Consider the following 72,089-nt stretch of genomic DNA (forward strand, 5'->3'; position numbering starts at 1 on the left):
TAATGATGGTGGTGAGTAAGATTTAATCCTAGCTCAAGGAGAATTACTTCAGTGCTGTAAATCCTGCTTACAAGTCGCTACTGACTTCTTTTGTCAGCAGTGTTGCAAATACATCTATGTATATTAGATCTATCTATATAGATATAGCTAGAGCTATGTGTCATATATTTACACACACATATACACATATACTTATATGTTCACATATAAATATATGCACATATACACACATAGGCATATATTTACATATACTTATATATACACATATAACTGTATATTGAAACATATGCATCTGTAGGTCCTGGCCAGGTGGCTTAGTTGGTTAGAGTGTCATTCTAATACGCCAAGGTTGCAAGTTTGCTCTCCAGTAAGGATGCATACGAGAAGCAACCAATGAATGTGTAACGTAGATAAGTAAAACAACAAATTGATGTTTCTCTCTCTACCTCATCCCTTCTCACTTTAAAATTAATAGATATATAAATATAAATATATTACTATATTGAGGCTTAACTGGTTTCATTTCAGGCATACTTTCTTATTTCCTAAACTTCATAACACAATGTCTGGGTATTTGGGTAATGTAAGTCTTGGCAAGTACCACTTACAGAAAAATTTAGGGCATCTGCCCATGTGAACTTTGGCGCAACCAGTTTCTCTGGATCCTTTAACTCTTGGAAATATTAAAATCTTTTCTGACAAATTGTGTCCATTTTGCCACTTAGTCTTCCTACCCTCCAAACTTCAGGGTGTCCTAAAAAACAAATAATACCTTGTAAAGTTGATTTTATCATGTAGATCTTCAGGCTGAGCATACTATCATTTGAGGCCAGAGTGCCTTTAGCTACAAACCATCCACTTTCATCTGCTTTCCCTAAAAGTGTTTTAGGGAATTTTCTGAAAATATGTAGGTCAATATGGCTATTGACTTACGTGAACCAAGGCCACTAAGAGAAGAGACCATTTTCTCAGAATAGTTCATCCCTCACTAAATCTTTGCTCTTTCTCATTGTCTTAAATTCCCTTAGTTGGGTTAATAAAAATCATTCATATTTAAATGTCTAATTTTTATCCTTTCATCTACCTTAGGATAGTTAAAAAGTTTAAGTTTGGGGATAGGAAGAGGGAGAGATCAATGTGAAAGGAGGTTCTAAGGAGTATGCAATAGGGGTGAGCTGGCTGAAACTAAGGAAGAGGGTGCCTAAGACAGCATGGCCCATTGTCAGGGTCAGGTCCCAGGATGAAAGCATCTCGGCCTCTGAGAGCAACAGAATGCTTCTACCCCTGTAGTCAATTTCTGGCAGCCTTCTCTTTTGTCGTGATGACAAAGCAACACACTCTTTTTTTCCCCAAATTTCACCACTCTGGGTCTGAGGACCTGTAACCAATTTCCAAAGTATCCTGGCCTCTTAGGGCCAGTGCAGTCCAACCATGTCCATGCTGAGAATTCTCTCCTCAGTTTCCTCCCAGCTGGAGTCACATTGGATCAAGTGATGACTCACTGGACTGTGCACTCCAATTTCCCCGTAAGAAAGATAATGAGAAAAGGAAATGCCTGTGGGGGAAGGAGGATAGAGTTGGTTTTGGACTCTTTCTGAAAATATGAGGCAATATTTATCTTCCAGGCCTCAGTTTGATACTAGCTGGGGTAGGCAGACTCTACATCCTTGTTTAAGAAACATAGCTTTTTTTCCCCTCTTAAAATAAAGGAAGGGGATATTTTCGAGTTTTATGTGTTTAGATAGTTGCAAAGTGAGCACGTTCCTGGGTCAGGCTAGCTAATTTGGCCTCCCGAAGCAGGAGAAATTTGGAGCCAGAGCCCTGAAATAATATACCACAAATAGCTATGAAAGGATTGAGTTATATGTCTCTTAGCAGCCATTTTCAGTTAGCTTTTTGTAATCAGTGGGGTGGTATTATTTTTACTACATTAATAATTCATGCCTTATTCTAGAAAATGAAAAGATTCACATTTGGGCTTGGTCAAAAGAAGTAATTTGGAGTTGTTGCATATGCAGAGTAAATGTAGGTGGAGTAAGAATGAAAAGGGATTAATGTTTACTGAATATGTTTTATATGCAGGTATTGTTTAGGTACTTTATACATTTTCTTATTTAATTCTTCACTGTAACAGCAAAAATAATACTTCTTTAACAAAAAGTATCTTTAAGATATTTTATAGTTAAACAAATTCACTTTCACTGAGCTGAAGTAAATTGCCCAAGGTCACTCAGCTTGTAAACAGTTGAGCTACATTCAAATGCAGATTTTTTGTGACGTCAAATCTAGGCTTTTTCTCTTGCCCCATGGTGTCTCTGAAAATAATGCTGAAAAGTCTGTCTTGTCAAAAATAACTCTGCCACTTATCTGCCACTGGGCCTGAAATTGTCCTCACCGAAGTCACTGAAAGACATCATTTCTAGCAGGTACTTATTAAAATGTAATTGTGCCACCCAGAACAAGTACAGTGTGGGAGTCCTTATTAATCAACCCTACCCTCTGCCCCAGCCCCTTACCATACTTTAATGATAGACTCAATATTTCAGCAGAAAGGGGCTTTGGGAGGATTCAGCCCTCCCACTTCTTTTCATAAATTATGAAACTGAGATGCAGAGAAGCTGAGTAAACTTCTCAAAATTATGTAACTTGTGTGATTAGTTATATCAGAAATTAGGGCCCTAGGGGATGACACAGATGAAATTTGATTTAGGGAGTGAGGATGGGACAGACAGGTTCAATGTTTGGAGTGCTTCTAGTGAAAAGTATACAAATAGCACAGTGAGGAAGCACAGACACCCATGAGTATATTGCCTTGAGGACCTGAGGCAGAAGGAGGCCCCAAAGCAGGGAAATGCCTATCTTAGGGAGGTGAGCATTGCAATTTTGCCAAGGACCAGTCCTGTTAGAAAGCTTGGATCATTAGAAATGTTCAGGAAGGCATTTACTATTGTTGTTCTTTCTTAAGGATACTTTCAATCTCTCCTCTCTGTATTTGGTCAATTCCTAGTTGATGAAAGACTTAAAGTCAAACAAACAATTCTCTTTGAGAACAGTGTATGCAGTTTGTGCGCAATTTGTAGGCCAAAGCTCCAACAGTGTTTGGCACCTGAAAGTGGAACATCAAAAAACAATAGGTCAAAACTGTGATCCCCATCAGCTCTTTGACATATCAGGCTGACTTTAGGGGACAGCCACACAGAGGGCTTCCACTTAACTGCTAATGGCAAAACAGCACCAGATGTTAGACCTCTGTCCTAGAGTTTTGGCTGAGAAAGAATTCAGAGCCAAGACTCAAATACACTCAAAAGTTTATTTAGAAAGTCACAGAGGTAGAAGTCAGCAGTAGAAGAAATGGCCTCAGGAAATAAGTTACAGAGGAAAAGAAGGACCTTGGAGCTTAGGAAAAAGAAAGTAAATGTACCCTCCCCTGAGGAAATAAGAGGAGAAAGGCTCAGTCATGTTCAAGAGAGACAGAGCTGCGCTTAGCCCTTTATTTTGAGGGTTTTTATCCGGAAATCTCAGGGAAGGATCTTAACAGGATATCCCTCAGCTTTCCAGGTGTGTCTCCTGAGGGTTGTGGTCTTCACTGTTTGGTCAGTGCTGGGGCAGGGGTCATTAGTCATCACAGCTGGTCCTGATGTCAGCCATGGCATCGCCCTGCCTGGCCTTGCTGCTTCTCTGGGCCTGCAGCTGAAACACAACCCAGGACTGGATGTTACCTCTAGTTTGACCAAAACTCTGCCTCTGCAGTCAATAGATCCAAGGCTTTGCTCCTAAGGTGACTTTATGTGCATCAGAACCTCATTGTCCCCAAATCGTAATGCTTAATGGAGTGGTTGTGAAAGGCTTGCATGGGAGTCATATGAGGCTATTCTCAGGTTCCCTTGTTTCTCCACTAAGGGGGTCTACATGCCCGGGGAGGGAAGGTCAGGGGAAGGTCCAACCACATGGCCAGTGATGTGCTAAGGGAAGAAAGACCATCCAAAGATCCCACTATAAAAATTCCCACTGCTAGGCACTTGGAGCTTTCTGCCCTGGTGACCTTCTGTACCGGGCCTATTGTTCCTACTCGGCTCACTTCTGTCCAACTGTCTCCTACATCAAAACCTCTCTGATTCTAATAAATGGCACTCCAGGGGACCATGGCACATCCTGTGAACGTGATAGCATTCTGGCTGGAGGGGTCTGGGTTTAGTAGTTGTTTAACGTGAAGAAAGCCTTTTACCTCAAGCATTAAAAAAAGAGCAATTCTGGTTCCTGAAAGAGAGAAATGCTACCCTGCTCGCTTCAGCCTAGGAAATAGCACCACTGGCAAACTTGGCAGCTGTTCTGAGGAGAGTTGTGTGGCCAGCTCTTCAGGCTAGAAGTGTAATGGTAACTGCATAATGATGTCTGAGAAAATCAAAGACCAAAGGAACGATTACAGTTTGGTCGAAACAAATATACTACCAAACCCAACTTTGGGGTAATTTCTGAAAGGATGCCCTTGGGTCTTGGGGAGACATAATGGTTATAGATTCTGTAGGAAAATCATAATCATGAGAGGGCATTCAAAGCATCCAATAACCTGTGGTTAAGCCTGTGTATGTAATTGTGATTAGCTGGTCAAGGGAGGGCACTTGGAAATCAGGAAGCCAACAATGCCTTGACCAAGTATAGCAATGGAACTGAGGCGTGGGTGCTTGGACAGAGCACAGGATAGAAAAGAAAGGCCTCATTTCTAGGTACTATGTAGAAACACATAATGTTGTCTGTACCGTTCACTGGCTGCTTACTCTTGAAATGCCACCTAGCCTACTTGAATCTCAGATTCATTTCTGGTAAAACTAAAAGTTTTGATTAGATGATTTCAAAGGTCCTCCCAGCTATAATGCTGCATAATCCAGTTAAATAACACATTCTAGATCTTTGGAGTATTTATGTAGTAATCTTTTTTTCATTCTTCAAATGGTCGAGTACCTACTAGAGGGTCAATTTGATTAGTAGTGGGGCACTTGCAAAGAATAACAAGTTCCGGTTCCAGCCCTTAGGAGACTGATAATTTAGTGGTGTTAATGTCCGGAAATATATATGAAATTCAGTACTAAAGGGATATTTATTAACTGTGCTGTGCATGATGAGAAATGAAAAGGAAAATAAGGTACTATATGGCCTCTTGAATTCAGGAGACTGAAGTTATACATGTGAAGCAATTAGAGAACAATTAAGGGATAAACTTTGGATGCTGACTATAAATACAGCTGGGATTCATAATGTGGGCTGGGAGGTCAGAGCAAGCATAGTGAGCAAGGAGAGACTTGGAGGGGTATTAGGATTTGAATAGACAGAGAAGAGAGAGAAAGAAACGCCAGCTGGGGGAAATTGTATAATAATTAATAGAAAAATACTCAGGGTTTTTCTCAGAAGCACTGAGAGCTTTAGCTGTCCTCAGCCAAATGTTAACCCAGATGGTATATCCAAATTTCATAATTAACAGTTCACCCAGTCACCACAGGTGCTTAAGTATAAGTCTTATGTTATTTATTTGTGGGACTAAGGCAAAAAAAAAAGGAAAAAAACCTAGGAGTGAGGAAGGAGGGTGTATGGGGTGGTACCCTGGGGCAGTTTCCCAAGATAGATAAGTTTGATTAGTTTCTATTTGGTCATTGTTTCTGAAGCTGCATGTAGGTTTTACCTCTGCGTGTAGACAAGGTATCTGTGGTTTTTTTAGGAAGCCCCAGATGGAGTTGACAAGGCCAGCATATGCATATATACTGGGGAACAGTGCCTGGCACAGTGCTCTTCCTTATTTCTATTGACTGCTGAGATAGGGGGAAGAGAAGGTGGGAACTAATAAGGTAACCATTAGTCATCATTTCTATTGAAAACACAAGTCGGAGTAGATCTTCTGCTGCTGATGGCCACTGGGAGGGAAGAAAACGAAGTCCCTGAGCACAGTTCCCAGACACAGGATGGGAGCCACCCTGTGCCCTCTAAGGGGCTGGGTTCTAGTCTCCTAACTTGCTGCTTCTGTACTAGCCCTTTTCTCAGAGGTGCACAGATGGCTTCTGTCTTCAAGGCCTTAAACAGAATGGCAAAGCAAGTGCAGTTTATCATTTTTGGCTCCCTTTTCTCTTTCTGGCCCTCTCCAATTCTTGTGAGGGAAAGGTTAACCTGGGTTATCCATTCCATCCTTGGAGCCCTGTATTTAAACATCCCCCTGCTTATGAAGTTACGTCCTGGCACTGGGTCCCAGTCTACCAGGCTTTAGACAACATTTCCTCCATGGTGTTTGGTTGATTCTTGTTTGGTCTGAAGGCTTCTTATAGTTACCTGATGGTGCTGTTGCTTTGTTGGGAAAAGACGACTGTGTTCTTGATGCCTTCTACATTTTGGGAGCAAGACATCCTCCCATCTGCCAGGCCCTGCCACATAGCTGTCCACCCTGATGGTGCATGGCCAAGCCAACTGACCATATGAAGGAAAGCTTGGATTCCTTCTCAAAGGAAGTAAAAAAAGGCTTCTTCCTTCCTTCCTTATTCCTACAAGGTTCACTGACTTAAGATGAGTTGTCCCAAACACTCATTAAACCAGGCCTACACTTGGTCTAGAGTTTTGGTCTCCTGGTACTATTCAAATCGATGGATTTCTACTTGTCCAGAATTTTAGCATTTCATGAGAAGCAATATAATACACGAATATATTGGTTAAAAGGGTAGGTTCTAGCCACTCCAGAGATGGCTTTCTCTTTCATGTATCTATTCTCAAGGACAAGAGGGGTGGTTCTGGAGCTGTGTAGTTGTGTGTGTGTGTACATGTATACATAGAGTTTCTAGTGTGGGGGGTGAAAACAGAACTGGATAGCCATGGACTAGGTGTGTCCACTTGTTCTTGCTCTAGTCCACAAATGTTAGGGGTGAGGCTCTTTAGGAATCTTTGCTTTCAAAATAATTCTGTCTGCTGTGTGAAGAATGGACTGGAGGGAAATATAGCCTGCCCTGTGAGAAGGGAAAAAGATGCAGCTGTACACAGTTGAAAACAACAAATGTCTGTGAGCCAAAGCAGTGGTTTTGGGAAATGACAAAGAAGGGATGGATTTGAGACCTATTGTAGAGGTGGTAAAATCCACTGGACTCTGTGATAAATTTGAATCAGGCTAAGAAAAAAGAAAGAATCGAGGATGATTTTCAGAAGGCTGGACACTTGTGTCAGGCTCTGAGAAGGGTGGGCGGCAGCATGAGGTGCATTAGGTGTGAGTGGGGAGAATAATGAGTTTAGTTTGGCTCAGGCTGAGTTTGCAGTGCTGTTGAACAATCACATAGAAGTGCCCACTAGAGTCAGATAAAATAACAATAATGACTTAGGAGATGCCAGATCACATTCTGTTGAAAACTGTATCTGTAAACTGGGGTTTCTCAGTCTCAGCAACATTGACATTTGGGGCCAGATAACTCATTGTGGGGGACGTCCTGTGTATTGTAGTCTTTAGTGTCACTCCTGGTCTAGTACCTACTATGCAGGAAGCTCATCGGCAAAAAGAAACAAGCAGCAGGCAATGTTACCTTTGAACTTGGTAAGTAGATCCTTCAACAGCCCTTTCTTCCCCCTTTGGTAACGTGTCTTATGAACTATGAGCAGGCAAAGAAAGGGGGCTTGTCTCTCCTCAATCCTGCTGATTACTGAGTGCTTTCATCTTTCCCAGTTTGTGTCATGTCAGGGATTGGAGGGTGGTTTGTTCTGGGGCATGAAAGAGTCTTTGTTGCTCCATCCACCCATTTTACTAAACAGAAGTATGGAGTCTTGAGGAATAACTCCCAAAGGCCAAAGTACTTCTCCACGTCTTCCTTCTCTTTCTTAACAATGCGTAGAGTGCGTACAGTCCTGCTTTTATTTTTTTCACTTAACATATCTCAAATAGGTTCCCAGTCGGAAAGTTGACCTGATCGGAAGTTCTATATTCTTTAAAAAACTGTTCAACTTAAAAAAGTTATATATGTTTAGTTTGTACAATTACTTATCCATTTATTCAGTGAATACTTTATCATATGCTTAACATGTGCAAACATTGCCCTACAAGCTGGAGACACAGTAATAAACAAAAACATGCCCACACAGAAAAGTTCAGTTTGGTGTAGAAACAAACAAACATTTATAATACAGATTGATTGGAGTTATAATAGTAACTCAAAGTGATATGGAATCATAGAGGACAGAGAGCTAAACCAGAAGGAAGGAAGGCATGGTCCAAGAAGACGAAGGAAGAAATATGTAGGCTGGGTTTGGAAGGAAATGTAGGAGCCAATATTTAATATGGAGGTAGATCTCACCATATTAGTACATAAATTTCATTATCTTTTGCCTGTGTAGATTTCAGGTTTTGGATATATTATAATTAATTTAACCTATCCTCTACTATTGGCTTATTTCCAACATTTTCTTTTCAAAGTGCTGCTATGAAAAGCTGTATCTAAATATTTTTACATGTGAGAGTGTATCTTTGGAAACAAATCCCAGATGTTTTATTGCTGGGTTAGTGGGTATGCCTATTGTGATTTTGATACATATTATCAAATTCCCTGTGGTGGATGCACTGATTTCAATTCCCGGGCATATACGGCAGCTATAGTATCTCTTATAATCTCAAAATAGACATTTTAGAATTGAAGTAGTATCCTCAAGCTCTTCTTTAGAGGTTTGTCTTTAAATATCCTCAAGCTCTTCTTTAGAGGTTTGTCATGATCGTTTTTTCTGAATTTTTTTTTTTTTGGTGAAGCTTTTGTGTACAGTAAAGAAAGTTAATATTATTTTTGTAAGTTAAAAATTTTGGATATAAGTTATCATTAGCAGGAAACAATAACTGTCATGTTAATAGAGGTCACTTAAGGAATTAGAATAAATTAGAAAGACACAGGAAGTAGGAGTTTATATCTATAGGAAAAATGATTTATGTATGAGGAAGAAACCAAAATAGAAATCAGAAGACCTGTTCTGTTCCTGTTTTTTTTCTTCTCTTTATATATATATTAATTTATTTAATTGCTGTTCAAGTACAGTTTTCTGTCTTTTACTCCATTCCCAGCACCCCCCCAGTGCTCCCCACTGTTTTGTCTTTTCTTCTACGGCACCTCGATTTGCTCTAGCCACTTAATTCACAGGGTTCTTGTCAGGACAGAATATAAAAGCAAATGGAATACATTATTAATATGATCAATTAATTATTAATAAGGGTAAGATGTCACTTGGGAGTATCAGATATCAGTGACATTTATTCATTCAATATATATTTATGGAGAACGAACATACTGACTTTTCTGGTGAACTTGCTCCATTAAAGATATAATTTTGGGGCCCTGTCTGGCATGACTTAGTTGGTTGGAGCGTTGTCCTGTGATCAAAGGGTTGCAGGTTCCATCCTTGGTTGAATGCCTGTTATCCCCTGTCCAGACACCTGTGGGAGGCGACCAATCTATGCTTCTGTCTTGTGTCAATGTTTCACTCTCTTCTTCTCTCTTTTCCTTTCTCTCTAAAAGCAATGAAAAAATGTCCTTGGGTGAGGATTAAAAAATATACAATTTTGGTGAAGAATAAGAGGTTTGGCCCTAGAATAATTATCTCATTTTTATATACCCTAGTTTCCTCATCTGTAAAATGATGCTATTAATAGTTACTACCTCCTAGACTTTTTGTGAAGATTAAATTAATTAATAATATAAAACTCTTAGATGAATTCCTAGCACCTAATAGTACTGGATAAATATTAGACATCGTCATCATTATACCACTTTACTTTTCTATTCTTTGAGTTTAAGGTTGTAAAATGAATCATTAATTCAAAATTTAAAAATTGAGAAACTCCTAGGAAAAATATAGTTCAAAATGTTAAAAATTCATAAAAAGTAATGGCTGCACAATGAACCAAAATTAAGAATAAAGAAACCCAGTAACTAGAAATATCATTTGCAAAGCAAATCACATCAGTGAAACTGTTTTGCCCAATGTGTAAGCTACTCAATTACTGCATGTGCCGAGTGTGACTATCATCTCCTTTGACCAACTCTTAGGCAAAATTTCAAACCATGTAAAATATGTCTGGGGATTTATTCCATTTTTTCATCCTCTCTCTATCTCTTCATTTAAATCTGTTGTAGGGGTGCTCATCTCGCTTTCCCAGCTGCTCACAGCTATGATTCCCTCCCCACACCACAATGTTTTACCCCAAGCAATGCAGTTTATACAAATATTTTCTTCTCCCTTCTTTTCTTATTGGAGGAAAGTAACATAAATTTGTTCACATTAGACTTTTACTTTTATCTATCTTTATGAAAAGTAGGTGGTTAGGCTACTTCTAATTCCCATTGTACAAGATGGAAAATACAAAATCCAAATGAGTAGAAATACTGTACATCTGTATAGATCCCCCCCTCTCCATCTATAGTCCTATTTTACCTTCTTAATGTCATTTGAATTCATCCCCTTTTATACAGGTCCACGGCCATAACCTTAAAGTCCTGTCAACTGTTACCTGGAAAACTTCCCCAGCCTCCTAAAATAAAAAATCTGGCCACGCCTCTTAAAATCTTCTGATAGCTCCATGTGATGCGGCATAAAAGCATCTTCATGTTCACGCATCCCCCTCCCCCTGTAACTTTACACTTTCTCATGTCCCACTCTCAGTCTGTACTTAAGACCTCTGGATTGCTCACTCACCTCCATACTTCTTTGTTTTATAAGTGTTTAACCTGATAAATGTTAGCTTTTATGTTTATTTCTTATCTCTGATGATTACTTCATAACTTCTCCTGTTTGACTTCATTGCTACAAGCTTGGAACCAAATTTGTTGTCCTCATCTTACAAATACATAGACGTTAATAGCTTGCCTTTTATTTCACTTTTAGATCCACTTGTTTTCCCTGCTCATTTCCATTTACTCCTTCCCGCCTGACTGTTTTAAAAAACTTATTTTGGTGCAAACAAAGAAACAAACAAGTGCTGGAGAGGTTGTGGGGAAAGGGGGACCCTAGTTCACTGTTGGTGGGATTGCAGACTGGTACAATCACTATGGAAAACAGTATGGAATTTCCTAAGAAAACTAAAAATGAATGTGCCTTTTGACCCAGCAATTCCACTGTTAGGAGTATATCCCAAGAACCCTGAAGCACCAATCCAAAAGAACCTATGCACCCCGATGTTCATAGCAGCACAATTTACAATAGCCAAGAGTTGGAAGCAACCTAGATGCCCATCGGTAAATGACTGGATCAAAAAGTTATGGTACATTTACAACATGGAATTCTATGCTGCAGAAAGGAAAAAGGAGTTCCTACCCTTTGCAACATCATGGATGGAACTGGAAAGCATTATGCTGAGTGAAATAAGCCAGGCGGTGAAAGACAAATACCATATGATATCACCATTAACAGGAACCTAAACAACAAAACAAACAAGCAAGCAAAACAAAAATATACTGAAATACAGAACAGGCTGACAGGGTCCAGAGGGGAGAGTGGAGAGAATCATAGGGGAAAAGGGAAAGGACTCACATGAACAAGTATAAAGGACACATGGACAATAACTAAGGTGGGGGGTGGAAATGGAGAGAGGTGGGGAGCACTGAGGGGGGCAGGGCTGGGAATATAAGACAGAAAACTGTACTTGAACAAGAATTAAATAAATAAAAAAACTAGCAGCATTTAATTTAAAAATAAAAAATAAAAAATCTTATTTTGCATTTCAGTTACTTTTGATCTCTTATGTATCTTTTTTAATATGCAAAGTACACTTTTATTTATTAACATAACATCGCCATCTTTTTTCTTTATTTAATGACTTTTATTATATTTTTCCATTGCCATTTAGTCTCCTTATACCACCTCACCCCCACAATTACCACACTGTTGTCCATGTCCATGTGTTCTTTTTTCTTTTTGCTCAATCCCTTCAGCCCCTACCCACCCCCCTTAACTGTCATCCTCTTCTCCATCTATGAGCTTGTCTCTATTTTGCTTGTTAGTTCAGTTTGTCCATTAGATTCCACATATGAATGAAATCATATTGTATTTGTCTTTTTCTGACTGCTTATTTCACTTAGCATAATGTTCTCCATGTCCATCCATATTGTTGCAAATCATAAACCTCTCTTTTTTGTTATGCCTGAGTAGTATTCCATTGTATAAATGTTCCAGAGTTGTTTTATCCACTCATCTACTTATGCCTAATGTGTCTTTGAAAGTTTCCTTAAATCCTTTCTGGAGCAAGGTAGGCAGTAACCAACTAACTAAAAATAAATAAATATTTTACTTATTTAAATATTGGCTCCTACATTTCCTTCCAAACCCAGTCTACATATTTCTTCCTTTGTCTTTTTGGACCATGCCTTCCTTCCTTCTGGTTTAACTCTCTCTCCTCTATGATCCCATATCACTTTGAGTTACTATTGTAAGTCTAATAAGTCTGTATTAAAAATGTTTGTTTGTTTCTACACCAAACTGAACTTTTCTGTGTGGGCATGTTTTTATTTATTTATTTATTTATTAAAATATATTTTATTGATTATACCATTACAGTTGTTCTATTCCCCTCTTCATTCCCTTCCACCCTGCACACCCCCTCCCCCACCATTCCCCCCCTTTAGTTTATGACCACATGTCTCATGTTCTTTAGATTCTATATTTCCCCTACTATTCTTGCCCTCCCCCCTATCTTTTTTTTTACCTACTGTCTATGCTACTTATTTTCTGTATCTTTTCCCCTCTTCTCCTCCTCCCACTCCCCTGTTGCTAACCTTCCATGTGTTCTTCATTTCTATGGTTCCACTCCTGATCTAGCTGTCCTCTTAGTTTGCTTTTGTTTTAGGTGTGGTTGTTAGTAACTGTGAGTTTGCTGTCCTTTCACTGTTCATATTTTTTATCTTCTTTTTCTTTTTCTAACATTTCATAAAATCAGGGCTTGGTGATGATGAACTCCTTGAATTTGATCTTATCTGAGAAGTGCTTTATCTGCCCTTCCATTCTAAATGAAAGCTTTGCTGGATAGAGCAGTCTTGGATGTAGGTCTTTGGATTTCATGACTTGGTATACTTCTTTCCAGCCCCTTCTTGCCTGGAAGGTCTCTTTTGAGAAATCCACTGACAGTCTGATGGGTACTCCTTTGTAGGTGACTGTTCCCTTATCTCTTGCTGCTTCTAGGATTCTCTCCTTCATTTTAATCTTGGCTAATGTAATTATGATGTGCTTTGGTGTGTTCCTTCTTGGGTCCAACTTCTTTGGGACTCTCTGAGCTTCCTGGATTTCCTAGACGTGTATTTCCTTTTCCAAACTGGGGACGTTCTCCTTTGTTATTTGTTCAAATAAGTTTTCCACTCATGGCTGTTTCTTTCCCCCTTCTGGTACTCCTATAATTCGGATGTTGGAATATTTAAAGATGTCCTGGAGGTTCCTAGGCCTTTCCTCATTTTTTTGAATTCTTGTAACTTCACTTTTTCCTATTTGGGCATTTCTTCCTTCCTTCTGGTCCACCCCCTTGATTTGAGTCCCAGTTTCCTTTCCATCACTATTGGTTTCTTGTGCATTTCTCTTCATTTCAATTAGTTTAGCCTTCATATGTTCCTCTAATTTGTGGCTAAAATCAACCAGTTCTGCGAGCATCCTGATCACCAGTGTCTTGAATTGTGCATCTGAGAGGTTGGCTATTTCCTGGTCATTTAGAGTTATAGGCTCTGGAGTTTTGAGTTCTTCTTGAACCATGTTTTGGACTGTTCATGCCTGTTATGTATGAGGAGCAGAGCCCTAGGGGCTCACCAGGGCCAGGCCACTCAGTCGCTGGGTTGTGAGGCTGTATGTGGGGGTGGGGCCAAGATGGAGGCGTAGGTGGAAACACTGTGCCTTCTCTCACAACCAAGTTTGAATACAACAAAGGTTTGGTGAACAGAGATACAGCCAAAGAACAGAAAATTGAACTATACGGAAGTCTGACAACAAAGAACCATTCAACCAGGACTGGTAAGAGGGGTGGAGCCAGCAGTGAAGCAGGGACAGGCAAGAAAGATCCCCTGACCCCAGGCGCCCAGGGAGCTCCCTATTGGGCTGACCCAGTGAGGGCTCGGGGCCGGGGGGCTGGCTGCAGTCACACATTCGCGTGCAGATAAACCAGCAAAGGAGTGAGCAGTGAGACAGACTGCACAGGCCCCAGCGGGCAAACCCAGTGGGACAGACCACACGGCCCATGGTGGGACAGACCGCGTGGCCCAGGGTGGCGGCGGGAGGCAGCAGAGGGGGCCCGTCATTGCTTTCCTTTGGCATGTTTTTATTTATTACTGTGTCTCCAGCTTGTAGGGCAGTGTTTGCACATGTTAAGCATGTGATAAAGTATTCACTGAATAAATGGATAAGTAATTGTACAAACTAAACATATAACTTTTTTAAGTTGAACAGTTTTTTAAAGAATATAGAACTTCTGATCAGGTCAACTTTCCTACTGGGAACCTATTTGAGAATATGGTTATATTCCTGAACATTAATATACTACTTCCTTGATTATTTCTTTGAAAATATGGGAGGAAAGCTTTTCTGTGCTCATTTCTAGAGCTGATATTTTCAAGGTAACTATTTATAGATCAGTCACAGTGTGTTTGGGAAAAGAGTGCCAAGAACACAAGAAATGTTTGTTTAGTTTGTTGGTGTTTAAAATTTCCCCTGAACAGAAAAATAACTTAGTTCCCAGGAGGAAGATGATAGCTTCTTTGATCAGGCACTGGAGGTCAGAGGAGAAAGTGGAAAAAGAAATGGGCAAGTACAAGGTAAGGTGTTTTTACCTAAAAGAAAACCTAGTATCTCCCCATGTCCCCTACTACGAAGTTTCTAATTGTTAGATAGTAATTAAAAGGCTTACAGTTTTGGTGTTGGTCTTAGTGAAGCTCCCAGGACAGGTGTATAAATGATAAGGCGTGCCGCTCTGTTCACTGGCAGCCCAGTGAGCTGGCCATTTGGTGATGATTTTCCAGTGATTTATTTGTTGAGCTCTTGCCATGAGCTCCAGCAAGACTTATGTGAGTCTGTTGGGTTTCTTCTCTGCAGAACCTAACAACAAGCCATGTGCAATATTTCCTGGTGATAAGAAAGAGAAGACTAGAGCACCAGAGAAAGATGCAGATACTTGAAAAAATATTAGTCATTGAAAGAAAATTTTTCTTATTTGTTGTTGTTGCTTGGTTCATTTGTGTTTGGATCAAGGAAAAATAATGTTATGATCATACCTGTTAATATGAAAATCTGAGTGAAAATAGCTGCCCAGCATTTTGTGTATGTTTGGGGTCACCTGTGATAGATCCCCAGGTTTTCTATAAGTACTTCGGAAACTGACACACCTGGTATAAGTCAGCTGTGTCATCTTTTTATGTCCAGCTATAGATTTATCACCAAGTGCTGGGAATTGATGTCAATTTAATTTTTAGGTCTTTTAGGTTAGTTATCTTGGATGAATTTAATATTCACTTTGATATTCTTCTAAGGTTCTCTAACGTGAAAATTTATGTTTGTGCTAGAGGCCTTTTTCTTCTCCCCCCCCAATATATTCTTTCATCATTCATGTAAAGGACATGTTTTAGACCTTGTGTTCTGTCTAGGTTCACTTCTAGAATATATTCTATAAGACCTGAAACAATGAGTCTCAGTTTTAATGAATTCTCTTTCTGGTTATTTAAGGCACACCTATTATTAGATATCATCAGGTTGGCTATTACACTGCCCCTGGTCATATTAAGGGCACAGAAAGTTCCTCGGGGTAGAATGGGCTTACCATTTCTACTTATAACCATCACAACAAAATCTAGTGATGTGAGGGGCATTTCTCGACTAAGAAGCGGGAGAGACATGGCAAGGTTTTAGTTAAGTTAGTGTTTTGTGGAGCATTGGCACCTTGAGAGGCTTGATAGAAAAGAGGCTCTCTATCAAATTTAATACATTTTATCTCCCTTCTTTAGCTCCATAAAAGTGTTCTGAGAGTCAATTTTAATGTGTGTGTGTGTTTTTTTTCTGAGCGTGGAGGGGGGTTCAATGCAATTCTGATACTGGCTACACAGAGATTGAATCAGATTCCATGGTGCTCATACAGCAGAACCACCCTCCACTTGGCAAGCCCAGGTTGTTACCTGTACTTGTGACCAACCTACTCAAAATCAGAAGTTCCCATAACCCCTTCCTAGGGTTCAAATAATTTGCTAGAACAGCTCACAGAACTCTGAAAATCCACGGACTCACTAGGTTACTGGTTCGTTACAAAGGGTATTAAAGGACACAAACCAACAGCCAGATAAAGAGATACACAAAGTGAGATCCTTGTGGTGATTGGGGCTGTCAAGGTATCAGGTGGAAACATTCTAGTTCCTCAGCCTGGAAGTTCCTGGGGAAAAACTGCCAATAAACTGTCCTTTTGGGGTTTTATGCAGATTTCCATACGTAGTCATGATTGACTAACTTATTGGCCACCAGGGATTGTTTCTATCTGGAGTCTTCCTCCCCTCTCCAGAAATCAGAGAGTGAGACTGAAAGTTCCAATTCTCTAACTACATAGTTGTCTCCTATTGTAAGCAACACTCTTGGGTGGGGACCAAAAGTCATCCTTAACATGACAAGAGATATCATTGTAGCTCTTGTCACTTAGGACATTCTAAGGGGTTTAGGAGCTGTGAACCAAAGAACTGTCGGTGAAGACCAAATATATTTGAGAAATACATGAGGCCTGTCCATAAAGTATACAGCCACAGAATATGTAAAATAGAGACATTTTTTGAAGAAGGTACAAGATGCAAGAAACATTGTACATAAGACAATAATGCCTCAGTCCCCTTGTAGGCAGCCGGGGACACCACACAGGTCTCCCTTCCCCATCAGCTTCCCCATCATGTTTTCACGAATCTCATCAATGGTCTGAAATCTCTTCCCTTTCAAAGGTGAGTCTAGTTTGGGGAAAAGCCAGTAATTTTTGGAATCCCCAAATCAGTTTCTAGTTCTTGCACTGTCAGTCACTGACCTTTGTTGATTGCAACCCATACACAGTCAACATTCTCAGGTGTTCTCCTTGTTGTAGGCCTTCCAGAATGTGGATCATTGTCAACAGATTCTCAATGATTTTTGAAGCTTTCGTGTCACATCTTTATTTGCACTGCACTTATTGCATTGTCCCCGAAAGTGTTCTGAATCATCTTAATAGTTTCCAGAGGGATGTTCAAGTTTAATGCAAAATTTGATGCAGATTCATTGCTCTACTCACTCTGTAATTTTGAATGCGACAGCCACACAGTACACGTGCTTACTCAATGGCATCTACCACCCCCACTGACTAGTACAGTGAAGCTGTGATTGTTCATGCATATGTATTCCAGTCCACACTCTTTGGCTGCTATGTTACATCAATGCTGCACAAACCACTTTCATTATGTTGACAATGACTGGACTTTTTTTGGACAGACCTCATATTTCAATTATCTGAATAACCTAGTATATATATATTACATATGCATGTGTATATAATATATATTTCTTATAAATCACAATATAACACTTGAAACACATATTAGTATATTAAAGGCTTTAAAAGGCCTTGCATTACTAGATTAATTTTGTTTAATTCAGTGTTTCTCAAGAGTATTTGATAATGAAAATCTTTTTTTTAAGGTAATGTTATTAAAATCATCACCACTTTCACACGCTGGTCTCTCAGCATGCTGGCCTTTTTTTTTTTTAGGCCATGCAAACTTTCGATAGTAAATGCAAACATAAGATGTATACAGTCATGATTCTCTAAATATATGAAAAAAATCTTCCTGCTTTGGTTAATTCCTATAGCAAGTGCTTATTGAGTACTGTGTGAGACATGACACATGTAGATGTAAACAATAAAGCAATTACAATTTTGAAGGGTGCAATACTATTTATACTTCAAGGGTGGAGGTGGTTATTATGTGGCAAGAATTATTGCAGGAGGAAGAGAGGAGACCCGATGTGGTACAAGTAGCCCTGCACTGAATCACAAGACCCAAGTCAGATAGATGCCTTCTCAGTAGACAGGCTTTATGATGTCGGTCAATTTAACCAAGGTTCATTTTTATCACCTGCAAAATGGGCTTATATAGGAGACAGAATTCTAAAGATGGCACCTCCAAGATTCCTACCGTCTGCTTATTCAATCAAACATGAATCTAGGTACTGAACATGCCTGCTAGGAAGGCCTTTTGCAGATAGAATGAAAGTCCTGTCAGTTGACCTTAAAATATAGTGATTACATAGGTGGACCTAATAGAATCACACTAGCCCTTTAAACACAGAGAGTTTTCTTAGCCAGTGAGAATAGATGAGAGAGTTTCTGCTGGCTTGGTGGAAGAAAGCAAACAGTTATGTTATGATCTCTTAATGGGGGCACATGGCTTCTAAAAGCTGAGAGTGATCCTGACCAATCAAGAAAATAAGTGGGACCAATCCCCCACTTGGAAGGAAATGAATTTTGCCAACAATCGTTGGGCTTGGAACAGGACTGAAACCTCAGATGAAGATGTGCAGCTGCCTGAAATCTTGATTTCAGAGGACCTGGCTAACTTATATCTGGAGTTTTGACTCAAGTAAATTGTGGGTAATAAATTTGTATTGCTTTAAGCTGCTGATTTTGTTCTAATTAAAGTCAACATTCAACATTCTCAGGTGTTCTTCTTGTTATAGGTGAAAACTAAAACACCTTATTACCCATCCTACCTTGTTAAGATGAAAATGAATTAAGACGGGATGTGCGTGGTAGTACTTTGTAAAATGTGAACACTGGTATGTTTGTCAAAGTCCAGATCAGATCCAGTGATTTCCTACCTCACATCTGCTGCTTTCTGAGTCTTCATTTTAGCAAAAGGTACTATCATCATCCAAGCCTAATACATGGAAGTTATCTTCTCTATTTATGTTTTTCCTTTACCCTCCAAATGTATCAGCAAGTCCTTGTACTCCCAGAATATTGCCTGGCACATAGAAGGTCCTCCACAATATTTGCGTGAATGATAATTGTCCCCTGAATTAAATCACCTAGAAAGTTGCATCCATGAAGTCCTTCCTCTTTGAAATATCTGTCATTGTGGTAAATTAGATTTTTTTCATAAGTACTTGCTCCTTTCCTCACTCCTAACCTCAGTGGAAGAAGTCTGCTTGCCTGCCTTATTCACACTAATCTTGGCCATGAACTGGCTTTGACTAGTGGGGGTCGACACAAGTGGCAATCTGCTAGTTTTGAACAGATGGCCCTAAGAGTCTTTGGTCTGTCCACCTGCCCCCTCTGGGAGCTCCAGACTTTTGCATTAATAGAACATGCTCTAGTATTTGCCACCTTTCCAACTTGGACCTCAGAATGAGACATACAGAGCAGAGTTGCCCCAATCACTCACATTCTGCAGGGAGAAACAGAGCTCTCCCAGTCAACTGCATATGAGTGAGATAATACATAATTGTTCAAGCCACTGATTTTGGGGTTGGTTTGTTATGCAGTGATTAGAAAAGCAATAGTTGACTAGTACACTTTTCTAAGGCTGTAACACTCTTAAGTCTATGAAATAACGTGCCTCAGTTCAGCGATTTAATGAGGTTCTTTAAAAACTGATTTTGTCAGTTAAATACATTAAGCGCACTCATTTTGAAACTGAAGAGATATAAAACTGGAAGAAAAATTAGAAATCATTCAGTCTGCAACTTTCATTTTGCAGATAAGGAAATGGATGTCCAGGTGTGTCCAAGCTCGTATAATTAACTCACTGTAGAGAGAGGACTAAAGAACAGAACTCCTACAGCCAGGCCTCAAAGGCCCTAATGGGAAAATTTGATGATAAGGAGACCAAATTGTATGTGGAGATCAGTTCATTTTGTAACTTTCTTTGAAATATGCCAAGAGCAAGAAGCTGAAAAAAAAAAGGGCAACAATGGCTTTGGGGAAAAAGCATGATGTATTTTTTTAATGTTCTTTGGGAGCAAACTGCCCTGTGCTCCTATTAGCTACCATCAGAGGTGTAATTTCAGCCACCACTGATATGCTGATTAGACACAGCCTTATGTTTGGATCTCCACTGACAGGCAGGTCCTAAATTTTTATCCCATTAAAAGAATAGGTCACATTCAATAGGAAAATTTCCTCATGTGAAACTTGGGTAGAGCAGTTAATTCCAAGTGGCTTCCACTACTGCCTGTTTTATAAGCACAGCAGCACTTTCCTTAAAGAAAATCACATTAGGCACTTTTTAGGGGCTACTCAACTTAGATAAGGATTGCTATATTTCCCTGGAATTTTGAGTTTGGGAGAGGCCACTGGACTCAGAAAACTCCTGTAGATTATAAATTGGTTCCACTTAAAAAAACTAATACTATTATATTAAGACATTATAGGATTGTAACTTCCAGAGGTTCCTGTATCATTTTTTAAAAAATTTATTCTTGTTTATTTAACTACAGTTGTCCCAGTTTTCCCCCCTTGTGGCCTCCTCTGACCCTCCCCACTCCTGCTCCCACAGTCCATCCCCACCCAGTTGTCCGTGTCCCTGGGTCTTTCATACATGTTCTTTGACTACTCCCTTCCTCTGCCCTCAGCCCCCTTACTCTTTCCATTTTAACCTGGTGGGCATCTTGACCAAAGATCACGTGTGATAGCCTTAGAAATTCTGTAGGTTCTCTAATTGTAGTAATTCAAGTCCAGGTATACTATATTGAAATGATTAAATACATCTAAGTTCTTTTTTAAAGAAAGCAAACATATTACAGCATACAGGTTCTTTTGGAAGATTGTGAATTTTGGACAAAGAGCCAATTTAACATGCAGTACAAAGTAAGCAACCCTCAAAAAATTCATAGTTACTTCATATCTAAGAGGATGCAGTTGGGAGCTAGATAAGTAACCATTAATAAACTCGTGTTTCTGTAGTTCTCTCAATGAGTAATTCAGGCTCAAGCACATCACATCTATTACTTGGAGCCAGGTTCACAACGTTGGGGTGGATATCAGACTAATCTATGACGCCTTAAAAAATGCATGTGTTGGGACCCGCAATCAGGACTCGGGCTCCTCAGCACTGTGCTCTGCGTTTGCTTGTTTATAGAGTCGTGCAGGTGATTCAGATACCTGGCCCTTGAGTTCACTGGTCTCTAAGGGTTTTACTTTTATGACATTAGATTTAGTCAGTTCAGTTCACTCTGCCTTTCCTATTTTGGTCCATGAATGGAGAATAATTTAAAAACATTATGATGGCTACTTATGTTACACTTAGATAGCTATGGTTCAGGTTTATGCCTCTTAAAAACCCCCCAAAATTTATAACTTGTAAAGAAAAGTTTTTCTACTCTTGGCTTTTTCGAGATTTTTAAACTTTAATTATGTATTTCTTTTTATCTCAAGTGTCTTGATCTGCTTTTAAATATTATCTTTTATTTAGAGGTTGATTAATAAATAATTGAATAAGTGAATGTATGCAGCAAAATAAAATTTAATTTTCTTTTTTTTTTTAACTTTTTTTTTTAAAGATTTTATTTATTTATTTATCTTTAGAGGGGAAGGAGAGGGAGAGAAACACTAATGTATGGTTGCCTTTCGTGCATCCCCTGCTGGGAGTTGACCTGCAGGGAACCGGCCTGCAACCCAGACATGTGCCCTGACTGGGAATCGAGCCGCGATCCTCTGGTTCCCAGGCCCGCGCTCAATCCACTGAGCTACACCAGCCAGGGCTAATTTTCTAGATATAATTTTAGTACTCGATCTCATTAAAGTCACTGTACTTATAAATTATTTTTGAATTTTTAAAATATTTTTATATTATCTTATGTTTTCTACTTTTTAAAAAAACTTTTTATGAAATCTGTTTATTGCCTTAAAACTTGGATATTTCAGAAAGCAACAAAAAACCAAAATCTTCAGTAGCTCTAGAATTTAGTAATCCTACAAATGAATATTGTTAACAATTTTGGTGTAGATTTTTCTAGCTATTTATATATATATATACATATATGAATATATGTATATGTATTTAAACATATATAAGTATATATATATATTTATACACACACACACACATACACATTGGGATTTCTCAGATAGTACTTTTTGGAACTAAACTTATAAAAGTAACACTTTTATTAGTTCAAATCCTAAAGTAACACATGGGTGCTTTTATAAACATTAGGAAAATAAAAATCTCCCTGTTCTGCCCNTTTTCTAGCTATTTATATATATATATACATATATGAATATATGTATATGTATTTAAACATATATAAGTATATATATATATATTTATACACACACACACGCGTACACATTGGGATTTCTCAGATAGTACTTTTTGGAACTAAACTTATAAAAGTAACACTTTTATTAGTTCAAATCATAAAGTGACACATGGGTGCTTTTATAAACATTAGGAAAATAAAAATCTCCCTGTTCTGCCCCATGTTCAATTCTACTTCCCTTAAGAAACCATTTAGTGGTTTAGTGTGGTTTTTTTGTTTGCTTTTGCTTACATGTGCATATTAAAAAAATAAGTTAACTGCTTTTATTTCTTATACATTATAAATCATTCTATAATTTAAAAAGAATTGTCTGTAATTGACTTTTATTAGTTGCCCAGTTTCATGTTCACATATTATAATTGTCTTTATTAAATCCCTATTATTAGACATCTTCACTGATAAATATTCTTTTGTATCCTATATTTCCTCCTTATGATGAATTTCTTTTTCTTATTTTTTATTTTTTTAATATTTTATTTACTTATCTTTAGAGAGGAAGGGAAAGAGAGAGGGAGAGAAATATCAATGTATGGTTGCCTCTCATGAGTCCGCTGCTGGGAACTGGCCTGCAACTCAGGCATGTGCCCTGACTGGGAATTGAACTGCGATCGTGTGGTTCGCAGGCCTGTGCTCAATCCACTGAGCTACACCAGCCAGGGCCTTATGATGAATTTCTTGAGTAGATTTTCTATGTCAAAGCCTCTATACACATGTGGCCAATTTTTTTTGTAGAAACATGAAATTTAATGCTCACCTAGAATTGTGCTTACAATTGTACCTATTTTTTGCACTATATGGATATTGTTATTTTTATAAATCATTGTTCACACTAGCTCATTTTGGTTTTATTTACGTATCTTTATTAAGTAAGCTTGAACATTTTTTGTGTACTTTATGGACTTTTGCATTTCTTTTGAGAACTACTAGGTCATGGAGTTGCTTTTAAAATTGATTTTATTGATTTAAAAGCATTTTTTTCTAAAGAAATGCTTTTTCTAAGCATTTTTTCTAACATTTTTTGTTGGAAGCAATTTCTTCCCAGTTAACTTCCTTTTTCATTGTGTTATGAGATATTAGTTTTTGTGCGGTCAAATCTATTAATCTGTCATTCTCCTTAGAAAGGACATCTCCACTTGGAGATTAGCTAAATATTCATCCACTTTTTAAAAAACAAACTTTTAGAATAGTTTTACATAAAAGTTGCAAAGATAGTACAAGGATTTTCCATAGATTCTGAACTCAGTTTAATTCCTTAATTGATGAGGGTACATTTGTTACAACTAATAAACCAATAGTTATACATTATTACTAGCTAAAGACTATGCTTTATTCAATTTTGTTAGTTTTTACCTACTGTCCTTTTTCTCTTCTTGGATTTTGTCTAGAGTACTACATCACATTTGTCCATCATGTCTCCTTAGGCTCCTCTGGGTGTGATAGTTTTTCATATTCTGTTTTTGATATCCTTGACAGTTTTTAGAAGTACTGGTCAGATATTTTGCAGAATGTTCATCAATTGAAGTTTATCTGATTTGGGGGGGTCATGATTAGACTGAGGTTATGGGTTTGGGAAAGAAAGAGCACAGTGGTAATGGCCTATTTTATTGTTTATCAAGGATACATACTAACAGTGTGGTAACAATTTTTATGCCAGTCTCGATCACCTATAAGGTGATGTTTATCAGATTCCTGCAGTCTGAACTTACTCTCCACGCTTCGTTTCCATACTATCATCTTTGGAAGGAAGTCACTATGTACAGCTAATACTTAAGTTTTGGGGAGTTATGTTCTAACTCCTTGAGGGAGAAAATATTTACATAAATGATTTGGAATTTTTCTCTTTGGATATTTCTTTCCATGTATTTATGTATACAATGATTTATTCATATCTGTATGGATTAGTGCATATCATATATCCATGGATTATAATCCAATACAATGTTATTTATTCATTGCTCAGATTTTTCCAATTTTGGCTTTTAGGAGCTCTTTCAATTGGCTCCTGTTTCCTTTTGACATTCCCCACTCATTTTGTTTGTTGGGCCTTCCTTACTTTCTGATACTATAAAATACTCCAGGCTCATCTTATATATTCCTTTCCCCAATCATAGAATCAGTCATTTTTCTTAGGAGCACTGCTTTCTTGTATTGGAAAGTGGTATTAGAAGCCAAGATTTGAGTGCTGGGTATGCTCAGTGCTATTGGGGAGTCATTGTTTCTAGATCCTCTCAGCTGGCAGAACAAAAAAAATATATGTGTGCATGTATATATTAACCTGTGTATATATATATATATATATATATATATATATATATATATATATACACACATATATTTAAAATACATAATTACTAATTATATAACTACACTTTTTATTTTTATCATTATTTTTAGGTACATGTACAAGTTTCATTAAGCTAAACGTGAGGTCATACTAATGCTTTCAGTTCTAATCCAGTAACACGTGGTTCACTCTAGCCTGTTTCTTGTTATCTGTACATTCACACTCTTTCAGTAAAAACCCTGGATTCCCCCATCCACTATCCATTTTCTTATTTGTGCAATATCAGTGTATATGTATAGTGGTTGCAGAGTTTTTAACCCATTACCTGTAGGAAACAACTTTCCAGCCATAATACAGCCCTTACAGATAGTTCCATTTTTCTTTAGCTTTATGTTTGCAGTCCTCTCAAAGTTACTCAGGTCAGTACTTCTATTCCTCAGCTCTACACTGGTGTTATGTCATGCATCTGTGATACGGCTGGATTGTTTTGTCACACCTCCATTTCATTCTTGGATGCCTCACCTTCTTCCTTTATCTTTCATTTGCACACAGTAAGGTGATATGTGGATTTGGCAAACGCACAGTGGCATATGGAATAACTTTATAGTCATAAGACTTTCCTGTATTTTACCTTTCCAATTCCCTCTCATTTCCAACCCCCTGGTGACCACTTATCTGTTTGCCATATCTATAGTTTTAGAATGTCATATAAGGGGAATCATACATTACATAGTCTTTATGACCGAATTTTTTTACTTAGCAATATGCTTTTAAAATGTATTGGTGTTGTTTGGATTTATTAACTGTTCCTTTTGATTCACTTGTTATTTACCTATTTTTTTATAATTTCAGTTTTTACATTTAATTTTTTAGTCAATTTGGAATTTATTTTTGTATATGGTTTAGGATTGAGCTCTAAGTTTTCCTCCAAATAGTTAACTGATTTTGTGAATATTGGTTTTTGGAAATTTTTTTCTTCATTGATTTGAAATGCTTATATATAACTAAATTTATATGTAGCTAATGATCTGTTTTTTATAGAAACTCTTATGTTATTTTATACATTACTGCCAAAGTATTAGAAATAGTATACTTTGGTATGCTTTTAATATTTAGTACAAATCCTCTTTAATTATTTTTCTTCATAAAAATTCTTGACAATTTCCCCTAGGTTTTTCTTTTAAATGAAATTTAAATGTATTTTCTTTATTATAAAGACACATTATAATGTCAAGTGGAATTAATTTCATAGGCTAACTTAAGAAAAAATATATATATTTTAAAGATTTTATTTATTTATCTTTAGAGGGGAAGGGAAGGAGAGAAGGAGAGAAATATCAATGTATGGTTGCCTCTGGTAAGTCCCCTGCTGGGAACTGGTCTGCAACCCAGTCATGTACCGTGACTGGGAATCAAACCGCGATCGTGTGGTTCACAGGCCCATGCTCAATCCACTGAGCTACACCAGCCAGGGCAAAATTTATATTTTTTCAATATTGTGTATCTTTTACTGAGGTATGATGTACCATTTTATTAACTCAATCTTCTCTTTGATTCAATTTTCCCAATTTTGGACTAGTAAAAATACATTATTAAGTTGACTTCTAAATATTTTATATTCTTAGTGCTGTGAATTTTCAATATTCATTGTAAATTTCAGATTAATTTTTGAAATTATAATTTACTTTATGTATGAAAGCAATTAATATTTGCATTCTAATAACTTCCTATGCCTTTTATTGGATCTTAAAGTGGTCTCTCTTATATAGGGTGGGAGAAAAGGAGGTTTATGATTATGAGTATGCAAAATAGAGCTTATTCAGGTATTATTATTATTTATTAATCATTACATTATTTTTCATACAAACTACTTTTGCCCCACCCTGTATAATCATGCGTATTTTTGTCAGGCAATTATGTCACATTCAAATAATGAAATGTTGATTTCTCTTTTCTGGATTTTACACCTCTTCTTTTTCTTTATTTTATTGGCTGCAATTTTCAGGTGAGCTAATAGACTTCTTTGTCTTTCTTCTGAACTTTAATGAGAATGCCTCTAGAGCAGGAGTATTAAACTCATTTTCACCAGGGGCCACATCAGCCTCGAGGTTGCCTTCAAAGGGCAGAATGTAATTTTAGGACTGTATAAATGCAACTACTCCTTAGCTAGGGGCAAGGAGCTTGGTGCTGCTGCTGGGTAGAGACAAGATGCCAGGCCTGGTGAAACAAGGAGGGCCAGATTCAGCCCGTGGGCCTTGTGTTTGCCGCCTGTGCTCTAGTGTTGTACTGACACAGCATATTTTAGAGGCACCACGCATTCTTTCTGCTTAAAGGATTCTATGAGCACACTAATGTATATTTTGCAAGTGCAAAAAGTATCTATTACTTTCTCTTCTATAGAACAGACCATACCTTTACTAATTAATTTTATTTTTGGTGTCGATACACCAATATCTTGCTTCTTTTGCCCATTATATTTATATGTAAGTAGGGAATCCTCTTATTTCTATCTTTAGGAGCAATGGGGTTAAATCTAGTTGAGGTACAGAATCTAAATGAATGGAAAACTTTCATTTCTCAGTTACTTTTGCAGCTATAGTTTATTATCTATATCACAGTACAGATTGACAGAAGTACTTTAGAATAGAGATAAAAATGAAAACAGTTGACAGTCAGAGACTTTAGAATTTAGCTTTTTATTTCTTTGTATTTCCAAAGATTTTTTTTTGGTGGGGGTTAGCATCAGTGACCTGTTTTTCTGGACAGGGTTGATATAAGTACTGATATGCCATACTAATTGTTGCCCATTCTAGTTGGTTAAGTATTTGTTCTTATTTATTATTACCTATACCGTATTAAATGGTAAATATATTGATGTCTACCAAGATTGTATAGTTTTTATGTATTAAAAATAAGATTTGTATTCTCTAGATGCATTGCATTCCTAGTTATTGGAACATAAAGTCAATTTCAGAATTTCTCTTTTATCTACCAGAGGGAAATGTCAATATAAAGAATAATAAAGCTTGTTCCTATCAATCGATAGCTATTTACTGAGTGTCCAATATCACCCAAATGAGTAAGTGCTGTAGGAGATACAAAAGTTGTATAAACTCTTTGGTGGGCAACAGTTTCTAGTCCAGGATTTTGGACAGTGAAAAGATAGGCCTCTAGTATTTAGGGCAACTTAAATATAAGGACATTGCTTTTCTTTACTTTCTTCTAAACTAAGCGTTGCCTTTTATCAGGGAAATGTCTCCCTTTTTCAGTGTGGGGTCCTGACAGTTAAGGTTACTGTGCCTTTGCAGTTGTTTACATCAGTGATAGCTCAGAAGACAGTCCAGGTTCCACAAGTGACAAATTATTACTGACTGTACAATGTAATTAAAAAGCACAGGCATTGATTAGCGATGAGCTAAACCTGAGACCAAAAAGTGAGACCTAGAATAGCTGGCAAAACTTCTCATTGAATCTGTCTGAAATGGAAGATGTTTGCCCCTGCAGGCATGGCGCAAGGCCCATTGTGCATTTCCATTAGAGATTCGCACTGAATCCGAGCACGCCATTGATGTTGGCCTATTTATGAAAGGCTGTTGAAAGAGGTTTCAGAGCTAATTGAAAAGAGATGTTTCTGAACTATAGTCACTTCAAACAACAAGGCTCCAAAATCTGTTTCACTAGTTTGGAAACAAGTGCATCTCCATAATTTGCACATGAAATTAAACAAATGATTTAAAATGAAAGCTCCATTGGCATTTAGTAAAAATTGGCTCTCTTAAAAAATGTGTTAATTGCACACTTGGCTGAGTTTATCATAGCAGTCCTTGTCCACATTTATTGGTGCTTTCATTAGGTTGTCTACCCGTTTTCAGGGTCGTCAGCTGTAGCTGCCTTAAACTACCTTGTCTGGAGACAGGCTATACAGTTTTAACAGGATGCTGTCAGCTACTGTTCAATTATGAACTTTTATCTTTTAGGTAAAAAATTCTTAAAACCTAATTTGCAAAAAAATGGTAATAATAACAAAACAACACTCTAAACATGCTTTCACAAGATATTTCTCAAGGTAGAATGTAATAGACAAATCGAGGGTGAGCCAAACCTGAACCACACTGAAAATTGAGTGAATTTATGTGAACAGAATGCAAACATAATTATTAAAAAATGTTCTTCCCCGGGCAGTTTTCAATCAAGATCTGAAAGCATTAGCAAACATTGATTTCTCCCATAACACTTGTACTTATTATTGGACCTGATTTTTGTCTAGTCTTAAAGCAGAAATTGAGGTCTGATAACTGAAGCTGCTCTGGCCAAGTTAGCCATTGCCCAGGGGGTGGAAAGCAAGCGTTGATGTATCGCTACTCCTCAAAGCAGAGAGAGAGTCAGGTTCATTGTTATTATCTCAATTATCTTAATTACTCTGTTCTTAATGTTTTAATAACTTTTTTTCAAAGTAGGGAATATTAGCGCCAAGCAATTTACCTAGTTAGGCATGTAGTTGGTGCTGACCCAGGAAAAAGGCACGTCTATTACTGGTCCCTTATTCTAGTGAGGTTTAAAGCAAACAATTAGATTTGAAAAGTTTAACTACTGAGGGAAATACGGAGTCCCAGTTTCTGTGACTGATTTGGAAGGGGGCATAAGACTTAATTGCCATAACATCAACCAGATTTCACCGCAACTGAGATAATTTGATTGTTCGAATGACTGAAGTAACTGGATTAAAATTGTAGGTGCAGTTACTTTGGCTATGTTTCTGACTGAGGTGCTTTGGCACAGGAGAAATGTACCGATTGCCTGGTGACTGGTTGGTCTGACAACAGAAAATGTCTCCAAATTATTTCTCATAGTGGCTTGAGTAGTTAGTGGCCATTTTGTGATTACGTAGCCTTGTCTGCTCTTTGAGGGTGAGAATGACTTTGCGAGATCCCAGGACATTCAGAAGAGGTGGGGCTGACAATAGGTCTGTAAGAGAAGAAGGGGTGAGGTAGGCCTGGAAATCACTTGCTTTGGTGAATTCAGAATTGGGTTGGGGCAGGATAGCATCTCTGGCCTTAACTTAAATAATCTTGAACACCGTCTCTGGCTCAATGGGACCCATTAATAGATGCAACTTCACTCCTTGTGGTTTTCTTGAATTCAAGCAGAATTCCCTGAGGTGATGTAACCTTCCCTATGAGTTTAAACCCAAGTGGATTTCCTGGAGATGCCTTAGAACTTCAGAGCTTGAAAGGAGGTGAGATGCATGGATACAGGTAACAGTGGGGCACAGTGAAAGGGTTGAGAACAAATGGTCTCATTTTAAGGGCACTAAGCTGAGCACAGGCTAGGTGGGACCTCCTATATAATGAAAGTTGGTTTAAAATTAGAACAGCAGCAATATATTTTAATAGATACTAATTTGGGGGTATGTAATAACTGGTCAAATGTTTATGAGGGAAGAGATGAAAAGGAGCAGAGAATGGGTCAAATAACTTTGTCCTAATTATGTGCCATGTCTTCCTCTAGCCTTTAACTGAATTATCTCATTCAGTCCTCATAAGCATCCTGTGAAGTAGACACTGCTATTATTCCCATTTTACAGATGAGGAAACTGTTCTTAAAGCAGCAGGGTAATGAAATTTATGTTCAAGGTTGAAGGCACACAGTGTTTTTCAAACCTAGTTGTATCTTATACCTTACAACTTCCATTTAGGTCAGAGGAAAGCAAAGAGAGGACACAAAAGCAGAGAAAATTATTACAAACATAGAATCAAGATTTGTAGGTAATCTGACTCTCTGGAACTTAAATGTTTCCCCGTGATTTCCCTATTATCTTTTAGGGTTATGTATGAGAGTTAAGAGTACAGGGATGTGGAGTAGGTTAGCCACCCGACAAATGCAGAGCCACCTTACCAGTATGATAACATTGTACTAGTAGGAATATTAACGTGTGTATAGGTGCTGGGCTGAGGGAGCTAGGGAGCAAAGAAGGAGGTTTTAAATTGTAAATAGTATTGAGTGTAGTGATGCAATTAAATAAATATTGAGCGTTAGTGTGAGTAGACTTTATTTTTAGAGCAGTTTTAGGTTCACAGCAAAATTGAGTGAAGGATGCATTGATTTCCCCTATAACTCCAGCTCCCACACATGCATAGCTTTCCCATCCTCCACCAGAGTAGTATATTTGTTTTAAGTGATGAATCCACATTGACATATCATTATCACTCTATAATTTACATTGAGCTTACTCTTGGTGTTACTGTGGATTTGGACAAATGGCATGATGATGTGTTTATCACTACAGTATCATACAGAGTATTTCCACTGTCCTAAAAACTTGTGTGTTCTGACTATTCATCCCTTCACCCTCCCTGCCGGTCTCTGGTGACCAGAGATCTTTTATTGTTTCCAGTTTGCCATTTCCACAGTGTTGTATGGTATGTAGCCTTTACAGACTATCCTTTAACTGAACAGTTTGTATTTAAGTTTCCTCCATATTTTCTTCTGGCTTGATAGTTTATTTTTAGTGCTGAACAGTATTCCATAGTCTGGAGGTTTGTTTATACAATCAGCTACTGAAGGACATCTTGGTTGCTTCCTGGTTTTGGTCGTGATAAATAAAACTGCTATAAATAATGATGTGCAGGCTTTGATATAGACATATAGTTCCAAATCCTTTTGGTAAATACCGAGGAGTATGATTGCTGGATTGTTTATTAAAAGTATGTTTAGATTTGTCAAACTGTTTTCCAAGTGGCTGTTTCATTTTACATTCCCACCAGCAATAAATGAGAGTCCCTGTTGTTCAATGTCTTGCCAGCATTCTGGCTATTCTGATAGGTGTGCAATGATCTTTCATTGTTATTTTAATTTGACATTTATTTCTCTTTTTAAATTTTTTTTAGATGGGTGCAACTTTTTTAAAGGTTTTTAAAATGTTTATTTATTTTTAGAGAGAAGGGAAGGGAGGGAGAAAGAGAGGGAGAGAAACATGAATATATGGTTGCCTCTCATGTGGCCCTCACGGGGTACCTGGCCTGCAACCCAGGCATGTGTCCCAACTGGGGATCGAACTGGCAACACCTTGGTTCACAGCCCATGCTCAATTCACTGAGTTACATCAGCCAGGGCTAATTTGAAATTTATTGATGACATATGACGTACAATATCTATGTATATGCTTGTTGGCCATCTCTATATCTTATTTGGTAAGGTGACTGTTAAAGTCTATTTTAAAGTCACTTTAAAATCAAGTTGTTTCTTATTATTGAATTTCTTAAAATTGTTATTCAAGCACAGTTTTCTGCCTTTTACCCCCAACCCTAATTATTGAATTTTAATAATTCTTTGTGTAATTTAGATTATTTCTTTATTAGAGGAGCCTTTTGCAAATATGTTCTACTAGTATGACTTGTCTTTTATTCTCTTGACAGTATCTTTCACAGAGAAGAAATTATTAATTTTAGTGAAGTCCAGCTTATTGGTTCTTTCTTTGTTTATCTTTCCAAAGAACCATCTCCTGGATTCATTGATACTTTGGACTCTTTTTTTAGTTTCTATATAATTTAACTCTGCTCTGATCTTGATTATTTTTTTCCTTTACTCTCTCTGATTTTTGTTGTTGTCACTCTAGTTCTCTTCTATGTAGGGTTAGGTTGTTTATTTGAGAATTTTATATCTTCTTCAGGTAGGCCTGTGTTACTATAAACTTCCTTCTCAGGACTGTCCTTGTTGTGTCCCATATGTTTTGGGTTGTTTTGTGTTCATTTTCAATTGTTTCCGTATACTTTTTTACTTCTTCCTTGATCTCATTGTCCACCCATTCAGTATTTAATGACCTTATTCAGTCTTTATGTATTTGAATGTTTTTGAGTTTTTCCCGAGATTTATTATGATCTGAGAAGGTGCTTGATATGATTTCAATTTTCTTGAATTTGTTAACACTTGTTTTGTGTCCTACCATATGTTCTGCCTCTGAAAATAATCAATAAGTGTTTGAAAAAAGTGTATATTTTGCTTCTTTTGGATGAAACATTCTGTCAATATCAATTATGTCCATTTGATGCAGAGTCTTGTTCAATGTCACAATATCCTTGTTGATTCTTTGTTTGGAAGATCTGTCCATTGTTGACAGTGGGTATTAAAATCCTATAAAATAAATGTATTGCTATTGATGTTTTTCTTAAAATCCTCCAGGATTTCCTCATATATTTAGGTGCTCCTATCTTAGGTGCATATATGTTTACAATGGTTATATCATATCCTCTTGTTGGACTGGTCCCTTAAGTGTTGTGTAGTGACATTCTTTGTCTGTTATTATGACCTTTGTTTTAAAGTCTATGTTGTCTAATATGAGTGTTGCTCTCCCAGCTTTTTTTTCATGTCCATTTGCTTGGAATATTTTTCCATCCCTTCACTTTCAGCCAGTGTAGATCTTTTCTTCTGAGGTCAGTCTCTTGTAGACAGTATATATGTGGGTCTTGTCTTTCAATTCATTCAGCTACCTTTGGCTTTTGATTGGAGCACTTAATCCATTTACATTTAAGGTTACTATTGATAGGTACTTATTTATTGCCATTTTTCACTTTCTACATGTGTTCTTCTCTCTTTGTCTCTCTCCTTCTTAAAGCAGTCCCTTTACCATCTACCTCCACCAGCTTGGTGGAGGTGTACTCTTTTAGCCTTTTTTTTTGTCTGGGAAGCTCTTTATTCCACCTTCCATTTTAAATGAGAGCCTTACAGATCTTTGCTCTTCATTACTACATAACACTACATGCCAGTCCTTTCTGGCTTGTAGTGTTTCTATTGAGAAATCAGCTGACAGCTTTATTGGAGCTTCCTTGTATGGTACTAGCTGTTTCTCCCTTTCTGCCTTTAAGATTCTCTCTTTGTCTTTAAATTTTCCTATTTTAATTATGATGTGTCTTGGAGTGGGTCTCTGTGTACATCTCAATCAGGACCCCTTTGCTTCCTGAACTTGCATGGCTTTTTTCTTTCATCAAATTAGTGAAGTTTTCTGTCATTATTTTTTCATACAGGCTTTTTATCCCTTGCTTTTCTTTCTTCTTCTTCTTGTATTCTTATGATGTGAATGTTACATTTCATGTTGTCATGAAACTCCCTTAAACTATCTTCATTCTTTTTCAGTCTTTTTTTTTGTTTTGTTTTGTTGCTCTGACTGGGTGTTTCGATCTACCATCTCTTCCAGCTTGCTAATTTGGTCCTCTGTTTCATCTAGCTTGCTTTTAATTTCTTCTAGTGTATTTTTCATTTCCACCTGATTCTTATTCATAGTCTTGATGTCCTTTTATATTGTGATTTACTTCCCACTCAGTTTCTTATAGTTCTCATAAAGTTTCTTGTAGTTCTCATTGAGGTCCTAGAGCATCTTTGTAATCATTACCTTGAACTCTATATCTGATAAATTGATCTCTCTTGGTTTGCACTGCAGCTATGTGCTGCTATGCTGCTCACTGTGTATGTGTAGCCTGGATCTCCCAGACTGTGAATCCTCCCAAGTAACTCTGGATTAGGGTTGGGAGGTCGCTGAGAAGGACTAGGGACCCCTGCCCTGGTAGGAGAGGGTGCTACAATGCTGCAATTTCTGACTGTTCCTTTCACTGCTGCATGTGCCCTACATAAGGTATTTCCCCTTTAACTTACAAAATCTCCTAACCAGGTGGTATAAAGCAAACTCTGTATTCCTTGGCTCCAAAACTTCATATCAGCTAAGGTTCTATTGATTGCTCAGATTACTTGTCAGAAGATCAGCTGAAAATCTAAATTGGGGACAAGAGCAAGTGGACTCATCTTTTACCTACATGGCTGCCTTCTTCAGTTCTGGATTGTACCTTTAAAGAACTTAGTGCCATTTTATCTAGGTTATTAAATTGATGGGCATAGTATTGTTCATAATATTCTATGATTATTTTTTTCATGTCCATGGGATCGGTGTGGTGTTCCCTCTATTTTCTAATATTATTGAATTGTGACCTCTTTTTTTTTAAGGTAGTTTGATGAGATGCTTACTGATTACATTAATATTTTCAAAGAATTCACTTTTGGTGTTGCTCATTTTTTAAAAAAATATTTCATTGTTGTTCAATTACAGTTGTCTGCATTTTAAAGTTGATTTTCTGTTTACTATTTCACTGACTTCTGTTCAAAATTTTATTACTCTTTTCCTATTTTAACTTTAGATTTGATTTGTTTTCCTTTTTTGTTTAGTTTCCTAGGGTTGAAGTTTAGATGATCGATTTAAAGTTTTTCTTCTTTTCTAATGAATATATTCAATGTTATACATTTCCCTGTAAACACTGCTTTCATTACATCCCACAGATTTTGTTCTTTTATTTTTATTTAGTTCAAATATTTTTAATTTTTTGATATTTCTGTATTGATCCATGTATTGTTTAATTCCCTAGATATTTTGGAATTTTCTGGGCATCTTTCTGTTACTAATTTCTAGTTTTATTCCATTGTAGTCTGAAAGCAGACATTGTGTTATTTTTGTTCTTTCAAATTTGTTAAGGTATGTTTTATGATTTAAGATGTGGTCTATCCTGATTACTATTCCATGTGAACTTGAAAAGATTGTATATTCTCCTGCTGTTGGATAAAGTAGTGTAGAGATGTCCATTATACCCAGTTGACTGATGATGTTGTTGAGTCAAATTATGTTCTTACTTATATTATGTCTGGTAGATCATTTCTGATAGAGAATGTTGAAGTCTCTAACTATAATGTCAGATTCATCTGTTTTTTTCTTGAAGTTCTACAATCGTTGCCTCACATATTTTTATACTCTATCATTAGAAACATACATGTTAAGGATTATTAGGTCTTCTTGGAAAATCAACCTCTTTATCATTACATAATGCCTCTTCTTTATCCCACATAACTTTCTTGACTCTGACATGTGCTCTGTCTGAAATTAACATAGCTATTCCTGTTTTCTTTTGATTAGTGTTGGTATGGTATATCTTTCTCCACCTCTTACTTTTAATCTATATATGTCTTTATACTTAAAGTTGATTTTTTGCAGATGATATATCATTGTTGTGTTTTTGATCCACTCTGATAATCTCTGCAATACAGATTTACAATGGACTTTAGTCCACTTTAAAAAAACACTATATTGTTCCACATGTAGTATGAATACTTTATAATAACAGAATAATCTTAATTCTTCTCTTTTGTCTCTTGTACCATTGCTTTATTCATTTTGCTTACACCTGAGAATACATAAGCACACACGTGTATATGTAAATCTCTCTATATATAATTGAACTCATTGTTGCTACTATTTTAAACACACTTATCTATTAGATCAATTAAGAATAAAAAATTTAAAGTTTATTAATTTTTATTTTTACTTATTTTTCTCCACTCCTTTTTCTTTCATATTTAGATAAAGTTTCTCACCTATATCATTTTCCTTTTTAGCACTTCTTATTAGGCAAGTCTACTGGTGACAAATTTCTTCAATTTTTGTTTGTCTGAGAAAGTATTTCTTCTTCTCCTTTGAAGGATAATTTTGAATAATTCTAGTTTGGTGTTTTTTTTCTCTTAGTAGTAAATATTTCACTCCATTTTCTTCCTGTGGGCTGATTTCTGAGAAGTCAAGTGTAATTCTTGCCTTTGCCCTTCTGTAGGTATTTCTCCTTTTACCTCTGGCATCTTTCAGAAATTTTTCTTTACCTTTGATTTTTTGTGGTCTGAAACTATTGCCAGTAGGGTTCTTTCAAGAGCCATGAGAAGAGCATTTTGGAGACCCAATGCATGGGAGGTTGAGTATGATAGTAAGATTTATTGAATCTGCAGCAAACACAAAGAACTGTCTCCAGGTGTCCAGTGTCTCATTCACTACCAGATGGCTCAGCTCCATCCCACTGTGAAAGAGGTCCAGGCTCATCTTCACCAAGCCCAGAAGAAGGGCCAGGGTCCAGAAATTCTGTGCCATTGGCTTGGCATGAGCAGGGTATGTATGGTTCAGTTCAGTCCATGACAAAGCTTAGTCCATCTCAGTCTGTCCCCATGTGACTACCTTAGTCTACGTTCTCATAGACTAAGTTCTCAGCTGCATTTTGGCTGGTGCTACACTGCCACACCCAGGCCCATGCTTAGGCCCATGCTTGGAGCTGTGTGGCTACCAGGCCTGCATGGCTGCTATAGAGAGAGAGAGCAGGAAAGTATGTGAATGCACAGAGGAATGCTTGCTACCAAGTTTGGCTCTTGTTAAGCTTTGATTATATTTCCTTGGGCTTGTAAAGCGGTAGGTTTTGTTTCAAACTAACCAACATTCTCTATCAGAATCTTTTTCCTGGCTCTTCATGGGTTTATGTTGGATTATCTCTCTATCCAATTTCTTTCCTAAATCTTCTAGGGCTTCATGCCCTCATCCAATCCAATTCTTTTCTCAAGCTAGAGTAGACCCCTTTATGGTTGCCGTCTTGGCTCCTACTGTGCATGCTTCAAAGTAGAAAGACCTCCCCTGCCGCATCTTGGCTTCTACTGTGCACATGCCTAGCAAAGGAATTTTGCTTATTGTTTTATATCTTTCACCATAATCTTAGATAATGGCCAGTTATCCCTGAGGGAGTCTGCTTCAGGGATTAAGTCCCCCGGGGATCCTCAAACTGTAACTTGCAGATTTAAGCCTGATTAAGTTCAATTTCCAGACTCAATTAGGCCCAGCCAGTTTAGCTTTCTTCCTTTTTGTTAACACCTAGCTGTCTACTCTATGAAAATGAAATGTTTAGATGCCGGGGGAGCATTTATCTTCGTTAGTGTTCTCTGAGCTTTCTGGATCTGTAGCTTGGTGTCTGACATTGATTTAGGAGAAATTCTCAGACATTATTTTTTCAATTATTTCTTCTGTTCCTTTCTTCTTTTAATGTTTTCCTTACATGTGAGTCATGCCTTTTTTAGTTGTCCACAGTTCTTAGAGATTCTGGGTTTTTTTTTCAGTCTTTTTTCTCTTTGCTTTTTGATTTTTGAGGGTTGTATTGATATATTCTTAAACTCTGAGATTATTTCTGCAGGTTTGTCCAGTCTACTGGTAAGTCTATGAAAGGCATTTTTCATTTCTCTTGCAGTGTTTAGAATTTTGATCTGTCTGCTTACATTACCCATCTATTTTTGCATGTTATCTACTTTATCCATTAGAATCCTTAGCATCTTATTCAGAGTTGTTTTAAATTTCTGGTTTTATATTTTCAATATCTCTGCTATATCTGCACCTAGTTCTGATGCCTTTTCTCTCTTCAAACCATGGGGTTTTTTGTTTGTTTTTATTTTTGTCTTTTAGTATGTCTTGCAATTTTTCCTTGACAGCTGAGTGTGATATACTGGGTAAAAGGACCTGTTGCAAATAGGCCTCTAGTAATGTGGTAGTGAGGTGGTAGGGGAGGGAAAGTCTTCTATAGTTATATGAGTATGTCTCGGTAGTTTAGTGAATGTTTGCCTCTGGACTATGAACTTTACATGTGTTTCTCAGTTTCTTTTCCTTAGGTGGAACAGGCTGGCTATAGTGGGGTGGAATTGGATATTTTCCATCTATATGAAAGGCTAAATGTGCCAGAACTGAGTATTTCCCTTCCCCCAGGTCAATTAGGCTCTTATAAAACCCCAGCAGGTTAGACTCTGGTTAAATAGTTTCTCCCGGGGGCAGGCTGTGTTAAGGACAGAATGTTCTGACATATCTCAAAATGGTTTCTTTTTCTTTGTCCCTGCCAGGGGAGATTTTTCTTGGCTATTCACTGTGAAAACCTGGTAGGATCTCACGAGGTAAAATTCACAAAAGCGTGCTCCCCCACCCCCTAACAACTGGTTCCTTTGGAGTTTTTAACCCTCAGAGTTGCCCCTACTAAGTCTATAGCTATTTGTCAATTATACTTCAGATTTTCCTACCCCTGCACTGGCTGTTCTGGAGCTTTCCACCCCTGTGGGCTGTGATCCTCTGTATTTACCCGTGAGTCCCTCCAATTTTGCAGGGCAGTGGTTTTCCCTGTGACCTTGTTCTCTTAGGAAACTAAGAAGAGGTGCTTGATATTTTTAGTTTTTCAGCCTTTTGCTTGTTATTATAATGGAGTTGCAACTTCTAAGCTTCTTACATGGTAAACTGGAAAACTGAAGTCGCAGATTCTATTTTCTGTGAATGATTTTTAAAAGAGTAACAAACAAATTTTCAAAAAGCAAGTAATGCATCAATTTCCATCATGGAATTCATTTTATATTTGTTATTTTTCAAAATGTATTCATTTCTTAACTGAATACTATAGTCATGTGGTCTAAGAAATAAATATGTCATGTATACATGGGGGAAGTTTGTGCACATAACTGTTCTTGCCCCTACTACTTTTTATACATGATCACTTATGTTAGGTTCTCCTGTATACTCCGAGTACATTAAAGAAAATACAAATATATATATATTCTTATTAACCCCCTTTTAACACAAAGCTAACATACAATGTATATTTTGTCTATATCTTGTTTTTTAATCCTATAAATCTAGAGATATTTTCATATTAATACAGAATGCCTTATTTTTCTTTTATATAGTCATGTGCGGTACTATAGTTTCTCTAATTGGTTCACTACTAGTGGACATTTGAATTCGTTCCAATTTTACCAACAAATAACCTGTAAAATGTCATTTCACAAGTAAGCAAGTGTATAAAAAATCAGATTGCTATGATAAAGGGTAAATGTATTTGTAATTTTCATAGATATTGTCAAATTTTCTTCTATGAGTTATAATATAATATAGCTAAATCCATTATATTATAGTATAACCCATAAAGTTAATGTAGTAAACTCTATGGATAAACCCTCTGTTTTGTTTAGAAGCATTCACCATATTATATTATGTGAAATGGCATGTTGCAAAGCGAAAAGAATTTTAAACCAAGGAAATTGCGCTAGGTTGCTGGACCACTCTGGGCTTCTCTTCCTTTACCCATAATGAGAAGGAATAGGATGTAATACTTACAAGTTTCCCTCTGCTTTTAAAAATAATAACACTTTATATTTTCCATCATTACGAACACTTTAGCATTTGCCTAATCCTGTGATCTTTTCTGATATCCAAAAGCAAAGCCAAGCCTATTAACACCTGTTTTACTCAGAGCAAGCTTTCTAAGAATAGTAACTACTTTTGGTCACTTAAATGGCATAAAGTGAACTTTAGGTGCTCCCTAGAGTAGAATTCAGCTACCAGGTGGTTTGACCAGCTCATAAGCATCACATTTCAGTGCAGCTGCAGTGTGAGCTGGAAGCTATACGCGTGGGTAGCGTCTGTAAGCCTTCATCAGTTGAATGACTATGTGACAGTGAACCAACCTGTGTCAGGTGCTCCCAGCACACTGTTTCAAAGGGTGGGCATTGTCAGCCAGCCATGAAGAACCCTTCTGTCTTGCATGCATGCGCTGTGGTGGGCTCTCCAGCAAGGATGCTAAAAGGCATCAAGTTGGCAATTGTAAGAGGAGGGTTGATTATATCAGGAATAGGCTGAATGTTTCTGTTTGTTCTTGTTTGGGTCTGGGTGAGGAGGCACTAAGATTTTAGAGAGAAGGCATCAAAAAGTCCGGTATTGATTGCTATTCTGAAGCTTCTATTCTGCCATCTTATTGTGAAACCACAGCCACCTAGCATACTCCCCGGAGACTGGTATTTGAATCAGAATATATTTACGTAGGCTATTCCATTACATACATATTTCTTTTTATTTTGGCTCTGGAAGTTTTAGCAGGAGAAAAGATGGAAAACCTTTTGTGGCTTATGAGAAAAGGGGGAGAGGGATGTAAGAATGTAACTATTTGTTGAAAGCCAGACTCTGCCAGACTGAGCTGGCTGCTTCACACGTAAGCAAAGACAGAAGCTAGGCTTTTGCTTTCCCATGGAAATTAGCAAAGGCTTATTGTTCTCAAAGTTCTGGGTAGCCTTTCACACAGGGGAAATGAGGACCAAAATCAAACACTGCATTAGGTATACATGCATACATTATTATATGACAGGGAGAGAACGTTTCCCGAGGAGCTGATGGTGTTTTAGATGTTGTACAAAACACCGTGAATGCAACAAAATTAACTGTCTCTGTGCAGATAAATCTGCCTAGAACACTGGATTTATCAAATCTCTATCTCTTCAATGCCCCATACCTATATTGCTCCTTATCAGGAAAAAGAAAAGAAAAAGAAAAACCTCATAGATAATACTGTCCTAGGAGTAAATTTCTTGTCTTATTTTCCCTTTTCATCTCACAGATAAAAATTGCAATATGAAAAGATAATTCTTCCCAACTGTCAGAACCCATTAGAATCTCTACAGCTCGATGCTCTTTAAGGTAAACATGCTGTATGCATTTACCTCCACAAACTCATCGGATTTACATTTTGATTGTTGAACACTGTACAAATTGCATATAATTGCCTGCTCTACGGCTACACTCTTGCTATTTGAAACTTTTGAAAATCTTCCTCATCTGGAATTCAGTAAGAGATTAATCCTCCCATCAAATAAGGGGGCAGGAAATTGTCTTTTGCAGTTGTATCCTGTGAGGACACTACTAATTAGAAGCCATTTCCTGCTCTCTGACCACTTTCTAGCAGCCCTCCCCGGAGGTCCACAAGATGCCACGTGACAGCATTTGAGGTGAAAGCCCTTGGTGGTCAGTAAGACTTGTCTCTCTGCTGTGTTTGGAGATAGTAGGAATCCAAATTATTTCCAGATCTGTGCCGTCTGTAAAACAAGGTTTCTCAACCCTAGCACCATTGATACATGGGGTCAGAAAATTCTTTGGTTTGGGGGCTGCCCCATGCATTGTAGAGCGTTTAACAGTAGCCCTGGCCTCTGCCCACTGAAGACCAGTAGTCACTGCCTGGTTTTGACAACCGAATGTGTCTCCAGACATTGCCACAGGTCTCTGGGGGCAAAAATCACTCCTGGTTGAGACTGTTGGAACCACATTAAATATCTAAATGGGAGTGAGATCACTGGCAATGTTAAGATCCAATCATTTGGATGAATTTCTTCCCTGTCTCTACACAACTTCCAGCAAAAACAACTGATTCAGACATTAACCTCTTTTCTACAATTTCTCTCTGAGTTAGGTTGAATCACACAGAGACTTGACTTCTCTGATCCGATTTCCCCGTGGGCACAGGAACTTTGGTTTCTCCCTGTCACGCAGAAGTTTCAAGAGTGCAGGTCTTGTTTACTTTCTGAGCCATGCAGTTGATAGTAGGTGTGATTTCCAGGGATGGAAGTAAGATCTTTTTATATTTGGGATTGGTAATTATAATTCATATGTTCTCTAGCTTCAGTCATCATGTTTGAAAGATCTCAAAGAAAAATATAATTATACCTCTCAAACATGGGTTTGCTATCTTAAGCGGCAGATTGTATTGTGGTTAAAGGGTAAGAGACAATTGACTCCAATATTATATTTGTAAGTTTTTATAATCCTGTGATCCACTAGACAAACACTCAGCACAGCAATTTTAACACTCATGGGGCTTATTTATTTATATATCTGCCTCCCACTTTTAGATATCTGCTTCCATATGGCAGGGACCATGTTTGTTTTACCCGTGTGTCTTCATGATCTGTTATAGTCACTGGAACATGCTGGGCTAATGCCACTAGACTCTAAAGTCCCCGGGTGAGAAATTACACGTGACTGTGTTCACCACGGTGTTTCCCTGGTTCCTAGCACGAGGCATGGCACAGAGTGGGTATTCAACACATATTTGTGCAACAAATGCATGATTGGGAGTCACACTGCAAAACTGGTTGAATCCTTGGTGCACAGGTCAAAGGAATTTTGGCTTTATAGTTTAAATGAATTCAAACTAACTCAATTTAACTTGTTTCAGCTAGGGTTTGGGGGAAAACTACTTGCCTCTTTTTACATTTACTTTTTTTATAGGCAACCCCAAAGAAAGATGTTAGTAGCCCGATTAAATGCTCATGAAAGCACCCAACATCTGACGGATGAGTGCAAATTGGTGCGAAGAAGGCTTTCTCCTGAGGAACATAGCTTCTTCTATCTAATTAAGCTGAAAAGAATGAATCCCTAATTTTGTTTTATTTTATCAGTCTTGCTTATCCTATATGTTTATTTTTGAAAGCAGTGCTTAAGAATGCAGATGCTATAGTCAAATTGCCTGAGATTGCATCCTGGGTGCAGTAGTTTTTAGATGTGTGATCCTTCAAAAATTGCTTAACCTTGCTGTACTTTTAATTCTCTTAAGTAATAGGTACATGACTTTAAAATTCCTACTCACCCCATAAAGATAATAGGAGAATTAAGTGAGTAAAAATGAATAAATATGCTTAAAACTTCTAAAGGGCATACTATGTAAAGTAGCACTTTTTCTTTTCAGATCCATCATACAGATATACATGTGTATACATACATATATATGTATATGCATGTGTGTATATAGATAGATAGATAGATATCCCAGGTAAAGGAATTCGATGAATTCCTATGTTTCTGCAAGTTTAAATATATTAAATAGTAGGTAAAAGGGAAAATCCCCCTCCATAGAAAGTCCACATACACACTGTCTGCTTTGGAGTGGATGAAAGCCTCATGCCACTGCAGGGACTTGGCTGGCCTTGTGGCTTTAGCCAAAATGAGATGCTAATGAAGAATGTAAAGAGAACAGCTTTAGGGGAAACAAAAGTATAATGCAGCAGAAATTGCAGACTCAGGGCCTTCCATTTTGTAAATATTTGGATTGGTGGAAATCGGTTAATTGAGGCAATTGATTTTCACCCGAAAATGGTAGCAATATCTAATTCATTAAAGCCTGAAATAACATCCTTTGGGCCAAATGGGGTCATTCCATTCTTAACCTCTTAGTGACATATTAACAGCAGAAAAGCATTTGGGTGCATATCTTAAAAAGTGCCACATTAACAGGAATACACACTGGAAAAAATATAAAAGAACCCAAATCGGCACCCACACTTGTACTAAAGGGGGGAGAAAAACCCCCATGGCCTCCAGCCCCTGTCCTCCTCTTCGGCAATATTTTAAGGTCTGTGTTTAATATTGCCAAGCCTACTTGAGTGATAAATGTAACTGTATAAAAATTACTTATTACAAGCTGTCATGTTGCCTCACTCACATCAGCTGGGCTGGAGGCACTGCACATAAAACTTGAATCTCTACCTTGACAGCATCAGCTGCAATGGCTTTAAAGTAAAATGCTTTCAGTCATGAATGCAAAACATAATTTACCTTTCCATAATACTTCAGTTTGAAACAAGTTGAAAAGCTCGTGTTACCGTCAGACCTTTTACCTGAACGGAGCGAAGAACCAGAGAATTTCAAGCTGTCACCCGAAACCCACTGCTGCCTCCCTGCTGTCCCTTTGAAGCAAACTTAAGCTGTTAAATTGCAGGGCCTCTAATTTTTAAAGTCGTATTAATGTGTAATTCCTTTTTGCAACTCCACAGTGACAACATGTTGTCAAGGTGGATTAGCTCATTTTCTAAATTGGTATTTGTATTGGAATTCCTGGCTGACTGGATTTTTCTCTTATTGAAGCTCTCAGACCCCTTCTAGCAACTGTTTGCTCCAGGGGTCAGAAGCATGCACACAGATAGACATAGAGTATTTAAAAATGAAGCCCTTACCCATTTGCAAACACGAGCAAGTCCACCATGAGCTCTCTCGGGCCAATAAAACCTCTCAAACCAGTGGCTTAGACCCTGCGACCTGGGCTTTGTGGGTTAGTTCTGAATCTCTGCTTAATATAGCTGCTGACTACAACCTGCGTATGTCAGCCAAGTGAAATCAAATGGGAAGGTTCCAAGGAGCCTCTCGGCAGCACCACTGATTCATTGTGACTGTTTTTATGGTTGGTCGTGATGCGTACAGAATGTTAGGCTCCATCTACAGGGGTGTCTGGCCACCAGCCTCCCTGTCACATTGGCCACCATGGCCCCCGCCAGAATGAACTGGGAATGGAGCTGCAGATGCCTCCAGTTAGCCCAATTCCTTTTGACATTGTTCACATTCACTTAGGGCCCAAAGTGCTTGTACTTGTCAGTTGGGATAAATGATGAAGAAAACAGTTCCCCTGTGGAAAGTGAAACAGAATGGCCAAAGGAAAGACCGCTACTTTTCGAGGCTCCACTCCCAAGCAGTCATCCTTATAGAACAACTCCTGCATTTTTGACTTCTCCCTCAGTTGGCCACATAATGACTGCTGGAGAAGAGACAGCTAACCTGCAAGGGTGTTCGATATCACGGGCTGTTCTCTTTTTGAAGTTCTAGGGCGAGTGAAGCTAATCCTGAAGGAAAACTGATGGGGCAGAGAAAGTGCTGCTGCTTAAACAAGTCCCCCCAAAATAATTTGCCGAAATGTGTCTATAAAATCCCTTTGTCAAGGAATTTAAAACACTATCCAAATGCTGCTTATGGTCGTTATAAAAGCCTGTCAGTAAATGTGGTATCCTTTTTACCCGTAGTTGGAAGATTTTCCAACATGTAGCTCCAGGCCTCTCTTGTCCATTTCTTTTTCAGAGAAACCAGTCTCACCTCCCTCCAAAGGTCCTTCCCCTCAGAGGTACTTGTCTTAGGCAAACGTACTCCGTTCCTGACTTCATAGCTTCCCAGTGCCGTCATTAGGCTCCTCGTCCTTCGGTGCTGCCTTCTCTGATTGATGCAAATAACATTTTCTTTCTCATACCAAGTAATGTAAGGCGCATAGAGTAAATCCCAGGTTGAAATGGTAAAGTCTCTTCCCTCTAGGGTTTGCCTCTTGTGCCTCAGCTCTAGGACCCTTGCAATGGACCCCTGTAACAAAATGTCATGCCATGTCTTGTCATAGCACGTCACATTGTATCATGTCGTACCCCCCATACCAACAAAATTTATCAATTGAAATTTTACCGTCAGATATTCTTTCTGCAATAGCATCTCTTCTCTGTACATTAATAGAGCTTCACTTGGACGGTATGTTTTTCTAAGTGTATAGGACCCTTAGATAGTACTCATTGAAACTAAGAAGCACATAAGCTATTGCTGGATCTAGGTCTTGTTTTGTGTAGTTTCTTGGATGGGTCCTAATTAGGTATAAATTTATGCGAAAAGTATTTAATAGTTTTTAGATATTTATTTTTTATTTTATTTTTAAAAGACGTTATTTATTTATTTTAAACAGAAGGGAAGGGAGGGAGGAAGAGAGGGAAAGAAACAATTGATGTGTGGTTGTCTCTCGTGCGCCTCCTATTGGGGACCTGACCTGGCCGGCAACCCAGGCATGTGCCCTGACTAGGAATCGAACCTGAGACCCTTTGGTTTGTAAGCCAGCACTCACTCCACTGAGCCACACCAGCCAGGGCAGATATTACTTTATTTTTAAAAGTATCTAAAGGTGAGTGGATTCTTACTGGAATCTTGAATAAGACTGTAGTGTGAGTAGTTGTATTAGGTCAGTGGTGATAAGGTCTGCATTTCTTATGTCCCACTGAAGCCAATGAAAGCACATTTATTCATTTGAACATTTATAAGTGTCCTATTAATTTCTTCTAAATTTGCAATAACCTTACAGTAATCTTATAGTGTATTATTTTAGAGACCACTTCTGATTGCCCCTGTATATACACATGCCTCTGAACCAGAGAAGTTTAATATTTCAAGTACAAATTAAATTCTTTCTATGCATTTAAATCACGGTCACACGTATAGATGCGTCAGAGCCTATAGCTCCATGGGATGCAAATAGGGTCAGCTGGAATGCAGGAAGCGCCCATAATTAAACGAGAATTAATTCAGAATCCACTGTGGGCTTATTATCTCTTCTTAGATGCCAAGAAGGATCAAAGATTGGAGATGGCGATAAGATACGCATACATTATCTACTGCAGAATTGAACAATATGTTAGGAAGCACTGTAGAAGCTCAGAGAAGTGGGAGATTTTATGGCTCCATGAGAAGGTTAGATGTGAGCACAGTTTGGAAAAGCAGAAAAGAAGGGAGAAGAGTGGAAGGGGTATGGGTGCAGCAGATGCAGTGTTTGTTGCTGAAGCTAAGTGTGGGACCTTTGGAAGACACCAAGGAGATCAGCTTCATTGGAACAGGAAACCTGGGCTGGAATAAAGGGGAGATATATTTATTCAAGTGCTTGTTGAAGAAACATGAGTAGAAAGGTGGCAACGAGGAGGCTGGACTTATCCTGGAGGCCACAGTGAACCAAAGAGCCACTTGCCCTGAGGAAAGTGTTTGTTGTGGAGAGGAATGGGGTCATATTTGCTGAGTATTAATATTTGCTAAGTATACTTCTAAGCATCTTACATTTATTTTCTTATAAAAGCTCATAATGATGAAGATTAATTGGGTATAATTACAGGATGGGGCAAGAGTAAGCTTCCAGCCATTCATATGGCAATTAATACTATGATAAATAAACAATAATACAAGAATAAACTGTGTTTCACGTACTTATGACTGTAAACCTCTTTTTGCCTCACCCTGCATTTGGAGTGAATATAATTACTTCTGATTTTTCCTGGATACTGAGGCTGAGAGAAGACATGTTTCTTCTCTTTCTTTTTTAAGATTTTAATTTATTTCTTATTTTTAGAGACAGGGAAAGGGAAGGAGAGAGAGAGGGAAAGAAACATGGATGTGTGAGAGGAACATAGATCAGCTGCATCTCACACCCCCCCAACTGGGGACCTGGCCCACAACCCAGGCCTGTGCCCTGACTGGGAATGGAACCAGAGACCTTTGAGTTCACAAGCTGGTGTTCAGTCCACTGAGCCACACCAGCCAGTGCCATATTTGTTTTCTTAGGCTGTTCAACAACTAAGTTACAGAACCAGAATCTTAAACTAGTTGGCACTGGTCTCTAGGGTCTTGGGGAGACCCCCCCGGGGAAATTTGCGACTCATCTAAATATTATGGCTCACTAGTTTGTACAACCTTCCAGTTAGAATATATTCAGCAGATATTTGATTTAACACATAGCTTATCAAGGGCCACTTAACATCTGCTTTTTAGTTTTAATGTAGCTATGGTTGATTAAAGTGAGACCAAGAAAAGGAGCATTGTTCTTTAAATAGTTCCAAGTAGTATTTCATTTAGACTATTACTTTTTGACTTTAAACAATTTTGAAATATTTTCTTCAATGCTTCATTAATGCTTTCTACTCATTATGAAATATTCAGGACTGATAGGCTAATATTAAAGTATTGTTGTACAGATAACTTTTTAAAAAATTATGTTTGGGCCGCCTGGCAGACCTGTGTGCAGGGGTGTTCATCCTGAGGCCCACGGGCTGTGTGCATCTCAGACGGCTACGAATGCAGCTCGACACAAACTTGTACATTCACTTAAAACACTGTGAGATTTTTTGTGTGTGATTATGTGTCACAATGTATCTAATGTGTGGCCCGAGACAACTCTTCTTCCAGGGTGGCCCGGAGACACCAAAAGGTCAGGTAGCCTTGTGAGCGAGGAAGGGCCCAGACGATGAGCTTTGAAGTCCAGAGTCATGTTTGCCCTGAGACTATACTTCCCATGGGCTGCTTGGGCCAGAGGCTGATGCTGCTTGTGGGATGCTCAGTTCCTGGAGGCCAGCAGACTTCCTTGTCAGCTGACTCTGCCTGAAGGACTTGCCCACTTGCTTGCCCCACCTTTCTGACTGCAGGGCTGTCTAGGGCACGGCCACCCCAGGATCTTTCCATCCCTCATAGTCCAATGGCTCCCCTGGCCTTTTCTGACTCTCTCTCTATTTTCTTTCACAAGCACTTCCCCTAATAAAATTCTTGCCCATTTAATCTCATTTTGGAGTCTGCTTCTCACAGGACCCAGACTAATAGAGACATATTAATGCTACTATTCATTTCTCACACATATAAAGTTTGGGAAATAAGATAAAATAAATGTAAGATCTATATAAGAAATTAATAAATAGTATCAAAATAATGTACACATAAGAAATTTTAAGGAGAACTATTAATTTTATTTTGGTTTGCACATGGATCTCTTATTTTTGAAAAATCTTATTCACAAGTCTAACAATATTTTGATGAAAGGAAAATGTTTATAATCTCATAACCATAAAATTTACATTTATTTTTGCATATAACTTAGCCCTTTGAACTCATGTTTTTGTATTCTATGTCTTTCACTAATATATGCATATCATTTTATTATCTGCTTTTTTACTGAATAAATATTTTCCATGTATCCACATAGTTTTAGTATGTGTTTAATGACCCCATGATAGTACAATAGTTCCAAATTCCAAATACTGTTCTCCTATAATGAACTTTTACATTGTTCCCAATTTTTCCTATTGTAATAGTCTGTTATTATCTTTCTTAAAATATTTGGTTATGTTGAAATATTTCCTGAGCATAAATTCCCAAGATAGATAGAGTCAGAGCCAAAGTATATGATAATCTTATGTCACTTGCTATATTTGGCTATTTTGCTTTTGCAAAAGTGTAGCACCGTGGCACTGATAGAAAATGGGAATTCCAGATCCAGCTTTACCCTCCAAGTACTGAGTGTTGGGCATTATGTGTTTTTCTCATCTGTTAAATATGCTTTTAAAATGCTGTATGCCTTTAAAACTTGTACTTATGTAATTGTTAACAGAGATAAACATTTCACATGATATATTCAAAGTAAAAAAGAAAAAATGACCTTTAAGTAACATGAAAGCTTTTACAGTAGGTTTGAATATTGATGTATTGACTCAGTTGTTATCCAAGTAGGAGTAAGGATTCTTTTTCTTTCATTGAAGAGCACTTGCTATATGCTTTTAAAGGCATGTTTCTTCCCTTGAGTGTTGAACAGCTATTTCTTTATAATTCCAGAACACCAAGAAAAAAACCACTTCACCCTACCAGGTAGTACACAGGAATGTTGCAGATAACTTTATTTAGCATCATTTATTTATCATCTTTTTACCCCAGGAAAGCAATCACAGAAATCAGAAAATCACATAGAGGCTCTCTAATGGAAGCTCATCATCCCTCATGCATATTCACACTTCCAGGACCACGTAAGAGCATGCACCTAGACCAGCCTCTGTGAAGGGAAGGCGGGCGAGACTGCAATTCTGTGCATGCACCAGAGCCTCCTTTCACTCTGGTGCATGGTACCTTCTTCTGGAGAGCTGTCAGTTCATTTGTTTGAGATCTAGAAGGTAATTCCTCCCTTTTTTTTTTTTTTTTTTGGTTTGCTTGGAATGGGCAAGCACTGAAAGAGAATTAAGAAGGAGACAATTTTAGACTATCCTTTTTTGAAAATTCTACGGGGCATCTTCCTGAGATTTTTTTAAATGAAATAGTCCTGCTTCTGGCACTGCTTCTAAAATAAGTTTTCCAAAACTACTCATTGTATTAATGAAGCAACTGCATTATAAAATGTTTTCCTCAAAGCATATAATCATTGAAATTATTATATAATCACTGAAATAAGCTTCCCTATGACAGAAGTTATCGCTCCTTCCTCTAGTCTNAAAGGCATGTTTCTTCCCTTGAGTGTTGAACAGCTATTTCTTTATAATTCCAGAACACCAAAAAAAAAACACAAACCACTTCACCCTACCAGGTAGTACACAGGAATGTTGCAGATAACTTTATTTAGCATCATTTATTTATCATCTTTTTACCCCGGGAAAGCAATCACAGAAATCAGAAAATCACATAGAGACTCTCTAATGGAAGCTCATCACCCCTCATGCATATTCACACTTCCAGGACCACGTAAGAGCATGGACCTAGACCAGCCTCTGTGAAGGGAAGGCGGGCGAGACTGCAATTCTGTGCATGCACCAGAGCCTCCTTTCACTCTGGTGCATAGTACCTTCTTCTGGAGAGCTGTCAGTTCATCTGTTTGAGACCTAGAAGGTAATTTCTCCTTTTTTTTTTTTTTTGGTTTGCTTGGAATGGGCAAGCACTGAAAGAGAATTAAGAAGGAGACAATTTTAGACTATCCTTTTTTGAAAATTCTACGGGGCATCTTCCTGAGATTTTTTTAAATGAAATAGTCCTGCTTCTGGCACTGCTTCTAAAATAAGTTTTCCAAAACTACTCATTGTATTAATGAAGCAACTGCATTATAAAATGTTTTCCTCAAAGCATATAATCATTGAAATTATTATATAATCACTGAAATAAGCTTCCCTATGACAGAAGTTATTGCTCCTTCCTCTAGTCGCTAAAAGTATTTTGCATATAGTTTTATTATTTCAGGCTACCTACTGCATTTACAGTTTGATTTTTACATGCCTAACTTTCCTTATTGGAATGAAAGATCTTAGTAACAATGTCTTGGCTATTATTTTATCCCAAATGGCAAGAGAAGCATTTTACATGCTTTATACTATTTAATCCTCACAACTGCTTGATGAAATAAATACTATTATCACCTCCATTTTACTGATGAGAAAACTGAGACTTGAGGAGGTTAAGTAACTCGCTCAAGGCAGCACAGTCACATAGTGGGAGAGCTGGGATTCAAGTCCGATCTGTTTAACTACAGAGCTTAAACTCTTTATTACAACAGACTGAGTTGCTAGAACACCATATTTACAGTATTGCCTCTCCCCACCCCGTGTCGCCCTCCCTCTCTTTCCCTCCTTCTCTCCTTCTATCTTTCTTTTGTGACCAAGTCTGAGGGAAAACTGGCTCATGTGCTTGGGCCTTTTTGGAGTGTCCAAGTTTGGGGGGGTTACAAGAGAATAAAGTATTCTGCTCTATTGCCCTGCAGAAATTGAACCTATTTGTGTACAGGTGACAATTCCAATGCCCAAATTTCACTGTGGATTCCATGGTCATGTAGTGGAGAGAACAGAACATTAGGATTAGTGTAACCTGTGCTTTAATGCTTATCTCATTATTTTATAGCTGTGGCATCCTTGATAAATTATATAAGTTAGTGGAGCCTTAATTTTTTCATCTGAAAAATAAGCATATGATACCAACCTTGCAATTTTATAGATATCAAATAAGATCATTAATTTTAGATAACACAATGTATGAGTGGGACATTGTCTGCATTTTTCATTGCTGTGTATCCTGTGGTATGGCCAGTACCTTGCATTATATGGGGGGCATTGTTGGTCCTCAATAAATATTTGTTGAAGCAATGAAAGAATGAACTCATGTGGCATCTGGCATACAGAAGGTGCTCAATTTATGTTAGTGTTTGTGCACTCAAATGTCTCATTGCATTCACCTTTGTTTATCACGATGTCCTTGAATTGTTCTCTTCAGTCCTGGGGCATCACGTCTCTTTTAAAACTTCTATAATGATATTAGTTCTCATAAATTACATCATTGACGCTTGATTTTTCTCATCCTGTTTGCAGTCCTTAGCAGGACTCAAACTGATTAAATGTGAGATGTGAAGAAGAGGAGTCAAGAAGGGTTCCCGAGTTCCAGTCCTGGGTATCTGAGTGAACGAGGTCACAGAAGGGATAGCGGTCACATGCAGGACATGGCGTTATACAACCCTTAAAGTGGGCTGGGTGTGGTGCGGCCAAAACCCTCATTTCCTTGCTGCCTGTTGACAGGAGACATCAGTTCTTTGCTATCTTGGCTTCTCCATGGGATGCTTGCTTTCCCTGAAGGAGGGACTTGAATGGAAGGAATGTGATAGAGGATATAGATTGTAACCTAAACTCAGAGGTCACATCCCATTTCTCTGACGTATTCTATTTTTTAAAAGTGACTAAATCCAGCCCACATTCAAGAGGATGGGGATTCTACCAGGGCATGGGTACCAATGAGGCAGGGACTAGTGGGAGCCATTGTAGAGGCCCCCAATGTATGGAGAAAACTGAGGCGCAGAGAGGGAAGTGACTGAATCACACAATAGGTGGATCTGACTCCAGAGCTTCAACTTCTGGTAACTACATTATACTGTTGCCATAAATATGTTGTTTGCTAGGAAACCAGGTAACCTACTTGCTAAAGAAATAATAGGGTCCCTTGAAGACTTCTCCTGTGGAGTTAAACATGTCAGATTACTGGAGAGAAGTCCAGAAAGATATTTTCTCATTATTGCTTATTTTATGTCAGGTTATTGCAAAGACATTCAGAAAGATTTTTTGGTTGTTATTATTCTTGTTTTTTCTTAGGTTGCATTTGAATTGAATTTCAAATGTTGGATTTCTGGGTAACTGTAAAATTGCTGTAATTTTAAAACAAAGAACAAAAAATGTAGAGCCAATATTTTTACTCATTCACTTTAGAATTCTGAGCACAGTGAGAGGAAGGATGTAGCTCCATGAAAATACCCCAGGAAAGGCAAAGACAAGACCTAAGGCAGTTGCCAGTATTCAGTCTTACACAAACTTTAAAACCAGAGTTGAATAATATTTATGAGAGAGAGGGGAGAAAGATGCAAATTGATGATATATCCTAATGCCTGCTTTTAGTTTTTTAGTTAAGTACATATATCACAATAGCAAATAGCACATGCTTGGCAAATTTAAATTTGTTCAGTGTCTTTAGAAAGCTTTGCTTAATAGTCAGCAATCTGCTTCTATTCAGGTAGAAGCTTTGGTCAACTTTAATGATGAGAAGTTCGTCTAATACAATTTAGTTATGAGGACTTGGATAGGTGTTCATTAACAAATACCACATCACTATGTCCTCAGAATTCTTCTGTGCAAGCAAATGATGCTTTTCAATGGGAAGTCAGAGGTGTATCTGTACTTTCTCTGACAAGTGACAGATCTTTGTATGTATAGCAATTAAGGAGGCTCATGTGATTTTAAAATAGTTTCAAGTGTTCTGGGCAGCATTCACACTCGTTTCTTTTGTAGGTGTTTCTCTTGTTCTGTGGGCCACCAACAATGTGAGAAGCTCAGTGGGAAAGAAAGTTCTGTGGGATAAGTTTGTGAATAGATAAGTCTGTGTGGGTTGTTTAAGGCCAGAGCTGGTGCATATTCGTTCAGTGCCTAGTACGGTGTCTGCACCACAACAGACACTAAAAATCCCGGAAAAGTTTGTTTTTAAAACAGCGCCCTTTTAATGGCACAGAGATTATACAAGACTAGTGGCTTGCTTTTATAGAGAATGCTATCTCTTAACTGAGGAGCCACCTTTGGAATAGAGAAATTATGTAAATACATAAAGATTGGACCTTTTCATGACCCTTTAAATATTATGTATTAAGATTTTCTTATTAATCTTACTGGATTATTATTAAAATTTATTGCAAAATTTTGGCCAAACCTGATAGCACCAGCTATGCAAGAAGCCTTTTAAAAGAAGAATTCAGGTCTTGTACATTAGCTAAGAGAGCAGTTAATTTTTATGAACACAATATTGCTTTGAGCTTTGTTTTAAGCATGTTGTCTTTAAATATATCCTATAAGAAAACCTCCTCAAACAAAATCTATTTTGCCTTCAAATCTTGCCAAATATCTATCACTTTCGTAAATTGCTCAGTTTTTTTTGTACTCAGAAAGGTATTTGGCTCCATCTCAAAATTTGAAAATCATTAAAGGAAAATGGTAAGTGATTACAATAATTCTTTAAGCTTTCGGTTAATGTGTGGTTCAATTTGACAGAATGAGATAGAGGGATTTCATTTTATAGATTTGCTTGTTGGGGAGAAGCTAATGTTGTACAGAGGGTAAAAGATAGTTTCAAAGGATTAAAGAAAACAAGAACTCTTTGAGGATGCAGTTCATACCTTTATCTTTGAAAGGATTTTCTAGTCCCTGTTATATTTTAAAAGAATTTGCCTCCCATGGAGAAGTACCAAACACATGGCATAATTCTGTGAATGACTTTTCACAGGAAAAGATAGTAATAGATACAGAATCAGCACATCAGGGTTAGTTTAGGTTCATATCTGTAAGTAAACACTTTCGGTCTCGGTCTTTTTACCTATGATATCAGATGTTGGACTGCATCTTTTGTCCAAGATTTTTTTTGGGCAACTTTAAGCCTTTCCACTCTATATTTTGTTTAACATAGACAAATGATTATTTTAAAGCCTGAATTAGTTGCAGTAAACAAAAGTACTGAGAAATGGAGTAGATGGAGACAAGAGTTAGTATGTGAAAGTCTAACCTTGTTAGAAGATGTCCCTTTGGTCTCCTTGGGTCACCATGACTCTTCTGCCGTGTTGCTTCACAACATGATGCCCAGGGAGTCCTTTTTCAGTGACCTGTGGTCTGTTACAATGGTTTCTGGGGACTCAGACCTAGATAGTCCTGAAGTTATTTTTGGCTGGAGAGGGAGGCCCAGAAATAAGCCAGTCAGTAACAGATCTAAAAAGGTCAGTTGCATGGTTTTCTGTGAAACTAAGCAAAGGCAAGTTTGTAAAACACTGGGTTTGCATTGCTGTCTCCATCTTTCATTTTCATATAAACTCAATAAAAGTCTTGAAGCACTAGTAGAAACAGTGCACTGAACAAAATCCTTTCAAAAAGATCATTTCTTGAAGAATTTCATGAAGCCACAGCAGCTATTGAAAGCAGCATGTATGTCATTTTCCATGAGAAAATTGAGCTGAAGAAATATGCTTTTCCATTGGTTTTATCTTCCTAAATTCTAGATATATTTATAGATGTACCATAGCTAGAATCCAAATATTTGTATTCCAAATGAGCTTTTAAAAGATTCAATTCTTGTTATCCCAAACCAAGATTTCAATAAAAACACTTTGGACCAGCTAGCATGATTTTATGGTTCATATCACCAGAGACCAAATATAAAACTTGAGGAATATATTTTGTAAGAGAATTATATCTCTTTCCACACATTACCATTTTAAAAGCCTAGCACTTCAATATTTTTTCTCAGTCATCGTTGTGGCAAATTGCTTACATGAATAACTGTCCAACTGAAATTAATGATCACTAGCAAAGAGAATACAAATAGTCAATTTGGAAATACCAGCATGTATCTTTCTGTTTGATGCCAGAGAATAAGAATAACAATTAAAACAACAACAGCAATACCTGGTCCCATGGGGAGGGGGACCAACAACATTGGACCGTAGATTTGCAATGCTGACCTCCTCAGACAGAAAGGTGAATTAAAGGTGTTTGTGAGTGATGCAACTGATTTTCAGAGAACTGCAGTGTTTGTTAAAAAGGGCAAATTACATTTTAACCTCTTTTTAGGCTGGGTTTGGACATTTGGAGGTGCTATTTGTCACCTCCTGCTATGACAGATTTGGAAAGCAGGGGGGTTTGTGACCCACACACAGGCCCAAGGGCACAGGGGTTCTTAATTTCAGCCCCAAGGAACATGTTAGTATGCCTTGGGCTTTTCTGAAGTCGACAATGCCTACCTCAGTTGTCTTAAAATTACCCCAGAAGATTTACGAAATAAAGAGCGATGAACACTCAGAAATACCATTCTGAAAAGTGCAATTAAAATAACAGCGCTGTCCCTTCTTTTTTGAAGTAATTTATTATTTTTGAGAATAGCATATTTTCCTGGATTAGCATTACATATTGTGTATTATCAGTGGGAACATTGAAACTAAATAATCTGTTGTTCTTCTTCAAAATTCACTTAAATGCAACACCTGCCAAAGTGTTGGGTGTGTGTTCAGTGAGTGGCCTCGTGAAGCAGCATCTTTGTCCATCTTCTGTCTAAATGCATCATTGCCCTGGGGGCAGACACATCATCTTCAATACCCTTCCTTATTAGATAAGGACATAAAAATTGCTATAAAGATTGGCTGATGGACACATGTTAGCCACTGAGAAAATTAAAACTAAAATGTGGAGTTATTGTTTAATGGGAATGGTTTTGATTTTGCAAGATGAAAAGGTTCTGAGGATGAATAGTGGTGGTGGGCGCATGACACAGTGGATGTACTTAATGCTCAGACACTTCACAGCAGTTAACATGGTACATTTCAGTCGTGTATATTCTAACACACAGCGATGGTATTATTCAAGGGCAAAGAAGTGGTGAAAAAGAAATCCAAATATATTTTCATATTATAGTTCATAATTGTAGATTTTTTCTCTTTTCTTGCTTTTGCTTTGCTAACATCAAAGTGACTGATCATCAAACAATGTGGCTAAGATCTGTCATTATAGCACATAGTCTGAAAATATTTCCTTTCAAGTTTTCTTGACTGAATTGGAAGTTTCTTATTTTCTTTTCTGACTTGATACAGTCAAAGAAAGAGAGACAGAAGGATAGAAGGAGAGAAAGAGAGAAATTAGAAAGTGGCCAAGATTGTATTCATTTTACAAGTCCTTCCACTTGGAAGCCAGAGCACTTTTGGGGCTGTCTGGCTTGCTGCTCCAGCATCCCCACTGAGACCAGTGTCATCTTTCTAGAAGCACTCTGGGGTCGTTTCTAGCTCTGAGTATTTCTTGTCAGATGTGAAGGCACATGCCAAGAACTTTGAATTCGCAAGAGAATTGTGATCCAACAATGGGAGTAGAACCAGTGGAGTTTAGAAATTGATACTCTTAGATCCACAAAAAGGAAAGGAGAAAAAACCCTCTAGTATCTAATATCTACAGTGATGAATCTTTCTGATTTGATTAATCTCTCATACTTTAACTGTTCTAGAAACCTACTCTGCGTGTGTTAGCATTTTTCCTGTGTGTCATTTAAGGCAATAGCTATATACATTTAATTTGCATAAGTGGAAGAATAGATTAATGCTCACTTTTATCTCTAAATTTATTTGGTATTCTTAAGACATAAAATTTTGGCATGTTAAATTATAAAAGATGATTTTATGTATTTTTAAACTATTAGAATGAAATAAAAAAGCAATAATAAGTCAAAGATGTTGGCTTATAATGAATAAAGGGGAGCTGGTTTTGAACAATTTGAATTTTAAGAAAACAGTCAAATATAATAATTAATGTTTGTTTATTTTGTGAAAAATGCAACTAAATGAATGACCTCTGTTAATAATATTTTTAAAGACTTTATTTATTTAGTTTTAGAGAGTGGAAGGGAAGGAGAAAGAGAGGGAGAGAAACATCAGTGTATGGTTGCCTTTAGCATACCCCATACTGGGGACCTGGCCTGCAATCCAGGCATGTGCCCTAACTGGGAATCAAACCAGCAATGTTTTGGTTCATAGACCTGTGCTCAATCCACTGAGCCACACCAGCCAGGACCTTTTAATAATGTTTAAAATAGATTTTCAGCCAAGATGGGAGCATAGCTAGACTCACTTTGCCTCCTTGCACAACCATAAGGATAACAACCAATCTAAAACCAAAAATCAAGAACTGCCAGAATATCAAACTATATGGAAGTTCGTCAATGAAGAATTTAAAGAAGGAATATTCATCCAGATATATAGGAGCAGCAGAGAAGGTGTAGTGTGATGTGCAGGGGCAGCAAGAGGCAGTTGTGGCAGCAGCCGGCAGAATAGGCAGTCCCACTTTCACTTGCGACAGATAAAAACCAGGAAGGACAACTGGGGAGCAAGTGATCCTAGCCCCAGGCCTGGCCAAACAGCTCAGGGTTCCAGGCCAGGAAATAATGCTCTGGTTGTAAAAATAAGTGGGGGTTGGTGTGGTAGTGAAACTGCCAGTCTCTCAGGAGAGCTCATTTAAAGAGCCCACAGGGTCCTAGAACGTATGCAAAACCACCCAGTCTGGGACCAGCAGTAGGGCAGCAGTGAGAAGGGTGCCAGATGTTATGGGAAGTGGGGAAGTGAATGGAAATGGGGCAAGAGCTGAGCAAGTGGCATTGTTCCCTTTCTCACCTATCCCCCACATATAGTACACAAGGCACTGAAGTGGGTTGCCCCATCCTGGAAAATACCTAAGGCTCTGCCCCTTACAACATAACAGGTGTGCTGAGACAAAGAAACATGGCCCAAATTAAAGAACAGATCAAAACTCCAGAAAAACAACTAAATGACAAGGAGATAGCCAGCCTATCAGATGCAGAGTTCAAAACATGGGCAATCAGGATGCTCACAGAATGACTGTGTACATTCATAAAATAAAGGAAGAACTCAAGGCTATACAAAGTGAAATAAACTAAAATATACAGAGAACTGAGAGTGAAAAGAAGAATATGGGAACTCAATGATTTGGAACAAAAAAAAGAAATAAACATTCAACCAGAACAAATGAAGAAACAAGAATTCAAAAAAATGAAAAGAGGCTCAGGAACCTCTGAGACAACTTCATGTGTTCCAACATCCAAATCATAGGGAAAACAGAAGGAGAAAAGGAAGAACAAGAAATTGAAGTTATTTGAAAAAATAGTGAAGGAGAACTTACCCAATCTGGTGAAAAAAATAGACTTCCAGAAAGTCCAGGAAGCCTACAGAGTCCCAAAGAAGTTGGATCCAAGAAGAAACACACCAAGACACATCACACTTAAATCAGTCAAGATTAAAGATAAGGAGAGAATCTTAAAAGTAGAGAGAAAAGGAGACAGTTCCCCACAAAGGAGATCCCATAAGACTATGGGCTGATTTCTCAAAAGAAATCTTGCAGCAAGAATGGACTGGCAAGAGGTACATACAAAGTGATGAAAAAGAAGGACCTACATCCAAGATTGCTTTATCCAGAGAAATCTATCATTTAGGATGGAAGGGTGGATAAAATGCTTCCCAAACAAGGTAAAGCGAAAGTAATTTATAATCAGCAAACCTTGTTGTATGGAATGTTGAAGAGATATATCTAAGAAAAAGAAGAAGATCAAAACTGTGAACAGTAAAATAACAAACACAACTATCAACAACAGAATCTCAAAAAATAAAAACAAACTGGACAAGCATCTAGAAGAGGAGCAGAGTTGTAGAGATGAAGATCACACAGAGGGTTGTCAGTGGGTAGGAGGAGGGTAGGGTTGTCAGTGGGTAGAATGGGGGGAGAGTGGGAAAAAATCTAGAGGGAATAAGTAGTATAGTTGATGGGTACAGAATAGACAGGGAGGTGCTGGAAATAGTATGGAAGTGGAGAAGCCAAAGAACTCGTATGTACAACCCAAATACATGAACTAAGGGGAAGGTTACTGGAGAGAATGAGGATATTGGGTGGAGGGAAGCAAAGAGGGAAAATAGGACAACTGTAATAGCATAATCAATAAAATTTACTTAAAAATAATAATTTTTAAAATATACAAACTAAACTTGTAGTTTTTATTTGGCATTTTAATTGGGGGAATCCCTGAAGAGTGTGTGTGTAGGTGTGTGTGGGTGTGTATATATAATCTTATACATATATAATATATATGTATATACATACATATTGTATATATTATTCACGCACACACCATATTTTTCAAACTATAAGATGCACCTTTTTACCACATTTTTTGCTTCGAAATTTTTTTTAATTTTCTTCTTTTAAAACCTAGGTGTGTCTTATGGTGTGGACCCCAGACACACCTAGGTTTTAGAAGAAGAAAATAGAGGAAAAAATTTGAAGCAAAAAATGTGGTCAAAAACTGCATCTTATAGTCCAAAAATATGGTGTGTGTGTGTGTGTGTGTGTGTGTGTGTGTGTGTAACCTTGTATAGACTAATTAGTAAATGCACATTTAGGTAGGATTTTTGAGAGTATATATTTTCTATTGATTTTATATATTGTGTAAAGTTCTTTATAGAACAGAGGACTGGAATGAATGTCTAGAAACTGGCGATTCTTTTTTTTTTTATAAAAGTATCTACTTCCATGTTCATTTCAAGTCTTCCATTGAACAGATGTCTTTTTAAAAATTTTTTTATTTATCTTTAGAGGGGAAGGAGAGAGGGAGAGAAACATCAATGTATGGTTGCCTTTTGTGCGTCCCCTGCTGGGAGTTGGCCTGCAGGGAACTGGACTACAACCCAGGCACGTGCCCTGACTGGGAATCGAACCGCGATCCTCTGGTTCGCAGGCCCTTGCTCAATCCACTGAGCTATACCAGCCAGGGCTGGAAATTCTTCTTTGAATGCAGTTTTTGACGTGAACATGTCCTGTGGCAAGTGATAGGCACTGTGTCCCGATATCCCAACTTATTTGACAGTTTCTTTTAAAACATGTTTACTGCAGAATAGAGCATATATACTGTTCCCTAAATTCAGGAACAGATCTGCTGAGCTCATTTCATAACTATTTGCACATCACTGCTTTTGAATAATATGGTTAATATGGTTGGGTTTTCTCTCCCTCTCTCTGTTTATATTTACCTCTAAAGAAATATTTTAAGACATAAATCTTGCTAAAAAGCCATAGGCCTATTCGTAACAATATCAAAATATCAAATTGTGTCATAATTAAGTGACAGTTGACCTCAAAATAGAAGTACAACCCAGGCCTTTCCATCATAGAAAGCCAGAAAACTACAATCTTGGCTCCACTTAATTTATATTGTAAAGGGGTGGGCAAAAGCAGGTTTACAGTCATTCATATGGATAAAGATAAGCAGGTTATGATTATTACAATAGTTTTATGAATTCAAAAGAATGTCACAATGTCTTTTGGCCAAGATGGAGGCGTAGGTGGAAACACTGTGCCCCCTCCCACAACTAAATTTAAAGACAGCTAAGCTTTAGAAACAAAAACGCAGCCAAAACAGTGAAAATTGAACTGTACCGAAGTCTGACACCAAGGAACCACTCAGCCAGACCGGTAAGAGGGGTGGAGTCAGTGGCGGAGTGGGTCATGCTGGAAAGATTGTTTGGTTGGACCAACCCAGGAGCAGAGGTGGTTGGTGGATCCCAGGTGTGGGATGGCGATGGGCGGACCCAGTGAGGGCACAGGGCAGCTGGCTGACTGCGGTCACACATTTACACACAAATAAACCAAGCGAAGGAGCGAACAGTGAGACAGACCTGGCAGGTTAGGGCCCCAGTGATGGGGAATTAGAGCCTGAAAGCACCAATTGGAAAGACTTTCTCAGGGTCCAGGAGCTGGGAGAGGCTCCCAGGCTCACAGAGAGTTCCTTGGAGAGACCTAGAGGGTCCTGGAGAGTACATGGGCCCACACACCTGGGAACCAGCACCAGAGGGGCCCATTTGCTTGTGGGAAGCCAGAGAGGGGATGGAAATCTGAGAGAGAGAGCAGAGCAGAGCAGAGCACCATTTTTTCCCCTGTCTGACCCCACCCCCACATACAGCATCACGACCCAGAGACTGGGTCATCTGGCCCTGGTGAACACCTAAGGCTCCACCCCTCATACATATCAGGTGGGAACAGACCAAACATTATGACTCAAGAACAGCTCAAAGCCCCAGAGCCTATAATTCTAAGTGACCAAGAAATAGCCAACCTTTCAGATGCATAGTTCAAAATACTGGTGATCAGGATGCTCATAGAACTGGTTGATTTTAGCCACAAATTAGAGGAACATATGAAGGCTAAACTGATTGAAATGAAGGGAAATGCACAGGAAACCAATAGTGATGGAAGGGAAACTAGGACTCAAATCAAGGGAGTGGACCAGAAGGAGGAAAGAAACAACTAAACAGAAAAGAAGGAAGAAACAAGAATTCAAAAAAATGAGGAGAGGCCCAGGAACCTCCAGGACATCTTTAAACATTCCAACATCCGAATTATAGGGGTACAAGAAGGGGAAGAGAAACAGCTATGAGTGGAAAACTTATTTGAACAAATAATAAATGAGAACTTCCCCAATCTGGCAAAGGAAATACTTCCAGGAAATCCAGGAAGCTCAGAGAGTCCCAAAGAAGTTGGACCTAAGAAGGAACACACCAGGACACATCATAATTACATTAGCCAAGATTAAAATGAAGGAAAGAATTCTAGAAGCAACAAGAGATAAGGGGACAGTCATCTACAAAGGAGTTCCCATCAGACTGTCAGCTGATTTCTCAAAAGAGACCTTACAGGCAAGAAGGGACTAGAAAGAAGTATTCCAAGTCATGAAATGCAAGGACCTACATCCAAGATTGCTTTATCCAGCAAAGCTTTCATTTAGAATGGAAGGGCAGATAAAGTGCTTCTCAGATAAGGTCAAATACAAGGAGTTCATCATCACCAAGCCCTTATTACATGAAATGTTAAAGGGACTTATCTAAGAAAAATAAGATAAAAAATATGAACAGTGAAAGGACAGCAAACTCACAGTTATTAACAACCACACCTAAAACAAAAGCGAACTAAGAGGAGAGATAGATCAGGAGCAGAAACATAGAAATGGAGATCATACGGAGGGTTAGCAACAGGGTAGTGGGAGGAGGAGAAGGGGGAAGAAGGTACAGAGAATAAGTAGCATAGATGGTAGGTACAAAATAGACAGGGGGGAGGGCAGGAATACTATGGAAAATACAGAATCTATAGAACTTGTGACACATGAACATGAACAAAACAGGGGGAATGGTGGGGGAGGGGTGTGCAGGGTGGAGGGGAGTGAAGGGGGGGAATGGGACAACTGTAATGGCATAATCAATAAAATATATTTTAAATAAATATATATATAATAAAAAAAGAAAAAAAATAATGTCACAGTGTCTCTGTAAACCTACTTTTGCCCACACTTCTATTTATGAAGAAAGAGAAATTTGGAATTGTGATCATGGATATAAATTGGCACTCCTGGCAAGAAAACACTGGAACTGACATCTTACGAAACAGGGTGAAAGACATCTAGATTAAAGGAAAGTACTATAGATTCTATTGCAGTTCAGCCTAATTACCTGCAACATCTATTATATTAAACATGTAAAAATGAAGCTACAGTGCCCAAGGTACTGTTATCTCAGAAGTGTTGATACAGGAAATTTTATGGCAACATATAGATAAGGGCAATTCTTTTCATTTTAAATGAAATAACTAAGATTTGGGGCTTCAAACTTTGTTCAAAAGGTTGTGCTCCCTATTACTTCACTTAATCCTTACAAACTCTCTGTGAAGTTGCTATTGTTATTAACATTCCCTTTTGACAGTAAAGAAAGGAATAAAAGGTCACTGCATTGCCCACATCCTTCACTTAGCAAGGGGCAGAGCTGGAATTTGGTCCCAGATAATCCAGGCTCTGGGATCAGCCCACCACATCACTCCTGCTTTTCTTCCTACTTCCCTGTCTATCAAAAAGGAGAATGTAAAATGGGGAAGCTTCTTAGTCAACAGTGTGGCAATTTCTCATTTCCTTAAATAGACATCATATGACCCAGCAATGCTACTCCTACTTGTTTAAGTAAAATGAAAGTTTGTGTTCACATCAAAATCTGAATTCAAATGTTTATAACAGTTTCTTTTTTCCAGTTTTGGTTAGTTTTCTTATTATAGGTACTTTTTGGTTTAGTCTTTATTGTATTTTCCCCATAACTATTTAGTTCCCTTTTACCCCCTTCCCCCAGCAATGACCACACTGTTGTCCATGTCCATGAGTCCTTTTCCTCTTTGCTCGATCCCTCCATCCTCTAACTGCCCCTGCTCCCCTGCCCACTAGCTGTCATCTGCTCTCCACCTATAAGTCTGTCTCTGTTTTGCTTGTTAGTTCAGTTTGTTTATTAGATTCCACATATGAGTGAAATCCTATGGTATTTAACAACAACAACAAAAAGGCCTTCCCATAACCAATGCACTGAAAGACACCAGCTTCCAGAGAAGATTCAGTAGTCAAGGCAAGGACTCAGATGCTGTATGGTCAGGTTAGAATGCTATCCACCTACCCCAGTTTTACTGAGATGCGATTGGTATACAGCATGTACAGCATAATGATTTTTTTAAAAAGATTTTATTTGTGTATTTATTTTTAGAGAGAAGGGAAAGGAAGGAGAAAGAGGGGGAGAGAAACTCTCACATGCCCCCTACTGGGGACCTGGACCACAACCCAGGCATGTGCCATGACTGGGAATCAAACTGGCAACCCTTTGGTTTGCAGATTGGCACTCAATCCACTGACCCACACCAGCCAGGGTTACACATAATTATTTGACCTACATATGTTGTGAAAAGCTTATCACGGTAAGTTTAGTTAACATTCCGTCATCTCATATAGACAGAAAAAGTAAAAAGAAAAAATGTTTTTTCCTTATGATGAGAACTGTTAGGATTTACTTTCTTAGCAACTTTCATACATACCATACAGAAGTGTTAATTAACTATAGTCATCATGTTGTATACTCCATTGCTAGTATTTATCTTACAACTAGAAGTTATCTTTGATTGTATTAATCCAATTTTCCTCTCCCTACATACCCTTCCCCTGGTAACTACAAATCAGATCTCTTTTTCTGTTTGTTTATTTTTCTTTTCTTCCTTTGAAAAGGAAGGAAAGACCTGCATTTCTGTCCTCTGAATTTCTTCTCACTGCTTCTTCCAAAGGACTTTTCTTTCACCTTCCAAAGTACTGATTTTTTCCAAATATTCAATCTCTTCCTCTTTTCTTTCAATTTCTTTTCTCCCTTTTTCTCTATTTCTTTCTCTCCTATCATCCATCATCTCTAGACACACCTGTCTGGGGCCCTGCTGTCTTTTTATGACCCAAGCCACATTTTCTGAACCAATAACAATTGCTTGTTTCACATTCTGAATCAGGTGTCTTACCAGCTCCTTAAATTGAACATTTTTCAGTTCAATCAGTTTTCAAAGACCAGATGCTTCTCACCTTCCTCATCCTGTTGAGGGGGCTTCTTCTGGTTTCCAGCCTCAAGGCTTTGGTATCACATTCAATTCTTGTTCTGCCATTCTTTTTTTACCAGTAAAGTTCTGGAGCTTCTGTTCCCTGCCTATGTCTGTTCAATTTGCTGTTTCTATGTCACACCAGGACAACTACTTTAGTTCTAGTTTTCACATTCCCCTCACTATTTTCAGAGTCAATGGCCATACTTCCCACCTATAGGCTCTACCCCAATCTGTAACTTGCATCTCTCAGGCTTTTGACATAAACTGTTATTCCAGAATACCCGGCCCCCACAGGAACATTAACTTTCATTTTCTTTCATTCCTCTATATTCTCCTATTGATGGAGACATTTTAAGTTATTCTTTTCTGTTATTTTCATCATCTCCCTATACTTTCATGTGTTCACATGTTCTGGTCTCTTAGACTGAAATGCCTTTCTAACATATTTGCCTCAAAACCTTACATTTATTTTTCTCAATTCAAACATTCTCTATAAACAAACAAATAAAAAGCCTTTTGTTACTCCTCTCAAGGAAGTTGTAACCAATATAACAATAATTAGATTTTTAAAGGAAAAAGTTCACTTTCTATCTCTTGCTTTCATTGTATTATAAATAAATGGCTATGATATAATTTAATATAATGTGTTTAAATGTTGGTTTATATGTCTGTCTTCACATGCAACTGTGTCACAAGAGTGAGGGGTGACCATTTTATCTTTTTTATCATTTGAAAATTATTTTACTTTATTTTAAATATATTTTTAATTTATTAAATTATTGTTTAAGTACAGTTTTCTGTCTTTTACACCCATTCCAGCCCACCCCCCTGTGCTCCCTCCCATTCCCCCCCACCTTAGTTTTTGTCCATGTGTCCTTTATACTTGTTCCTGTGAATCCTTCCCCATTTCTCCTGAAATTCTTTCCCCTCCTCCCTCTGGTCCCTGTCAGCCTGTTCTGTATTTCAGTGTCTTTGGTTATATTTTGTTTGCTTGTTCATTTTTTTTTAAGATTTTTATTTATTTATCTTTAGAGGGGAAGGGAAGGAGAGAGGGATAGAAACATCAATGTATGGTTGCCTCTTGTGAGTCCCCCGCTGGGAACTGGCCCGCAACCCAGGCATGTGCCCTGACTGGGAATCGAACCGCGATCGTGTGGTTCGCAGGCCCGCGCTCAACCACTGAGCTACACCAGCGAGGGCGTTTGCTTGTTCATTTTGTCTTTTAGGTTCTGTTAAAGGTGAGATCATATGGTATTTGTCTTTCACCGCCTGACTTATTTCACTCAGCATAATGCTTTCCAGTTCCATCCATGCTGTTGCAAAGGGTAGGAGCTCCTTCTTCCTTTCTGCTGCACAGAATTCCATTGTGTAAATGTATCATACTTTTTTGATCCATTCATTTACTGATGGGCACCTAGGTTGCTTCCAACTCTTGGCTATTGTAAATTGTGCTGCTATGAACACTGGTGTGCATAGGTTCCTTTGGGTTGGTGTTTCAGGGTTCTTACAATATACTCCTAACAGTGGAATTGCTGGGTCAGAAGGCATATTCATTTTTAATTTTCTTAGAAAATTCCATACTGTTTTCCACAGTGTTTGTACCAGTCTGCAATCCCACCAACAGTGAAGTAGGGTCCCCTTTTCCCCACAACCTCTCCAACATTTGATGTTTGTTGCTTTGTTTATGATGGCCATTTTGACTGGTGTAAAATGGTATCTCATTGTGGTTTTAATTTGCATCTCTCTGATAGCTAGTGATATTGAGCATCTTTTCATGTGTCTCTGGATTCTCTGTATGTCCTCCTTTGAGAAGTATCTGTTCAAGTCCTTTCCCCATTTTTTAATTGGGTTGCTTGTCTTCTTAGGGTAGAGTCGTGTAAGTTCTTTGTCTATTTTGAAGATTAAACCCTTGTCTGAGGTATCATTGGAAAATATGTTTTCCCAAACAGTTGGTTCTCTTTTTATCTTAATACTGTTTTCTTTAGCCATGCAGAAGCTTTTAATTTTGATGAGATCTCATTTGTTTATTCTTTCCTTTATGATCCTTGCTCTAGGGGACATATCAGTGAAAATGTTGCTGTGTGAAATATCTGAGATTTATTTTTATTTGTCTACTACTACCAATGGCTCAGAGTGGGCATTTTATGAACACTTGCTAAATAATTTGTTGAAACTTTGGCTTTTTTTAAACTAATTGATTGAAGAGTAAGAGAAAGAGAGGGGGGAAACACTTATTTTATTGTTTTACTTATTTATGCATTCATTGGTTGACTCTTGAATATTGCCTGACTGGAGATTGAACCTACAACCTTGGCCTATCAGGATGACACTAGAACCAAATGAGCTACCAGGCTAGGCCTGAACATTTAGCTTTAATCATTGTTGTATATATGGGAGATCCTAAATGTTGCTTTTCCTTCTCAGTTCTGCCTAATTGAGAAAAAGACACAACAAAGCAGTTTACACTATTTGTTTCCTTGTTGGCAAAACCAGTTGATAGACCTTGGCCGAACCACCTAACTCCCAGCCTTCTTTGAACTAATTCTCCCAGGCACAGGTGAGTAGCTGCAAATGCCACCAGAGCAGGAACCTATTTCTTCAGTGGACAGTGAAAGTGTGAGATGAACTCTCTATGCCTAAGCACAGGTGACCCAGGCTGGTGAGAGAGAGCCTCTTTGCTTTTGTGTCACCCTCTGGAGATGTGGACCAATCACAATGATCATCTTCCTTCTGATGGGAGAAAGGACTATGATGGGCATATAGTTGGATGATCAGCTGACTCCAGGTTGCTCAGAATAGTCCTCATTTCAGCATTTGACAGACCCATGTACCACACACCCCCTTAGTCCAGACACACTGGAACAGTTAGTCAACAAAAAGTAGAAACAAGGAAACTCTTCTCTCAGCACTGTGAAAGAAGAGAATTTCTGGGAAAGGTTAATGTTAGAGTGAAAAAAATTTCTTTCTAACTATTATGTTCTTTTTTTTTCTTAAAATTTATTTATTTATTTTTAGAGAGGGAGGAAGGGAGGAAGAAAGAAAGGGAGAGAAACATCAATTGGCTCACACATGCACCAAATGGAGCCCAAATCCACAACCCAGGCATGTACCTTGACTAGGAATCAACCAGCCACCCTTGGCTTTGCATGACAACACCCAACCAACTGAGCCACACCAGTCAGGGCTCCCACTATTATGCTCTTAATGCTCTAACTATGAATGGTTTAACCTTGTCTATTAAATTAAATATAAAGTACTCAGCCAGGCATTCTCCTCAATTTAGCACCAATCCACCTTTTTGATTTATCTGCTATTAAGCAAATAATTATTGAGAACCTGCCACAGGGCAGTCACTTTTTAAAGTCATGCACCACCCAGTAAATATAAAAAGGCTCTAAGCTTCCCATGGGCAAGATGTGTTGTGATAGGCAAGATCTGTTATGATAGGCAGTTCAGGTGGCCCCAGTGACTCCTCCCTTTACCCCCCCACCACTTAGTGATTCTGCCCCCTTTTGAGCAGGTGAGACTTATTGACTTGCTTCTAATGAATAGGATAATGCATGTGTGGTGGCATGCTGTGGTGTCACTTCTAAGATTAGGTTATAAAAAAAGATGATAGCTTCTGTTTGGGGTGTTCCATCTTCAATTGTTTTCCCTGAAAGAAGCCCGCTGCCATGTCATGAGGCAGCCCTATGGAGAGGCTCATATGGCAAGGGACCAAGGTCTATCAATAACCATGTGAGGGAGCTTGGGAGCAGCAGGTCTTTCCCATTCCTTCCTCTCAGATGAGACAGGAACTCCAGTTGACAGGTTCAGTTGAACTCACGAGAGATTCTGAGTCTTGCCTGGACGCCAACTCCACACTAACTGTAACACAGTCTTGTTGTTTTAAGTCGCTAAGTTTTAGACTGGTTTACTATACAGAAATGAATAATTAAAGCATCCACAACTGGGTTCCTTTTGTTTGCTTGTTTTTTGCTGATAGTCTCCTTAACATAGTAATTGCACGTAATAGAGGCTCAATAAATAATTTGACCAGTGAACAAATGAATGAGTGGATGACATGATTCTCTCCTAATGGAAATTCTACTATTTATACAGAAAGATTGTAATACCTTTTAGGATCAGGGACCATGTCCTAAAAATATTGCATCACCTGTACTGCTTGTGATAATGTCTTATGCATATAAGAACTTAACCATTCTTGATTGAAATTTGATATCTTACTCTTTTTTGGATGAATAAAACCTGTGAAGCTACCACCCTGCTGAATTAGAATGTAGAGCTGGAGCTCATTTAGATAAAATTCAGGCTTGTATAAATAAGTATAATGAAGACCAGTGAATTGATCTCAAGCCAACTTATAACCTCATATGTTTATTTCATATTTTTCCTTTTTTGATGTTCATTACATCAGTCATATCTTTTACCACTTCTTTAATTAGAGAATGGGCATGGGAATAGGCAGAGAATTTTGTGACTCTCACACCCATAATTAAAGCTATAAATTGAAAAGTCTTCCCTGTGTGAGGAATTGACTCAGTTCCAAATGAGCTGGGACACAGAATTGCAAATAGTACTTGATGAAGAGTTAAGAAACTTGGTTTTTGTCTTAGTCCTACTAGTAACTAGCCATGTTACTAGCCAGTTCTCTGTGCCTGAATGTCTTTAAACGGGTTGGGCTAATGTTCCAGGGGGAAAAAAGCTGCCTTTGTGACTGCCTACTCTCAACTAGGTTCTATATAACTCTTACAAAAGATACAAAATCATGCCTGTAAGTTTTTAAAAGAAAGACTAAATTATTTGAATTTTTAAAAATCCTCACCCAAGGGTATGTTTACTGATTTGAGAGAGAAAGGGAGAGAGAGTGAGAGGGCCTCTCATATGTGTGCTAACTTGGGACCAAACCTGCAACCTAGGTATGTGCTTTGACCAGGATTAAACCACAACCTTTTGGTGCATGGGATGGCGCTCCAGCCAACTGAGGCACCCAGCCAGCACTATCTGAATTTTAATAAATGAGTAAGTTGTAGATCCTATGTAAGTTGTGACAAAAACAAGCAATGGAGGTCAGAATGAGTCCAGAAATCAGGGTTCTTAGGATAATCATAGAGATCTTGGGAATTGCAAGGCCCCAGTAATGGCATTGCCAGCCCTAATGTAGAAGCCCTTCTGGGTCACTGACCTACAGGATTGGGTGAGATTCAGTGATTGCCAGCAACTGACTAACATTTGTCTTTTATTCCATGTCGACATTTCCTGGTAGGAGCCTCTCCTCTGTCTGGCACAGAATAAGCACAGTAAATATGTGTGGACTGAATTAATTAAAATAAAAGTTCTTTGCATTCCAAGTTCCTGTTCTGTGACTTCATGAGTATGATAGGCATAATATAAAAGCCTGTCAAATGCATCTTTTCTTTATCCTAGTAGAGTAGTAAAATCAGGGACTTTGGAGTTGGACTTAACTTGGGTTAAATGTTATGGACTTGTAAAGGAAATGAATGTTTCTTAATATTGCTAAGCCTCATTTGCATCATATGTAAATTGGAGAAATAATACAAAATTAATTTCCTACTTCAAAAACTTGTGCAAACTATATGAGAATAAATAAAAACCAGATAAGTATAATGTCTGACCCAGAATATAAGTTTAATACATTTTAGTTTTCTTTTCTGTCCTTTTTTACTTTACTTCCATTGTCATTATATCTGTGCACAACAAAGCAAGATGAAATAAAGTTCTAATAATAGAATCAAAGCTCAAAGTAAAATTGGGAATCTCTGTGTTTATTCATATATATAATTCACCCTGTGTGTTCCATTGCCAGATAAGCTCTGGTTATGTTATGCATAATTATGTTGAAATTTTGTATGTATTGAAATTTTTTTAGACTTTAAACCCTTAGTAATTAAAAGTGTATTTTAATTTTGTTATAATTTTGTAGTTTATATACATTGCCATGTGCCTGAGGTGATTCTTTAGTATTGGTCGATAATGATATAAATTACTTTAGCAGTATAAAATATGGCATCATTGAAATCCATGTAGAGAAAATTGTTTTTATTTTACAATTTATCTCTTCTAAGAGCTATTCATTGATCAAATTATTTCATAATCTGCATGGTAGAGAGTAGGGTGAAGATGGGGCTGAGAGTTAATAAGGGAGAAATAAAATTATCTAAGTATTTAAAAATGAGATTTCTATAGATAAACTTTCCCAGTCAATGCAACTAAAACAAACAAACAAACCAACCTAATGATTCTCACCTGTCCTATCATTCTCGGTATACATGGAACAGAGTCATTTGGGCAGTGGGGTAGGCAGAGTTGGTCTTGTAAACTGTACTCAAACCATAGGAGATTCCCCTACATCCATAGATTGTGGGTGCTTGGCAGTCCTCATTGATATTACTGATGGGAATTGGTTGTATTCCCCTGACAGAAAAGAACAATGTTTGAAAATATATACGTCTATTATTTTATGGCACATAAATATACAAATGAAAATTTTTCACTTGGATCATTGGGTCAGCAGTTACAAATTCAGATCCATGTTGTGTACATCCACCCTTACTTCTTCTTCTACTGACTTGACCATCAGTCTCATACCTGGGTTACTGTGTATAGTCCCAACTGGTAATTGTTATGGCAGTAATTCCTGAGAGTTGGCACTGGGGATGAAGGAAGAGAGAACTAAGTAGAGACAACTATCTATTATGAATAAAAAGTTACTATGATTTCTTATAATGTATTTGTTTCTTGCCCCATAATGGAATCTGTGAACCTAGTTTGAATTTGATAGGGCCCTACATCAGGATTCTGAATGCTGTGGCTTGCTTGAGAAGTCCTAGTCAATGCAGACCTCTTTACTATTGTTACTTTGGTGGAAACCTTTGCAGGTTCCTCTGGACTAAGGAGATAGTACTTTGAGAAGAAAGAAGAAAGGCTGAAAAAGATTTTATTAAATTTCCGAGTTGAAGAGTTCTGCAGCAAATGTTCCCATCAATGTCTGTCATGG

Source organism: Sturnira hondurensis, unplaced genomic scaffold (assembly GCF_014824575.4).
Source record: "Sturnira hondurensis isolate 20B ecotype Veracruz unplaced genomic scaffold, ASM1482457v3 Scaffold0000880, whole genome shotgun sequence".
NCBI lineage: Eukaryota > Metazoa > Chordata > Mammalia > Chiroptera > Phyllostomidae > Sturnira > Sturnira hondurensis.